This window comes from Coffea arabica, chromosome 8e (genome assembly GCF_036785885.1).
Source record: "Coffea arabica cultivar ET-39 chromosome 8e, Coffea Arabica ET-39 HiFi, whole genome shotgun sequence".
Lineage (NCBI taxonomy): Eukaryota > Viridiplantae > Streptophyta > Magnoliopsida > Gentianales > Rubiaceae > Coffea > Coffea arabica.
In genome coordinates this window covers 41231870-41303958 of record NC_092324.1, presented here as the reverse complement: position 1 = coordinate 41303958, position 72089 = coordinate 41231870, and the positions used below count along the sequence as shown (strand labels likewise).

General features: G+C 35.4%; 2 protein-coding genes and 1 long non-coding RNA gene across 3 annotated transcripts; all 3 read right to left on the bottom strand.

The window, feature by feature from the left end:
• Positions 1-23377: 23377 nt before the first annotated feature.
• Positions 23378-25663, bottom strand: LOC113704788 (protein POLAR-like 1). Its single transcript, XM_027226659.2, has 3 exons — positions 25405-25663; positions 24140-24627; positions 23378-23912 (listed from the first exon to the last, which is right to left on the bottom strand). The coding sequence occupies exons 1-3, from the start codon at positions 25661-25663 to the stop codon at positions 23616-23618; spliced, it is 1044 nt and encodes a 347-aa protein (XP_027082460.1). The 3' UTR covers positions 23378-23615.
• A 10149-nt stretch (positions 25664-35812) lies between these two features.
• Positions 35813-37795, bottom strand: LOC140013051 (uncharacterized). Its single transcript, XR_011820119.1, has 2 exons — positions 37443-37795; positions 35813-36094 (listed from the first exon to the last, which is right to left on the bottom strand). It is a non-coding gene; the product is annotated as an uncharacterized lncRNA (long non-coding RNA).
• A 176-nt stretch (positions 37796-37971) lies between these two features.
• Positions 37972-39550, bottom strand: LOC140012784 (uncharacterized). Its single transcript, XM_072061090.1, has 6 exons — positions 39452-39550; positions 39243-39347; positions 38901-39129; positions 38561-38802; positions 38252-38458; positions 37972-38163 (listed from the first exon to the last, which is right to left on the bottom strand). The coding sequence occupies exons 1-6, from the start codon at positions 39548-39550 to the stop codon at positions 38050-38052; spliced, it is 996 nt and encodes a 331-aa protein (XP_071917191.1). The 3' UTR covers positions 37972-38049.
• Positions 39551-72089: the final 32539 nt, after the last annotated feature.

Sequence of the window (72089 nt, the reverse complement as noted above, 5' to 3'; positions counted from 1 at the left end):
CAACATAGCTAAATTCTCAAATGTGACTATTGCTAAGGTTTTATGTGCTAATGGGTCAAGTATGACATAGGTAAGTTTAAGGGTATCTCTCTGGTGAATAGTTGAAATTTTGTGATTTTTTACAATTTTTGATTAACTTTTTTAAGTATTGTAAATATTTTTTTGGCATTTTTTATGTAAATTAGTTCAACTATTAATTTTAGTTCTCCATATTTGAAAAATAAAGCATGCTTGTGTGGTCTTTAATTTTATTTTGGGTACTTATTTGTGAATAATGTTTAACTATACTCCGCTAGTATCATTACCTAGTAACCGGGAGTGTTCACCATAAGTATCGACATTCACGTCAAAAAGTGACGATAATTATGAGTATGTGATCCTTTAACAATAAAAGTTGAGTAACCTGATTCCTTCATTTGGCAGATGTCGAAATTCGCGTCAAAATATTTGAATGGCTAAGAACTAAACTTTTTTCTCTAAAAAAGAAAAGAAAAGATGAGCTCATAGTGAAAAATGTGCAAGTATCAAGTATGTGGATAATTGTGTTAGCCTGCTGATCCATGAGTTTAATGTTGAGATTTTACTTAATAGTTGAACCGTTTGCTGACGAATTGATGAGAATATAAAGACCAAGGCCCATTCAAGCACATGAGAAATTGGAAGATTCAAGTGAAGATCAGTTGATTGCACGAATACTTGAGTTTAGTAGGATTATTTGATTTTCCTCGTTGATTTTGGTTATTTCTCGCTTTAGAAAGTTTAGGTAATTAAGCTAGTTTAATTACGGCCCATTTGTTAGTAAGTGAGGCCCAAAATCTTCCTTAAGTATGTAGGGTAGTTTGGTCAATTTTTGGATTAGGGTTAATGCTTGTAAGGGCTATATATAGCCCCACTTCCTCTTTGTTTTGACATCAATTTTTTGGCTATTAAATACAATTAGTGAGTTTTCACTTTCTCTTTGGCAAGAGAGTTTCCTTTGAATACTTGAGAATCTTCTCAAGTTATTCACCCGAACTTATCAATCGAGTATCTTCTTGATTGTGGCGTTCTACTACCTCCAATTTGGTTCGTTAATTCGAGTAGTTACGGGTTGAAATAATATCAAAATTGTTCGTGACTTCTAGGGATTAGTTGGGTCAAATTTCCGCTGCCTAAGCCATGGTGTTTTGGTTGTCTAGATCGGGGTTTCACATCAGTTGGTACCAGAGCTAGTCGACAACCACCATGTTATATCTTTTTTTTTTTGTTTATTTCGAGTCATATATGTTTATCCCAATCTGTTCGTTTGTTTAGAACAAAAAAAAAAAAAAAAGAGTCACTGTTCACCGACACTGTTCATAGTTACTGTTTATCCGAATACAAATCTGTCCAGCCTTGTTGTTTGTGTTATCCAACTTGTTTACTTGGTTTTCAAATCTGGATTTTAGCAAAACTTGTTGGAATTTTGTGAATTTTGAAGAGAACTTACAATAATCTTGAGGTTCTTGCATTCTTGATCACAATCTTGAAATTTTTGAAGTTCCTGACAACTTCCTTGTAAGTTCTTGAAAGATCTTGGAGTTCTTGGTAGTTATTATTTGTGGACTTCCTTGTTTTGTGTCGTGGTTGATAGTTGTAGTCAAGAAAAAAAAAACAGAAAACAAAAATGAAAAGAAAAAAAAAGAAAAGAGGAATCGGTTGGCAAAAAAAAAAAAAGGGAAAGGAAAGAAAGTGGCAACCGAATTGTTTTGAATAGGGAACCAAATTTGATTTGTGCAATCTTTCTTGGAGTAGAATTTGGAAGTTACCAAAAGTTGTTTCAAGAAGATTACCAAAGGTTGTTTCAAGAAGATTACCAAAAGTTGTTTCAAGAAGGTTACCAAAAGTTGTTCAAGAGGAAAAGGATTTTCAAAGGGTTTCCAAAAACTAACTTGTTTCCAAAATTAATTAGGAAACTAAGTAAAGCACTTGGATAACTCTTTGTACTCACTTGGACACTCTCTCTGCTACCTTTTAAGGAAACTTTCCCAAAATCTCTCATCCATTTTTTTTTGGAAACTTTCCTAAATTCTCTCATCCATTTCTTTTAGAAAACTTTTCTAAACTCTCTCATCCATTTCTTTTGAAAACTTTTCTAAAGTCTCCCATCTATTTTTAGGAAACTTTCCTAAATTCTCTCATACATTTTTAGGACCTTTCCTATATTCTCTCATCCACTTTAGGAAACTCTCCTATATTCTCTCATCCACTTTAGGAAACTCTCCTATATTCTCTTCCTAGATTTTAGGAACACTCTCCTACACTTTCTCCTATATTTTCTCCTATATTTTCTCCTAACTTTTAGGAACACTTCCCTACACTTTCTCCTACATCTCCGTGATTACTCTTGAGGAAGAAGTTGGTGACAATTATTTGGGCTTGAGCAGCATTTCTCAAACTACCTAACCCAACAGGTAAAGGTGTTTGGTAAGTCCATTAGAGCGCTTTGAGTGACATACACGGGGGTGAGTGATACACTAAGGGAGTGAGTGAGGCAGTTTCTACTAACTGTTTGTTGAGCCTTGCAGGTACTCTATAAACATGTCTCAAACTCATGCGACAAGTGACTCTTATGACATGAAACATGTTCTTGAAGCATTAACAGGCGCCATTGATCGCACGGCTCAGAGAATTGATACACTGGAGGATAAGGTGGAGCAATCAACCCTAGGCAAGAATGCCTCCAAGAGACAATCATACGTGGAGGAGTTAGGTGATTCGAACAATGAGGAGGACATGGCAGATGGAAACCGATTTCGGAATTATAAACGCATCCCTAATCAAGGGGATGATGAACTAAAGGGAATCAAGCTCAAAATTCCTACCTTCCCAGGCAAGTCGGACCCTGAAGCATATTTGGAATGGGAGAGGAAGATTGAGATGCTCTTTGACTGCAACCACTACTCAGAGTCCCAAAAAGTAAAGTTGGCAACCATTGAGTTCACTGAATACGCAGCCGTTTGGTTGGATCAGATTCGCACCAGACAAAGGAGAAATGAAGCACCACTCATTCGCACCTGGAAAGAACTCAAAAGGATCATGAGGAAGCGCTTCATACCAGCGTATTACCACAGGGATTTGCACCATAAATTGCAAACTCTCACCCAAGGTAGTATGAAGGTTGAGGATTACTTCAAAGAGATGGAGATAGTCATGCTGCGGGCTGATGTTCGGGAGGATATAGAGGCAACCATGGCACGTTTCTTGAGAGGACTACACGCTGAAATTGCAGATGTTGTGGAGCTCCAACATTACCTTGACATGGATGAATTATTGGACAAAGCTATCAAGGTGGAAAGGAGGCTCAAGAGGAGGGGTATCCCCCACCAAAGCTCCAACGCCCAATCTAGAAATTGGAGAACTCCGCAGTATAAAGGCGAGATTACCCACACGAGCGAGCAAAAGTCCGCTAAGGCAAGTGGGGTTTCGAATGGAGCATGGGTGCCTGGTTCGTCATCTTCAACACCGACCCAAATGGCAGAATTTAAGGCTGATCTAGGGGCATCTAAACCTAGAAACCGTGACACTAAGTGCTTTAAGTGTCAAGGTTTCGGTCACATCGCGTCCCAATGCCCAAACCGAAGGACCATGCTCATGCTTCCAGGTGGTGAAGTGCTAACGGATGAGGAGGATGAGTATGAAGGCATGCCACCATTGGTTGAGGAAGAAGAGATAATTGCCCCTGACCAACCAGTTGGACTAGGCCTTGTTACAAGGTTGGCATTGAGTGCTCAACGCACAAATGAAGAAGAGCAGCGTACCAACATCTTCTATACCCGATGTCTAGTTAACGGGAAAGTGTGTAGCTTGATTATCGAAGGAGGAAGTTGTACCAATGTCGCCGGTGCCTTATTTGTCAAGAAGTTACACCTACCTGCCCAAGATCACCCTACACCATATAAGCCTCAATGGTTTAGTGATTGCGGCAAAGTGCGAGTGTCCAGGCGGGTTTCTGTGAAGTTTAACATTGGGAGATATGAGGATGAGTTGGTGTGTGACGTGGTTCCTATGCAAGCTGCCCATCTTATTCTTGGAAGACCTTGGCAATTTGATCGCGAGGTTACTTATGAAGGTCATTCCAACAAATACTCGTTCATGCATAAAGGGATAAGGATCATACTTGTTCCACTCTCACCTACACAAGTTCGAGAGGACCAAAATGTTTTACAGAGGGAATGGGAGTTGGATCGATTAGAAGGCAAGGAAAAGAAAGGGCGAACATTGATCCTGCTCGCTAAGCCTGAGGACAACATCGGGCACTGGGAGCTGGATCGTTCCACCTTGGTGGTGTTTAACGTGTTTTCATTTGTGCAGGTTGTTCGTGGTCAGATATCCTTCATCTTGCAGTGTGCAATACCCGCAACCATAGAGATCTGCGAAGAGAGTGTTGACCAAGTAATTCCAACCAACACTAGTCGAGTTACATTGGCCTTTGATGCAGTGTTTGCACGTCTTGATGCGTACAACTCGCAGCCCAACCAAACCTTGGTTCACCGGGCGTCCGCTCACGATCCACCCATAGGGTTGAGACGTCGCTTGTGTGACCATTGTCATGGAAATCTTGCTGTTCGTAACATGTATCTACCACCACCACGAGTTGTCCTTGTTCCACACAAGGATGTCATGATCATTCTTCGCTTAAGAAGGCGATATACAGGCTGCTTGGTGACTATACACATGCTCTCATCACTTTTGTTTTGTAAGAGAGTCATGATTTGGGGACAAATCGCCTTTAAGAGGAGGGGAATGATGAGAATATAAAGACCAAGGTTCATTCAAGCACATGGGGAATTGAAAGATTCAAGTGAAGACCAGTTGATTGCACGAATACTTGAGTTTAGTAGGATTATTTGATTTTTCTCGTTGATTTTGGTTATTTCTCGCTTTAGAAAGTCTAGGTTATTAAGCTAGTTTAATTGCGACCCATTTGTTAGTAAGTGAGGCCCAAAATCTTCCTTAAGTATGTAGGGTAGTTTGGTCAATTTTTGGATTAGGGTTAATGGTTGTAAGGGCTATAAATAGCCCCACTTCCTCTTTGTTTTGACATCAGTTTTTTGGCTATTAAATACAATTAGTGAGTTTTCACTTTCTTTTTGGCAAGAGAGTTTCCTTTGAATACTTGAGAATCTTCTCAAGTTATTCACCCGAACTTATCAATCGAGTATTTCCTTGATTGTGGCGTTCTACTACCTCCAATTTGGTTCGTTAATTCGAGTAGTTACGGGTTGAGATAATATCAAAATTGTTCGTGACTTCTAGGGAGTAGTTGGGTCAAATTTCCGCTGCCTAAGCCATGGTGTTTTGGTTGTCTAGATCGGGGTTTCACATCACGAATGTTGGTTGAATATTTTATATGTTTAGATTAGTTAGTCTGAAATTGGAAGATTTTTTTTATTTTAAAAGTTAACCGGAGAGATATCTCTTGGAAACTAGCCACTAATGCTTGACATGTATTTTGATTATATATTGGCAATGGGTAATTTGATTAATAGCCATTGTTTGAATTTGTTTGTTTGATTTGTTGTTTCTCATGTTTGAGAATAAGTATGATTTAGGTGTGAGGGGGGAATTGATAGGGTGAAAAATTATTATTCAATTTATAATTATTTTTTTCTTGATTTTAGCTAAATATTATTTTAATTGATAGATTCTACTTATATTTGGTTAATGGTACCAATTTTAGGAAAATGAGCAAAATGTGATAAAAGGGGTAATTTTCCAAGAATTGATGTCAAATCCAAAGAAATCGGGATTCGCGCATGTTAGTTTCTCAATTCAAGTCGAACACTTACGGAGCATGTTTCCAAATACAGTTGGGGAACAATTTAGATTATCTTTAGTCAGTTTAGGAATTATCTTCTTCTTAGAAAAATTAGGAAATTTAATTTATTTTGAATGCTAGAAAATAGGAAGAAGGTCGAATTCCAGTTTGATTAATATCTCGGTCAGGGAACAATCTTGGGAGAGAATCGTGACTCCTTGTGGGGAAATGGCAGCTGCTTGGCTTTCTTTTCTTCTTAGTTAGTTTTCTTTGTCGATCGCTTATGAAAAGGTTCCAAATGAATTCGCGCGGTTTCTTTTCAATGATATGGGGCTAATTCTCTTTTCTAGTTGAGGAACAATGGAGAATTTGGTTCATCTAAAATTGTGAGACTGAATTGGTTATTTTTATTTCTTTTATTTACTGGTATTCGTATGTTATCTGATTTAATTTCTTATGGTTATTAATTTATTTGAATATCAAGGGCGTCTGATATTTAATTAATCTAATAACTTAAAATCAATTAGAGCAGTTAAATCTGTAATTGTTTAATCGTTTTAAATTAGTGGTGACTGGCATGATTGGGTTTGTGTCAGAGGAACATATGTGTTAATTTAAAATAACTCTCGTAGCATGTTATTTGGTTAGAACAGGGGTTCTCTAATTCTTAAGGCAATTGAAAAATTGAACTCTATAATCGTACCTAGTGTTATTTCTTGATTATGGGGGTGATTAATGGTCTTAACTTGATCACCGATATAGTAAGGAGAAATTGATTGTCATCGCGTGTTTGGCAATTATAACTTGTTTATTAGCGAATAAATGAGATTATCATGTTGGATCCTTAATCCATCATTGGACTTATATGTGAATAATTATGTATTGCAAACTGTCAATTAAGGTTAAATCCAATTAAAGTGATCAAATATAGTTTGAATTTAATGTATCTAATAGGATGTGGGCCTTTAATGTGTAGAGATTTAAGGGTTCCTATTTCTATGATGGGCTGAAATAGGGCTCCAAAAGGTAACAAAATGTTACCTATAAATAGGGTTATGGTCCCCAGGTCACAGGTATCTTTTTAGTTGTCGTATTTTCTAATACCACAGAATAACTCTTCCCTGATATCCCATCGTCAGGAAAGATACCAGATAGATACTAAAGGGCTCTCTCTAGGTTTGGCAAATACGTGTTGACCTGAAAGGCCACCCTAATATCCTTGGAGATTCATATGTCAGTTGTCGATATGAATCCAGGTACGTTTCTACTATTTTCCTGTTAATTTATTTTTTAATAATCGTCATATAGATTTTGGGTTTAATAGGTGATGGTTTTCACCAAAGATTAAATATAGATAACCACCCTAACAAGTGGTATCAGAGCCCTTTATGGTTGATTATTAGGAAATAATTTGGATTTAGTAATTTTGTGTTTAAGAATAATTATGTATGATATTTGTGAAGAATTGGCCAAGGAGATATTTGTTGAAACCATGACTGTTCAACTTTTCGTTTGTTATTCGGCTTCGGGTTTCATGCTTTTTATCGTATTTGTCATTTAAAAAAAAAAGGATTTAGTCATGCATTCGGTTTGCATGTTTTGGCAATTCAATTGATTCATAGTATTGATTTTATAGAATGAATGTGATCCCACCTTAGTCAAACTTGACTTGGCGATTGTTAACTTAGGTTGGCTTGAACTATTATGTTGCAAAAGTCATGGTAGGCCCCACATCTTACTTGCTTTGATGCTTCTGGTCGTATGTCAATCTTTGGTCGTATGTTTCGGCTTTGATGCTTCTCGTCGTACTTGCTGCATAACATAAAGTCCAGATAGTCCATGTTTCTCAAACAATATACTTAGGACCCGCATATTTATATGGTTTATGTTTTAAATCTTGGGTACACAATTTTCTTGTGTTGATTCAGCCGTGATTTATATTTTCCTTTTGACTTATTTCGGTGTATAAGAGAATAAACATGCATATATTTGTTTTAAGAAATTAGGGTTTCTTTAATTTGAGTAAACCCTAATAAAGATAAACAAGATATTTAAGCCCGACAAAAGTTCATATGTTTGGCCCATTAAATATATAGTTTTATAAAGTGCTTATGGTCTTCAAGAATATTTTGGGCTTGAATGATAAATTTGGGTCAAATTATGGATATGGACCTTTGGTCCAATAAGTCTTGATCCAATTTGATTGATTTGACCATGTTTGACCACGTTTTGACCAGAGTTAACCAAAGTTGACTTTGATCAAAATTTTTATTTAATTTGGATAATTTTAAATTTGAATATTGGTATGATTATATATATTTTGGAATAAATTAATTGAAATAATATGCCACCAAAATGACCTCTATTATGGAAATTAATTTATTTTATAATATAATTAGTTGGGAACTAGTAGTTTTATGAATATTGATCGACCCAAAGGAAGGTCAATATTTAATGAAATTACATGTGCACTTGTGGTAATAAATACGTGATAATTATTTAATTTTTTTTTTACATGTGATTTATAAATTGGCCCAAAGAAAAATTTATTTTTGACATGTTATTATTATCAGTATTTATTATTGCACCAAGATATCACTTAGAAGTTAATATTTTTGTCCAAAGATAAAATATTAATGGAACCTCGGTATCTTGAGATGGGGTTACCTTTAGTTGAATTTATTATTATTTTTGGTTTATATGAGCATAGTTTTAATTATTTTATGTTTTCTGTTCAGTTGCAAATGATCTTACAAATATTACTTCCAACATCAATAATATTTCTATGCTGAATGACACAAATTTCAAGTACTTGAAAAAAAATCTCTTGATAGTACTTGGAGTAATGGATCTTGACCTTGCGTTAAGGATTGATTCTCCCCTACCTCTTACAGATCAGAGTAGCTCTGATGAAAAGAGAAATAATGAAAGGTGGGAGAGATCAAATCGCTTGTGTCTGATGATCATTAAAAAGGCCGTTCTAGAAGCATTCAGGAGAACAATATCAGAAGCGACTGTAACCACTAAAGAGTTCCTTCAAGACATTGAAAAAAAAGGTTTGTCAAGAACGAAAAGGCTGAAATTAGTACGCTCTTGACAAACCTAGTTTCAATGAAATATAGTGGTAAAGGCAATATCAGCGAGTACATCATGGAGATGTCTCACCTTGCTTCAAAATTGAATGCACTAAAATTGAAACTCTCTGAAGAGTTACTAGTGTATTTGATTTTAATATCTCTTCTTACACAATTTAGTCAATTTAAGGTGAGTTACAACTGTCAAAAGGAGACTTGGTCTCTAAATGAACTCATCTCACACTGTGTAAAGGAAGAGGAAAGGTTGAAACAAGAGCAGACAGAAAGCGCTCATCTGGTATCAACCACTAATAATAAAAGTAAGGGATTTAAGAGAAAGAAGGAAAAAGGAGCTGCAGGTACAGCACCACAAAAGAAACAACAAAAGAAATCAGATGATCAGAGAAAGAATAGTTATTTCTTCTGTAGAGCTGAAGGGCATCAAAAGAAGTATTGCACCAACTATCACGCTTGACGTGCTAAAAAAGGTATGCTTCTTAATTTGATTTGTTCTGAAATTAATTTAACTTCGATTCCTAGACACACATGGTGGTTAGATTCTAGTGCAATAACTCACATCAGTGTATCTATGCAGGGTTGCCTGAATTGCCGAAAGCCTAATGATAATGAAAGATATATCTACGTGGGCGATGGCAAAACAGTTCAAGTTGAGGTAATTGTAGTTTTTAGATTATTATTAAAAATTGAATTTTATTTGAATTTCTATGAGACATTTGTTGTACCGTCTTTTAGATGGAATTTAATTTCTATTTCTGCTTTGGACAAATTTGATTATTTTTGTTCATTTGGAAATGGAAAATTTGAATTGTTTCATGATTATTTTTGTTCATTTGGAAATGGAAAATTTGAATAGTTTCATGGTTGGTTCTGGTTCTTTAATGCATTACGATAATCTATATTTAATTGATACAATTGTCTCATTTAATGAATCTCTGCATTTGAGTACTAGAGGAGTAAAGAGAAAATTAATCAATGAGAATTCAGCTGCATTATGGCACAAGAGATTGGGACATATCTCCAAACGGAGAATGGAAAGGCTTGTGTCAAATGAAATTATCGACCCCTTAAACTTTACAGATTTTGATGATTGCATTAACTGTATAAAGGGGAAACAAACCAATCAAAAGAGATTTGAAGCGAATAGGTCTTTAAACGTCTTAGAACTTATACATACGGATATTTGTGGATCAGTTTCTACATCTGCTTGGAATGGTCAATAATATTTTATAACGTTCATAGACGATTTTTCAAGATATGGCTACATATATCTCATTTCTGAAAAGTCACAATCACTGGACGTGTTCAAAAATTTTAAGACTGAAGTTGAGAATCAACTCAACAAAAGAATTAAAAGCATCAGATCTGACCGTGGTGGTGAGTACTATGGTAGATATGACGGTTCAGGTAAACAACGTCCAAGACCATTTGCTCAATACCTAAAGGAGTGAAGTATCGTCCCACAGTACACTATGCCGGGTTCACCCACTATGAATGGTGTAGCTGAAAGACGAAATAAAACACTTAAAGACATGGTAAGGAGTATGATATGTCATTCTACCTTACCAGAGTCACTCTGGGGTGAAACACTTAAGACTGCAACATATATCCTTAATAGAGTTCCAACTAAAGCAACTATCAAAATCCCTTATGAGGTTTGGACAGGGAAAAAACCCAGTTTAAAGCATATGTATGTTTGGGGGTGTCCAACTGAGGCAAGGCCTTACATGCCAAATGAAAAGAAACTGGACTCAAGAACGACTAGTTGTTATTTTATTGGATATTCTGAAAGATTTAGAGGTTGCAAGTTTTATGATCCCACAGTTAAATCAATTTTTGAGACAGGAAATGCTCGGTTCTGTGAGGATGTCGAGTTTGAGGGAGAAAATACAGTAAGGAACATTGTCTTTAAAGAGGAATATATTAATATTCCCACAGTTGTCATTGATCTTGTTCAGGAATAGGATCCTGAACAAGATCATGGCATAACAAATCAAGACAATGTCGAAAAATAAACTGTTATAGAAGTTCAAACTCTCCCTCTCTAAGAACCAGTGCTATTAAGAAAATCCACTAGAGAAAGGAGAAGTGCAGTGCTAGATGATTACATTATTTTTCTTCAAGAACATGAGGATGACATTGGATTGATGAAAGATGATCCAATCAACTTCCGTCAAGTCATGGAAAGTTCAAATTCTCAAAAGTGGATCGATGCCATGAATGAGAAAATTAAATCCATGAAGGACAATGATGTTTGGGATCTTGTCCCATTGCCAGAAGGTGCGAAACTCATTGATTGTAAATGGATATTTAAAATCAAGAGGGATTCGAAAGGCAATGTGGAAAGATACAAAGCTCGTCTTGTCGCTAAGGAATTTACACAAAAAGAAGGTATCGACTATAAAGAAACCTTCTCTCCGGTCTCTTTAAAGGACTATTTTAGAATTATTATGGCACTAGTGGCGCATTTCGATCTTGAGTTACATCAGATGGATGTAAAAACAGTGTTTCTAAATGGTAACATTGATGAGACGATTTATATGGTGCAATCAGAAAACTTTGTATCAGGAGATTCAAAAAATATGGTTTGCAAATTTAAAAAATTCATCTATGGGCTTAAACAAGCGTCTCGACATTGGTACTTCAAATTTCATCAAGTGATCATCTCATTTGATTTTGAGATGAATTTAGTAGATGATTGCATGTACCATAAGTTCTGTAGGAGTAAGTATATTTTTTTGGTATTGTATGTTGATGACATTTTGCTTGCCAGCAACGATATTGGTCTATTGCATGAAACCAAGAAATTTCTGACTAAGAATTTTTAGATGAAAGATATTGGTGATGCATCTTTTGTGCTAGATATACAAATACACCGAGATCGATCTCAGGGTATTTTAGAACTATCACAAAAGGGTTATATCGAAAAGGTTCTCAAAAGGTATGTCATGCAAAATTGTAAATCAGGTGACACTCCCGTGGCTAAAGGAGACAAATTTAGTCTTGAGTAGTGTTCTAAGAATGCTTTTGAGGAAAAAGAGATGCAAAAGATTCCTTATGCGTCAGCAGTAGGGAGTCTAATGTATGCTCAAGTATGTACGCGTCCAGATATTGCATACATTACTGGAATGTTGGGTAGATATTTGAGTAATCCTGGATTAAATCATTGAAAAGCAACCAAACGGATCTTACGATATCTACAGAAAACAAAGGATTACATGCTCACGTATCGGAAGTCAGATGAGTTAGAGATTATTGGGTATACTGATTCCGATTATGCTGGATGTCAAGATACTATGAAGTCAACGTCAGGCTATGTCTATTTGTTGGCTGGAGGTGCCATATCCTGGAAGAGTGCTAAACAGTCCATCATAGCATCTTCCACTATAGCTGCAGAGTTTATAACTTGTTATGAGGCATCCAATCAAGGAATTTGGCTGCGAAATTTTGTCACAAGATTACGTGTAGTGGATAGTATTGAACGACCACTCAAATTATTTTGTGACAATAAATCAGCAGTTTTATATTCCAATAATAACAGGAGCTCGACGAAATCTAAACATATAGATATCAAGTTCTTGGCTGTTAAAGAAAGAGTACAGAGTGAACAGTTATCGATAGAACATATCGGGACAAACTCCATGGTTGCGGATCCGCTTACTAAGGGATTGCCACCCAAAATGTTTCATGAGCATACTGCTCATATGGGTGTCGTGTTATTAAATGATGTACAGTTTTAGTGGGAGTTTGTCATTTTGAACGCTCTTATGATATTTTTCAGTTATTAAGGATTTAAGGATATTTTATGTATAAATAAAGTTTGGATTTATTTACACTCTGACTTTGGTATAGTTTGATTTCATGAAAATTTAAGGTGGACCAGTTGGAAATAGGCATGTTTTGATCACATTACATGAAATTTTCATGCTACACATCCACATCATGATTCATGTCATTCAATTGCATTGATATATGTGATCATTGATGGGTCGAGTTACGAAATTGTAACAAAGGCCGCTTTGATCCTATATTGGTGTAATTGATGGACCGAATTGGTTGCAAATACATTGTAATAATAACAGTAAAGTTGAGCTCATACGGTTAATTGCAAAACATAATTATAAGGTTACACATATAGTCCAAGTTGGAGATTGTTGGATCCTTAATCCAACATTGGACTTATATGTGAATAATTATGTATTGCAAACTGTCAATTAAGGTTAAATCCAATTAAAGTGATCAAATATAGTTTGAATTTAATGTATCTAATAGGATGTGGGCCTTTAATGTGTAGAGATTTAAGGGTTCCTATTTCTATGATGGGCTGAAATAGGGCTCCAAAAGGTAACAAAATGTTACCTATAAATAGGGTTATGGTCCCCAGGTCACAGGTATCTTTTTAGTTGTCGTATTTTCTAATACCACAGAATAACTCTTCCCTGATATCCCATCGTCAGGAAAGATATCAGATAGATACTAAAGGGCTCTCTCTAGGTTTGGCAAATACGTGTTGACCTGAAAGGCCACCCTAATATCCTTGGAGATTCATATGTCAGTTGTCGATATGAATCCAGGTACGTTTCTGCTATTTTCCTGTTAATTTATTTTTTAATAATCGTCATATAGATTTTGGGTTTAATAGGTGATGGTTTTCACCAAAGATTAAATATAGATAACCACCCTAACATATCATTGTATCGATGATCAATTGAGTGAACCATTTCCAAAGTTAGTTCTTGGTTAGAGTTTGTTTATTATTAATTTAATTGTAATAAACTACCACTTAGTTTTTATTTGTTTATTTATTTTTCTTTGAGCTGTTTAGTTATCTCCATTTTTATAAAAATTTCCCCATACTTTGAACTCGAGGAGAGACGAATTTCTCGAATCCTTGTGGATTTGACCCTACTCACCACTGTATACAAAATTCATACTTTATTTGATTAAGTATTTATTATTGTACAGACTTGACACTTGTCAACCGTCGGAGCATAATGCCCCTAATTTACTTGCGAATTGAAGCAGAAAATGGAGAGAGTTGGTATTTTCATTGAACTACTCCCGTGTTCTTGCACTTGATGAAGATGAGATGACCGAGAAGGAAGTGTTTTGTGTTTTTCAGTAAAATCTTGGGGATTCTATGAAACGATGTCGATGAGACACAGTGCGGAGTTCTACCTAGATGACGTCACCCAACCCAACTTTATGACGTCATTCTACCCACTGCAAACTATCTGTTGTATTGGGTAGATTGAGTAGAATTTTATATTATTATTTTATCCTACGTGGCAGTGTGGTACCATGGGCCTTTTTTCTTATCTGATCAAGAAATTGGCCATAGACTGCTTTTGTAAAAGTGGCCCCCACACGCATACTGTATGTAATCAGGTGCTACGCGGTGCATCAATGATTGATCCACCTTAAATCATAGCCGTTCATTGTATTGGGTAGAACAAATCTCTACCGTCCATTTTTCGAATGAATGATGATGTGGCCCCCCTATCCACCGTCCACGTGTCTGTCCCCGAGCATCTTATAATATTATTGGCGAGCGTCGTACCCTTTCGCCACATATCCAATTCTTCTTATGACACGCATCAAGATTCTCGCCAATCAAACCAGGAACACGTGTCAGATTTTGAATTGGATGAGGGAAAAATTATCCCAACATATTCCTAATTTCTTAAACAGTGGTCTTTATAATATTATAAATGCAACTGAAATCGAAGACTTTCAACCTTCCTTGCGCAACACGCCCATTTTCTGGAAAATTAGTCAATACGCTGCATTTTGAATGATATAAGTGGCTTTGTGTAGGAGTGCGAGTGTGGCATCAGAAGAAATGGCAAACAAGAAGGACATGACAGGATGCGGCGTAGTAGCTATGTATTTGTATGTAGGTAGGGATTTAATGCAGCAGTACCACGTGTAATCAATACGCAATATCGAAATAAAAATACGTCAATCGATTTCATCTTGAAATAGAATGTGTACAAATTCGGAATCTGCTTCCTTGCAGTTAATCCAGACACATGGCAAGGAATTACACGCTAATTCTAGATTAATCGAACTTATGATATCGTAATTACATAGTTGGCTCATGACAAGAGCCCTAACCCTATTGAGATTCACGTCCTTCAATGATCAGGGAGTCCTAATCATAAGTCGTGCCCACATTTTGTTGAGGCAAAATTTCCTACGGAGGTTGTAATTTGCCTAAATTGACACCGACCAAGTGGTCGGAGCAATTTAGAGCGTTATGAAATTGAAGGGATCGTTCTGGAACTCCCAGGAATAACTTCCTTGTTACATCAAGGTTGAAAACATGGTGTCCCTTATTTCTTTCATTGCGGTGCAGCAGGCAACAAACACACGCGAACCTAATTCTCTTGGTTTGCGCCTTCTTCTTGGACATGTGGTGCCTAATTTTGATTTTTGGGGACGAATAGGAGCTCTTCAAGGAATTAGAATACGGCATTCTGCTTGGTCTAGTTGAGAATATCATTGTGATCTGGTGCACTTAAGTAGTCATGGTTGGAGGAATTAGGACCAGAATTGTAGAGCACGATTGTGTGAATTATAGATATTTAGAATTGAGGACCAATATGGTTGGGCCTTCTGTTATTATGATAATGGGCTTGATGTGAGGCCCATGTATATTTGAATTGGTCCAGTGAATCAAGAAGTTGAGAACGTTTTCGACAATAATGGATTGGGCCTATTACGAGGTCCTGACACATTTTAATTGGCCAAGTAGATCAAGAAGTTGATAGCATTTTCACCAAGAATGTATTGGGCCTAGTGCGAGGCCCAGACATATTTTAATTGGCCCAGTGGATCAAGAAGTTGAGAACATTTTCGTTGTGAATAGATTGGGTCTGGTGTAAGGTCCAATTACCATTTGATTGGGCCATCTGATAAAGAAATTAAGAATATGTTGGGCCACTGTATAAGTGGCCAAACATTTGATTAAATGGGTATCAATGGTTAACTCATTTATTTTCATATACAAAAAACTTAAGATATATATATTCATCTATTCATGAGTGAGTATGGATAAATTTAACTGAATGGGTTTGTTTGCCACCTATAATTAGAGCCAAAGAGTTTGTTACCTGAAGAAAAAAGGTGTTCATATACTCATGGATTGAAACTTAAAATCTCAAATAGTTATGGATTACAACATCATTTGTGCAGGTAACATCAGCACTAGCATTGTATTTAAGATTGCAAGATTTCTGTATGACAAACTAGGAGCACGGGATTTATTAGATAGAGAGAGGAGTGAAAAAGTGTAGAAAAAGAAGTGAGACCTTTTTTTAATCTTATCAATTTACATTTTAGTAGCATAGTCATAATTGTACAGTTAATTATTTTAATTTCTAGAGGGATTAGTTCAATTTTGCAGACAGATAGAGTTGGTCGAAATTAGTAAAAAGTAACTCTATGTTAACGTTCTCTTATTGCTTCTAATCTATGTAATATATAAGGAAACCTCTAATACTTTCACCAAAAATGAAAGGGGAAAAAAAGACATTGATTAATAAATGTGGTGATTAAACCATTTAGGTTTATCACTAGTTTAGCAGCCAAGAGAAAAAGGTACATAGGAATAATAGAAATTAGAGTCAATTTTATATATACTGACAGTGTATATATTATCACGGTTAAATACATAATACATATACAAAATTTGGGATTGAAATTTAAATTTGAATTATGTGTAATACATCTTGTGATGAAAATGCATATATTGTCAGTATGCAGAATATTAATCCATATAGACAATGAAGAAAGTTTTTCATGCAAGAGGTGTACATAAATAAGTGGGCTCTAGTAGAAAATAGTAGTTAAAAAAAAACAGGAATTAATCTTTCCTACATTGACAGTGTATCCACTGTCTACGTTGGATGAATGACAAATATGCAAAATTTGAATTTAAAATTCAACTTTGTACATATGTTATGGATCTAACGATAATAATATATACACTGCTAGTGTATATAAAATTTACTCAAAAAAAAAGTTCAGTTTGACATTAAAAATGTACTATTATATTCTTCAAATATGAACTTCCACGTACTATTGTTAGATAGCAATAGGAGCCAAATAGCATCTTAAGAAACTTTGCATTCCTTTTTTAAGTCTTTGTGCATTACGTACAAGAGTTACATTGAGCAATTAGGGCTGTGCGAAGATTTTTACTATGGCTCACTTCCGAGGGGAATTTGGTGATCCGTGGAGAAAACTTGCTCCTCGATCTACTAGAGTAGGTAAATGCTTGGCAGTTTCTTGGCGAGTGTTTGTAATGGCCGAGGAGCTGGAGGAGGCTTGCTTAAAGATCATGGAGGGAAGATTATTTGCGCTCTACAAGGAGTTCGGTGAAATTGATGCACTTACAGCTAAGAGCTTAGTGTTGTTGCATGGTCTTCGATTGTGTTCGTTGGAATATAGTGGAAGATTGCTTGTAGAAGTGGATTCGGAGAGTCTTGTCTCATTGGTTAATTCAGGGAGAATACCGAAATGGCCTTTGTGCAATTTTTTGCGAAGGATCCGTGCATTGCTTGAGGACTTGTAAGTTTTAGTAGTTCACATTTTTAGGGAAGCAAATGGTTCGGCAGATAAGTTGGCTGGGTCACGATTAAGGATAGAGTTGTACACTACATCTTTTACAAATCTTCCTGGGAAAACTAGAGCTGCAATTTTGTTAGACTGTAGGGAATTCTCAAATGTGCATATTCAAGTTGTAAAGGAGTAGTACTCCTACTTTATGGCTTTCTTTAATTCTGTATATGTTTTACTAGTTGTCATGAATAAAATTTTCCCCACCTGTGGACTGGATTTGCCACTAAAAAAAAAAGGAAGAAATCATAAACTGGTGAAACACTTAGGGACAATTGGAAGAAGCATTTTCCCTTTTTTTTCAAGCTTTCAATTTAATGGAGTACCATCGAGATTGAGATGCATTTATTTCTTCTAGATAAACATGCACCTTTCGTTATCCTAAAGTAATATTCTAGGACCTAGGGATAGGACATTGCTTTTACTAACAATCCTCCACATATTTCAATAGGTTCATCTTTTCATAAAATCTATTATCATGGGATAGAATGAATAAACTTTTACAAAGTTCATGAGCAACATTTCAACATAATTCCTCATTCTCTGTTTTATTGAATGATTTTATCATTCTACAGGTTCATGGCTTAAGATTGACTTGCAAGAAATGAGAACGTGGAACATATGGTGAAGTGAAAGTATAAGTAACTAATGATTTGAAAAATGTTCAAAAATTATTTTCATGAATATCATAGTACTAGTATTAAACGGAATTTAAGATAACAATAAATAGAAATCAAGAACACTAAAAAAAATATATAGTTTTGTTCTTGGTGCATACTTAAATGTTTTTGAGAAAAATCATGTGCAAACAAATTGCAAAATTTGTTTTTTCTTGGAAATTAAAATATTATGACAAAGGCAAATTACTTGTATATTGATTTTCTCTCTGGAGCTATTCCAATCTACTAGGCAAACAAATCTCAATCATTGATGGAGGCCATATTTTTAGTCTCTCACTTCTCACCAGTATGACCAAAAACCATATAGTTATGCAATTTAACAGTGCTTCTGATACACATTACAGAGACCAGCTAGAATTTACGAGATTTAATAATCATTTTTCTCCTTTTGAGGGGAAGAAACCATAAAAAAGGGCCATAAGAAATTACTGACCTCATGAAAATAATGACAAATAATTTCCTTTTTTTTTGGGCAAAGCCAATCTTAATTGATTAACAGTAAAAAATTTGTATTGCACTCTTAAGTGTAACTTGTTAATCTCTGCCCTCAATCAACCAATGTGAAAAGACATTCAGTAGATTAAAATTATTCATGCCAGTAATAGTTCGAAAGATTTCAACTGTTGCGAGGCAGTTTACAAGTATTGCCCGTAAACAATAGTTTGAAAGGAGCTCAAATTTTTTTCAAAAAAAAAAAAGGAGCTCAAATATTATAGGAAACTGTAGAAAATCTGAAAATGTGCAAAATGCAATGGATTTTCATGCCCTGCAACTTTTTTTTCTTTTCTGGTTTTTTAAAGGTTCTAGTGCCGCATAAAATAGGTTAAATTGGGCAAAATATAAAGTCACATATTTAGTTTACATCAAAAGTTCGGTAACGACTTTATATATATAGTATAGATACAAATATAGATAATATACAATCTTGACTCTTTATTTTGAGAAATTAGTTTCATAGTAAAAAATATTTGTCTAAAGGGGGTAAAGGTAAATTGCTAAACCATGAGGTAGTGACAGTCCTAACACAATAGGGTTTTTCCTTCCTTCCTTTCTTTCCTAAGTTCTGGCAACATTTATAGATGCTTTTAATTCTTAAGGCTTGCAAATGAGATTTGTAAAACACCCTTAGTCTGCTAAAGGGAAGATCTAAAAATTATATGGGGTTTATAGGTCTAAAAAAAAGCTCTTCGATGAGGTTATTTTCCCTCCCAAAAAGAGGAAGGCCAGATGTATGCGTGCACGAGCATCAAAAGCAGTTTGGTGTGTTTTGTGGCCAGCACAAATCCGTCAAAAAGAGGCGGCCGGCAGCTAAACTGATATTTCAGTGACCCATACAGCTCCTTTATGGCAGTGCTAATGCTACCGACGGGGATAAGGATTCAGTGAAATTGTATTTTATGTGATTTCTTCTAGTTATTATAGTTGTTTAAATTTTTAGTGTACAAATATATTATAATATTATATTTAATATATATCAAATTTTTTATTTATGTATATTACTTTTATCCCGAATATAATATAACGTAATTATATATTAAATAATATAAAAAGTATAATAATTGAATAGAATCGTATCAGACTCCAACCGCACTGATCCCTCACACCTACTAGTAGTGACTTCCAGCAATTGCAATATTGTACAATAAACATGGCCAATATGAATTTGCTTGCAAATTGGATAAATAGAAATGATTGTCAGACAATCATGGGTGCCGGCCAATGATCAGAGGAGGGTTCTTTGAGAACTCAAAGCAGGCACAATGTCTCGTATCAATTTTTATTAATCTCTTAAAAACAACTGTCTTCTGGCTCTTACTATTTCAATTAGAGCTTTTAACGAATCGAACTATTTGTGAACACGTTTGTGTTCGGCTAATTCGAATTCGAAAAAAGCTTTATCATTAATAAACGAATTGAGTTCGAACACAATATTAAGCTTATTTAATAATCGAGCTGAACATGAATCTATTCACGAATTATTCAAATTGTTTGTGAATACGTATATAATTATAAAATAAAAATAAAAATATTTAATATTATTAAATATATATTATATTTTTACTAAAAAAGTAATTATACATAAATTAGCATTATTTTTTAAAAATCAATAATTACAATTCGACATATTCTAACTAATGTATTATTTATTAAAAATACAATTAATCATCTTCAAAATCAAATTCGAACTTGAGTTTGAGTGCGAATTCGACTCATATAGTTTAACGAGCCAAGTTCGAGGTTGAACTCGAATATTTATACAAATAAACGAATTGAATTCAAACAATATTTGTAATTCGTTAATATTCGAGTCAAATTCGAACCTTGTTCGTATATTATACAAACAGAACTTGAACACCAAATATTCAGCTCTATTTGACTCGTTAAAACCTCTAATTTCAATCTATATCAATCTCTAGTATTATTAATTGATTCACCTAAAAGACAAATATAATCTAATACACACAGCTTACTACTCTGGGTAACCTAACATGCAAGTGTCAAGTCTCATTTCAACTAGTAGAATATAGAACGTTGTAACCTTTTACACTCTCTCTTGCAGTTAAAACTCATAATTGTAGAGACCCACAAACGTAACCCATAACCCAAAAGGACCAAAACATAGACCTAGAATTTTTTTTTAAAATTTTTTTACGTTTTTTTTGTGTTTTTTGTGAACATAATTTTCAAAAGGACCAAAACATAGACCTAGAAAAACAGCCTTGTTTGGATTGAGATTTTTCCTCAAAAATTTTTACGTATTTTGTAAATATAATTTTTAATTACTTTTTTATCTCACATATATCAAATTATTTTAGTACATTTTTTTTAAAAAATAAAAGCTATAGAAAATAGCAATCCAAATAGACTAGCGAAATGTAAATTTCGAATTGTCCGTAATACGAGTCTTGATTAGAATTCCTTCCTTTCGGCCTACTCTGATTTGGGCCTAGATTTAGTTCTATCTCACTTAAATAGGAACAATCATAGTTTAATAATTCCAGTACAAATTCTGACATTTATCTGCAACAAAGAAAAACACAATTTACTTATTTCAGCCCAAATAATGTCAAATTCGGGATGAACTGTTATACCCTGCGTGTTCCTATTGAAGTTGCATACAAGTAAATCCAGGCCCAAACCATAGTTGGCCTAAATGAATTCTAATCAAGCCACATATTGTGGGCAATTCTTCGCATGCTTTTTAGGTCTATATGGAAGGTTTTTGGTCCATACGAAAGTTTTTGGTCCATTTGGATTATGGGTTTTCTACAATTATGAATTTTTCTTTTTTGATCATTACAATTATGAGTTTTAATTGCAAGAGTGAATGTCAAAAGTTGCATCTTCCTATATTTGTTTGTATACATAATGCACGAGTGTTGGGTTTGGTATTAAAAATTTAAAATATTTTGTCATTATTCGTTATTCCTATTTCTTTTTTTTTTTTTTTTTTTTTTCAACATTGGGGTGTCCGGGTCAAGACCCGAAGGCGGCCCGACTAATCCCCAGCGGCCCGAGAGGAGAGGCCCCATCCCCCCAAGCACGGTAACCCTGCACGACTCGAACCCCTGGCAAGCGCTCCTAAGGAGGCGTGCGCTGCCAGATGAGCTGCCCAGGAGGGGCCGTTATTCCTATTTCACTACACAACAATCTCAAGTTCCATCCCCCTATGTTTAGGGAACTACCTTGTAACCAACTCAACTTCTATATCCCCAGATTTGGGCAACTGCTGCTACCATACTCTGCTTATCTAAGTTTTCCTGGATCGCCATCTTCAATTTGAAATAAAAAAACTAAAAAAAATTAGCTTCACAAAAGATTAATACAAAACTGGTTTTGGTGGTTTCAAGGAGAACACAAACCGACTATGGAGCAAAGTTCATTCTTTGTTGTCAATTCTAGGATGCAATTTGGGTTGGACTTCTTATGTTTAAAAAAGCCGCATCCTTCACATTCCAACGTATGTATGGGTACTTTGTTTTTATTACAATTTCCTTTTGCACACTTCAATAGTACTTGCTAAGTTTTCGAGTCGCATGTGTTTGTTAACTTGAGGATGTTTTGTTTAATTGTGGGATATTGTTGGCTTGATGAATTTTAACAATCTGTACTTCACAGAGAATTCCTCTTTTGCGCATTTTTTTTCCCTTTTTTTTTTTTTTTATAACTTTGAAAATGTACTGTTGAATAGTGTGTGCATATGCATATTTCTCGAACCATCATTCATAAAGAATGAGCCTTTAAAAGGATCTGTATTATTAGGATATCATTTTTTTCGTGTATCATATTTTACGAAATGCGCATGCATTGAGTGTGTCTCGACTACTAGTACATATAAATGCTAAAACAATACAATAATTGTACATAATTTTTACTCAAGAATCCTACCATAATTTCAAAATTTTTGTAAAGTGCTAATTCATGCCATAAAATGTTCAAATGGAAGATCTCAATCTCGAATTGTATCATGCAATTTTCCATTACCGTTGTGGAGAGCCTAATGGGTAAGTAAGCCAATTTGAGACCATGGCCTTTTGTCACTGAATTCAACATTCATCCATGCAATATTTAGTCGTTTTGTTCACAGGAATTGTTTTATCTAGTGAACTAATGAAGTGAAGAGTTGATAGAAAGTCATTAAGTTGATACAACGTTTCACTTTTAACCGTTAGATTCCGTTTCACTTGGGTTAGAAAAAACCTAGAGATTTAACTAGTAAGTTGTACACTCAAGTGAAATTAAAGTTCAAATCTTATTACCAATTTTGGTGTGTGACTGAGTAGATCTGAGATTGGATCCACTAATTGTAAAGTGTAAACCCCGAACGAAGCTCGTGTGTGCTTCAACCTCAGAATGGGAAAATCTTCTTGTCTTGATTTTATGTTCCGGATTACTTAAATAAAGAAGAAAAAGGTCCTCAAAATCGTAGTGTTGAACTTTTTTTAATGTGAAGTATGCCATACAGATGGGTGCCCTGTGGAAAACTGGCAGAGCCCACAATGATTGACATAATCTCTTTCTTTTTTCTTAACACAATCGACTCATGTACAATGCAGAATAAGCTTTGTCAGCATATTTTCCTGGTCAAAATTTAAATGCCCGCGCAAATGTGACAAGACTTCTCATCTTAGATCAATTTGGCATGGCCTTTGATTTGATTTGAGAAACATAATTTTTACTACTTTATAAAAAAAAAATTACGCATTAAATATTGAAATTTGGAAATAGCGAGTGAAAGAGTATAACATTAAAAAAAAAAAAGAAAAATAATGAATACCTATAAGCTCTTCACTACTTTTCCTTGGGATGCAGAGGAACAGAACATGCCATTTTAGTGCACCCCTGTGTATGATTTCAGCCGAAGCATCATAGCTAGAAAATGCAGACTAATATTTTTATTGTTGTATATCATTTTCTTCAATGTTGGATTAAGTTTCATGGTTACCTCATGGACCGACAGCGAAGGGGAATCCGGTGAAAAACAACCCTGCCAGTGTCTTTCCACCAAGAAAGCTCTCTTTGGTTCTCATTAAGCTTGTGAATTGCAAATTCTAGAGCTGATTCAAGCTCTCTAATTCTCTCTTCCTGTCTCACTTCTTGAAGTTCATGCAATCTTCTTTCGAGCTCTCTTGGAGAAACTCCGTGGTAATATTCGAGGTTACCTATCTCAGGCTGTTCAAATACTTCCCCAAAATTTGCACTCTGGCTTTCTTCAGGTGCGGAGTCTTCAACAACTATCTGCAATTAGTAGGCCTTAGAAATTAAGAAGAGAAAATAGAATGTTATTTCTTCGAAATTGAGAAACTTGATCGAGTTTTTATTCACTGTACATTTCTGATATAGACTAGGTCTATATGTAGCATGTCTCCCAAAAAAAAAAAAAGGATCTCATGTGAACCACAATTTATTTGAGATGGTTCATGTAGACCGTCATCAATAATAAAGAGATTTTTTTGGTACAGTACCTTTCCATGATTCTTGTCTGGGTAATTCAGCATAACTTCAGTATCCAACTGCAATTGGAGATTTTCTAATTCAGCTTCAAGTTCTGCCTCAAGCTGGTCCATCTCCACCATTTTCCCTTCTCTATTCATTTTCCCGTTACAACTGCTTGAAGTGATATCTGATCCTGAATATTCCTGTTCCCAAGAAGAAGATGGACCATCTTGGAGAGAAACATGCTCTATAATGGCATGACTAGAATCTTCTTGCAGAGAACCATGGTCTGTAATAGCATACTCAGAAACTTCTTGGGCTTTGGATGAGGTTTGAGAAGTTTCAATATTTGTACCTGCCACTGCATTTTGATGTTGCCATTTGACATTTCGGAGCAGTGTTTCAATTTGTTTGGATAACTCTACCATCTTGTTAAGTTCCATTTTACTCATAACCATGAGATAAATTAGCGCAAATCCAACTCCCAAGCTGAAAGAGGCCTCTTTTCTGTGTTCCCCTGAAATGTTGATTGAATATGTGTAACTTGCAAAAGGGTGAGAGGGTGGTAAAAGAAAAAACCATGAGCCCCTCTAAATTGGCATGGCTTTCTCTTTATATATTAACCAACTTTATCAAATTTCCAATCTTTAAAACCATTTTGATAGTAGTGATAATGGTTATTAAATTGGCACTGTCCATTGAACATCACTCATGAAATGGGTAGGTTTGGACAACTTCCTCCATGCTAAATTGCACAAGGTGGAAAGCAAATTGGGCTCTTGCATGCCCGACTAAGTGCAAATGTTTTACCATTGTAATGCAAATCAAACTATTGTTTTCAAAAAATGACCATTTTGAAATTAGCAATAAGTAGTAGTCAGGTTTTCGAATATCAATGAAAGTATCCATAACACATGAAAGCAACATCGTCATTCTTTAAGAGTATATACATATCATGATAAGTATCCATATTAAAATTTTGACATGGTTTCAATAGTTTATTAGCAGTATGACTGGATATTGAACAAGATATTACTCGATCAAATTTTCGCCAAACAGAAGTGTGAAAGACAAATAAAGTAGTCATTAGGTAATCATAACTGGTAAATTTCGAAGTAACGTATCTGAACAAATGATGTAGTTTCTACGAGCAAATGCTGTTAATGGGTATAATTAAGTAAACCGAGTTGATATGAGTTTGTAAAAATACGTGTTAAATCATAGTAACATGTCCAATTGCTAGCATCCGATCCCATAATCAGAAGACTGCATTCAAGAGTTTGGACTCCATTACCTGATACTTCCTGGGCAGAATTAGATGATGATTTCTCATGCAAGCACTCAAGTGCAACTTCATCGTCTGAATCTTCGTCACGAAACTCCACCCCATCAACGTCCTTTCCATTTCTTGATTTTTCCAAATTGAACCAGGATGAAATAATTGACCAAGGGGAAAAACAGGTAAAGATTCTGCAGTTTTCCCTCCTTTTTCTCCGCCGACAGGTCGTGATAGCGGCTGTAAAGGAGTTGTTGCTGCAACCCTTTTGGACCATTCTGGTATAGATGCCAAAAATGATTTTGATCAGAAGCGAATATTCAAGAAGACGAGACAAATTTCATGCACTCCTCGTGAATTTGTGCTCGAATTTATATCGATTAAAGAGAGACGTGGAGAATGTTTATCCCTATGTGTATTTATAGCGGAGAAAGCGACTGTTGAATGTGATCATCCCGAAGTGAGAATGACGGTTCGAAGAAGTAATATTGCTGTCTGTTCAAATGCTTAAAAAGTGGAGGGAAAAGTTTATATGGAAATGAGTGCACAATCTTCAATATCTCTCTCATTATTCAACAAAAGCATGCTTCTACACTAAAACCTCTATAAAATAATTAATAATTTAAATAATAGTTATTATTCATATTATCCCTTTTAAATAATAATTTTTTGGTTCTAATTTGGGCCAACGAGTTAAATTAATAATTTAAATAAAATAATAAGATAATATTTTTTTTGAAAACTTTACATAACCCTTTGGTTACATTCATATCATAAATTAATAATTTACTAAGTTACATATTATATTTTCCTAAATATGAGTCCATTGTTGCTTGTTTTTCATAAAATTTAAAATCTACCTAAATATCATCGCTAATTTTTCTTAGTACATCTAAAAATTTGAATTCTCATATTGCAATAAGAAATTATGAAGAGTTATTGATGCTTTGAGTGCCTCTTTCTGCATATAGGTTCCAAAGCTACTGTATCATCCTCAGCTTCATTATTAGTAAGATTTTCAGTAATCATAACACAATTTCTTCTAAATTTGAGACCTTTGAACTTGTATCATTTTCATTCGACTGATCCAATAAATAAGTTACAACCATTTTGTTACAATAGACTAAATCATTGACTATTGTATTAAATTTATTAATATCTTCTTAATCCAAGTTCTTTGAGGCTATTTTTTCCACGGAACTTTAGTTGATTAAATGAGTATTTCTTTGAATTGTATGTACACTTGACAAATTAATAAATTATTAGTTTATCGCTTGATTAAAATTAATAAAATTTGTATGATTCCAAAGTTATTAATCTGTAGAGGTTTTACTGTACAATGGATATTTTGTCTCCATCATTAGTGGCTTTTTGTATCTAATTAGTGATGCATAAATTCATCGTTTGCCTCCCTTGTTAGTAATGTTAATAGAAGGGAGATGATATTAGCACTCCAAATTGACTTCTTGCATTCCGATCCCACTTTTCATATAATTTTATGATAAAATTACCTCTTAATAAAAAAAAAAACCAAGCAAATAGTATATAGAAGTTTTAATGAACTAAACTATTTGCAAACATATTCGTATTCAATTTAATCGAATTCAAAAAAAAAGCTCGATTGTATGATAAGCGAATTAAGTTCAAACATAATATTAGAATCGTTTAATAATCAAACCGAATACAAATATATTCGTAAATTACTAGAATATATTTGTGAACACGAATATAATTATAAATAATAAGTAATTATAATCATTATTAAATATAGGGTTATATATCTTGTATTTTCCTCAACAAGTAGTTATATATAAGAATTAGTGTTATTTGTTTTCTAAAAAATACAATTAAAATTGTTTAGAATCATGTATTATTTTTAAAAAAACAAAATTAAATCATTTTCAAATTTCAAATTCAAGTTTGAGTTCTAGTTTGCCTCATTTAATTTAACAAGTTGAGTTCGATTTCAAACTTGAATATATAAATTACTAAATTGAATTCGAACAATACTTATAGTTTATTTAATATTTGATCAACCTTAAATCCTGTTCATATAATAAACGCAATGTTAAATGCTCTACTAAAATCACCACTCTTCAACCCCAGCATGCACATAATAGCAACAAAAAGCTACCACTGCCCAGAATCACTCCCCAAAGAATTCTACAAACATGCACCTTCCCTGAGCAGTAGCCACCGATATTAAACCTTCCCCTTTTTCACACGCCTGCTTCCCCCATCCTCTCCTCCCCTCCCTTAACTCAACCTTCTGGCTAGGCTATCAACTCAGCTACCCACAAACACACTCCAAAAGGGCATTAAAAACCATCATCTTTTCCCTCGAGGCCTCTATCAATCACGATAAGACCACCTCTGGATAAATCTAAAGCCCTCATCATTGAGCTCCATACAACTGTAGATTTGCCTAAATCTTTAGACCGATTTAAGGGTAGGCAATTCCGTATTTTATGAGTCCATAAGTTGGAATTTTGTCATTCTTTGTACGGATTGAAAAGTGGTACTGGAGAAGAATAAGAACTGCAATGGTTCTGGGGGTTTGCTGGTGAGAGATCAGAGAAAGAAAATAATGCGTAAAGTTATTTACGGGATGGGTTGGGATTTCTAAACGAGAAGCAAGCAATGAGAAGATGGGTAATTGTCTTTTAAGTTTGATAAAACACAACCTTGGAGTGCCTAAGGTCAAATGTGACGTGCGAATTAATGAGTCTGTTTGACACTCAAGTTTTTGTCATGTTTTTAATAGACAAAATTTTTTTTTTTACAACTCTATTTTATATTAACCTCTAAATATATTTCAAAATTTTTAATATACACACCCCAAAATATCAAAAAATACACAAATTTTTTTTTCCCATCTTTTCTTCCTCCTCTTCCATTTCAACCTACTCCTATTGGCCGGGGCCCCATCGATGCCAATGCTGATGACCTGCTTTTTTTTCTTTTCTTCTCCTTTCTCCTCATCTCCCTCCTCCTTCCTGTCTATCGTCTTCTCCACTTCCTCTCCCTTCTCCCAATCCCCTCCCCCTCCCCCGTTCAGCCAATCAAACTGATCAATTGAATTTTCAAAACACTGGTGCGAATACCATTTGCCTAATAGACTAACTTGAAACTAGAATCCCTAGAAAACATTTAGTCCTAACTAAATACGATTAAAACGCTATATCGTCTTGATATTAGCTTTTCTATTCTTCTTTCATAATGGTTTGTGTCCTTTTATACAACGGCACATCTACCAACTTCAGTCTATTGGAAATTGCTTAATAGATCTGGTGCAAAGCCATAGAGCCCTATAATTAAATTCCTCTAGACAGATGGATTTCACTTAGAAAAGTGACCAGAATAATCCACAATTAGTTGTTTTGATTGAAAGAATGACTAAAGTGATACTCAATTAGAAGTGTAAAGAATTCAGCTTAAAAATTAGACTAGTAATTAGCTTAGTTACCATTTCTTCACTTTGCTCTACAATTTTGAAAGCAATATTTCATCTACTGTTTAAAATTTTCACAAGGAAAATGGTTATCTTTTTTTTTTCCCTCAATAATAATTATCTAATATACTCATGTTTCTACTCTAAGGAGAGTCTAAAGAGATTTATATGAAATTGAGAGGTGAACCACCAGACCAGATAAGTGTACTACAAATAAGTGCTCCCTTTGAATTTTTTATGAATGAGAAGCACTATATTTCTTATGTGATGCACATGGAAAATGGCTATCAATTGCCACGAATTAAAATAGATAATAATTGATGTAGATACTAAATTGCAGATATTAGCGCTTCACAAATGTCCTTTCGTGCTCCACTTTTACATTTTCTCATCTGAGAGGACAATTATGCCCTTTGAATTTTTGGGCCCTCTGAATCAGATAACTGATTAGAGTTAATTGGGTCCTCTCACTATAGTAGAGGCTTTCTCACTCTAAAGTAGTTGTGCTCTCTCTTGGGTTAAGAGCCCTCTCACCTTTTTGGTGGGAAGTCAGCACTTTTCAAATTTTTCAAATTACCACATTCCCGCAAATCTAAATCTAAGAAACCTTTGATCAATAATCACCCATGAGGGTGTTGGATTCAAGGTTGATGAAACGTAGATCAGTTACAGCTAGTCTGTGCATGAAGGGTAGAAGGTCAAGCGCCACAACCCGCTGGTTTGTTTTGCTAATGCCTGGACAAAAGAGAGTCAGTGTTCTTTCTTTCCCTTGTCGTTTGTATGCGGTACAAGTGAGCAGAGATCACTTATCATCTTTATTTGTCTAATCTCATTGTTGGAACCTGTTTTCTGTTTAGCTATTTGGTCCACTCTTCTCTTTTTATTTTTTGGGTCCCATTGCTGTCTGTTTTGCGTTTGGTTTTCCTGAGTGTGGGTGTCTTTTACCACTTGGTATTGCTGGATTTTACCATGGAGCGAGATTTGACAGAGCTCCTACAGAAATTTTCCCTGGAAGGGAATGAGCTGCTAGGACCTACGTTGGAGCTAGAGGACTTTCATACGGGGGTGAGAGCTTGTGAGAATAGCTTCATTGGTAGAGTTATAGGAGAAAAAATTATTAATTTCACTGGAATTAAAAACTTTGTGGCTGTGGCCTGGGGGTACCCCAGGAATCTGTCTGTGGTGGAACTGGGACCTAACGTGTTCCAGTTCAATGTGCAGAATCCTGATGATCAGAAAAGAATTGTAGAGGGAGGGCCTTGGGTTATAGACAATCAGATGTTAGTCTTGAAAAGATGGGTAGAAGGTATAGAAGAGGACTACAAAGCCTTTATGATAGCACCTCTGTGGGTGCAACTCTGGAACCTACCAGTTCACTGGCTTTCTAAGGAGGTTGGAAGAAAGATAGGAGGAGTTTTTCTTGAAGTTAGAGAGGTCTTAGTCCCACAGTCTGGAGGCAAGGAGGGTAGACATTTGAAAGTGCTAGCTTTGGTCGATCTATCTAAACCTCTTCTCAGAGGTACCGTGGTCAGGAATGCAGGAGCTGGAAAATGGATAGCTTTCAAATACGAAAGATGTCCGGATTTCTGCTATAATTGTGGGATTGTAGGACACAGTGAGAGGTCCTGCAAAGAAAAGCGATGCTTAGGAGATAACAATGCTGAGAACCAGTACGGTCCTTGGTTGAGAGCAGGGAACAATAGGTCTTCACCTCAGGGAAAAATGGGGAGGTCGACAGAGGGTAGTGATAAACGCTACTGGACCTTTAGGAATGGGGAATTGGTCGAACAGGAAAATGTTAGGTTACAAAATCAGAAGCATCTTGTAGGTGATCTTAAGTCCTCTGGTAATCGAAGTGGTAGTAACCAGGAGCGGGAAACAGAAGGGGCTGATACTAGATCAGAGCTGGATGTAGGAACCTCAACTAGAGAGGAGGTAGATAAGGCAGGGCCACCTGTTAGGATGGAAAGACAAATGAATGTTGATACAGAGGACCTTGTTCTCACCACCTCTATCCAAAGGGGGGAAGGAATCCAGACTTGTAGTGTAGCGGAAGAGATGGAGGAGGATGGAGAGGTGGCAGTGCACATCCAAAACCTGGAACCTGAGGTTAGGGAGAAAGAGTCAGGGGTTTTAGTTCTCCATCAGGAATCTCTAGGAGATGACAAGGCGGGAGGGGTGATAGAATGGCAATACAGAAGATCTTTCAGGAAATTAAAGCCTCCGGCCAAAACTAGAAAACCTTTACAAGTGTTACATGGAAATGACTCCTCTCAGGTTAGAGCTGGAAAAAGGAAGATGTTGATTAGAGATGAACCGATGGAGGAAGTACAACAGGAAGCAACTCAAAGGAAAAAAACAAAGCCTATGTTGGAGCTATATTCTGAAGAGGCTAGGGGAGAGGAGGAGGGGTCCTTCCTTAATGGGACCCCCAGGTGCAAATGAGAGTTGTGGTGTGGAATTGTCAAGGGGTGGGAAGTCCCTTGACAGTTCCCAGTCTGAGGGAGGTTAACAACCTCTCCTCCCCAAGTCTGATCTTCTTAAGCGAGACTAAGAACAGGAATAATGTGATAAATAGAATAGCTAGAAATCTAAGGTTGGATCATAATGTGACTGTGGAAGCTATGCATAGGGCAGGTGGAATGGCTTTGTTCTGAACTAAGGAAACACAAATTGTTGAGGTAAACACTACAGCTTTCACGATAGAAGCCAAATTGGAAGATAATGAGTCTCGGGCTACTTGGTGGTTTATTGGAGTTTATGCCAGTTGTGACCAGAGAATTAGGAAGGAACAATGGAGAGTGTTAACTGATAGGAGCAGATTGTGGGGATCCAGATTCTTAATCACAGGTGACTTTAATGATATTTTGTCTAATGATGAAAAATGGGGGGGAGCGTATAGGGAGGAGAGAAGTTTTAGGGACTTTAGAGAATTCATAGATTGTAATAGATTAGTGGATATAGGTTTTGATGGTCACCCTTGGACGTGGAGTAACCACTGGGATAACGAAGGTGAAGTCCGACAAAGGCTTGATAGATGTCTAGGTAGTGTGGAGTGGTTTCAAGAGTATGAGAAAGCAAGGTGCCAACACATTGATACTCTAGCTTCTGATCACTCTATCCTTTTGCTAGATACTAATCCAGGGATTGGAAGAAAGAAGAAGAGGTTTTATTTTGATAAGAGATGGCTCCACAAAGAGGGAATTCAAAAAGTGGTGGAGCAGGCTTGGAATAAGGAGGAACAGGGTTCTAAAATGTTCAAAGTAACTAGGAAGATTAGAAATTGCAGAATCGAACTTTTGAAGTGGAAAAATAAAGTCCAATCTAACTCTAGGAGCAAAATTAATGATCTTAAGCAAGAACTGGAGAGAGTTAGGAACTCAGATTCTGATAAGAGAAACGGGGAGTTAAAGGTAATTAAGAAGCAGCTGGCCGAAGCTTACAAGGAGGAAGAAATTTTTTGGAGTCAAAAGGCTAGAATCAGTTGGCTGCGGGAAGGGGATAAAAATACTAAGTATTTTCACTCTTATGTCAAGGGGAGGAGAGTGAGTAATAATTTGAGCAAAATACAAAGAGAGGATGGGTCTTGGACTCACAATGAGGATGAGGTAGTGACTGAAATTGCTGATTACTTTAAGGAGCTGTTCACGAGTGGAGGGAGAGGTGAAATGACAGAAATTTTATCTGGTATCCCACACTCAATCACTCAGGAGATGAATGATAATCTGATCAAGGAAGTCCTCGAGGTTGAAATCCATGAGGCACTGTTCTCTATGAATCCAGAAAAAGCACCAGGTCATGATGGAATGACTCCAATGTTTTTTCAGAAATTCTGGAGCTCCATTAAGAAAGATATCATACCAGCAGTCAAAGCTTTTTTCCACTCAGGTCACATGCTTAAATCTGTGAACCATACTGTCATATCTCTCATTCCCAAAACTCTGCATCCAATCAATTTGAAAAATTACAGGCCAATCAGTCTTTGTAGTGTGATCTACAAAATCATATCCAAAATCTTGGCCAATAGATTGAAGACTGTTCTGGATACCTGCATAAGCAAAACTCAATCTGCTTTTATTCCTGATAGACAGATTTTGGATAATGTGATTATTGCTCATGAGTATATGCATTACCTAAAAAACAAAAAACAGGGGAAAGAAGGCTATATGGCAATCAAATTGGACATGGCAAAGGCCTACGATAGGGTGGAGTGGCACTTTCTGCTTGCTATGATGGAACAAATGGGATTCTGTGATACGTGGATTAAATGGATCCATAGCTGCCTGAAGACAGTGAGCTACTCCTTCAATTGTAATGGTGAAGTCAAAGGTTACGTGTCCCCAGAGAGGGGTATCAGGCAGGGGGACCCTTTGTCCCCTTACCTGTTTTTAATCTGTTCAGAAGGCTTTTCTAACCTGTTGAGAAGAGCAGAGGAAAGCAAAAGAATTGAAGGTCTAAAGATCAGCAGGCAAGGTCCAGTTCTTACTCACCTCTTTTTTGCTGATGATTCTATCATCTTTTGTAAAGCAAATAAGGAAGTAGCCGGGGAGATTATGAAAGTCTTGAAAGTATATGAAAACTCCTCAGGGCAGTTAGTTAATCTGGACAAATCTGCTGTGTTCTTTAGCAAAAACATGATCAGCGAGAAGAAGGGAGAAATCTGTCAAGCTCTTGGAGGAATGCGAGAGGCAACACAAGGCAAATATTTGGGGCTCCCAATGGTTGTCTCAAGAACTAAAGAACAAATTTTTGGCTTTGTGAGGGACAATATAAGGAAAAGATTCCAGAACTGGAAAAATAGATTTTTGAGCCCAGCTGGTAAAGAAGTATTGCTGAAGGCAGTTGCAATGGCTATGCCTACGTACGTTATGTCATGTTTTAAGCTGCCAAAAAGATTGTGTAAAGATGTCTGTGCCTTAATGGCCAAGTTTTGGTGGGGAGAATCTAATGGCAAGAACAAAATACACTGGATTTCTTGGGAAAGAATGGCTTTGGAAAAAAAGGCAGGAGGTCTAGGATTCAAGGATCTTGAAACTTTCAATCAAGCTCTGCTAGGAAAGCAAGTATGGAGGTTAATTACTAGACCAAATCTGTTGGTGACCAAAGTGTTAAAAGCTAAGTATTTTCCAAAGGAGTTTATCTTACATTGCAGTCCCACCAAAAATGCATCCTGGTTTTGGCAAGGCTTAATGGGAGCAAGAAGCCTGATCAATGAAGGACTGATTAGGAGGATAGGGAATGGGCGTAGTACAAACATCTGGGAACATAAGTGGATTCCAGATACAACTACAGGTAGGCCGACTACAGGTCAAAGGAACATTGGTGGGCTGGAAAAGGTGGAAGAGCTCATAAGTCATCAAAGATGGAACATGAATATCATCTTCAGAAATTTTAACAGCCATGATGCGCACAAAATTCTAGCTATTCCCTTGAGTCTTTCAGAGAGGGAGGATAGCTTTTATTGGCAACCAAAGGCGGGAGGGCAATACACTGTCAACTCGGGCTACAATCTCCTGATGAAGCAAAACAGAAAAAGAAAAACGGGCAGCCCGGATGGAGCTAGCTCCAGTTATGCAGAAGGTAGCCCTCAAGTTATTCAAATGTGGAACACTCTGTGGAATTTAAATATTAAGCACAAGATCAAGTTCTTCATTTGGAAATGCATTCAAGGAGCTCTGCCAGTGAAGGAAGCTGTGAAGAGGAGAACGGGCCAGGGTGATCCTACTTGTACAATTTGTGGAACTTCAGAGGAAACAGTAGAACACCTCCTGTTAACCTGTCCTCATTCGATGAACATTTGGAAGGCAGCTCCTATTCAGTGGGATGGGGCAAAGGATCAACAAGGGAATTTCAAGAGATGGTGGCTAAGGATTTCAGAAGCAAGGCATAGACCAGAGGGGTTGGAACATATTGGTTTAACTGCTAACATCCTGTGGCAGGTGTGGAAAGGAAGAAATAAGAGGGAATTCGAGAAGTCAGATATAGTTACACCTTTCAAAACAATAGCAAGTGCACACAAGGATTGGATGGAACAGCTGCAGGAAGAGGGCACGAAAGGTGGAAAGAGCTCAGAAGAAACAGTCCCTGGACAAGATTTGCAAGATCAGAACTATACAAACGAGGGAGCTGTGATAATGGAAATAGAAACAACAAAGAAAAAAGGACAGCACAATGTTGGGCTAGGAGTCACAGTTAAGGAATATGCAAGGAATAGAATGACAGGGTGGATAATGAATGAGATCAGTCTGGGAAACAAAGTGCTAGATGATGCACTAGCTCTGAAATTGGCCTTGTGCAAAGCTGTGCATCGAAACTGGAGTAAGGTTAAGCTGAAGTTCTGTAACAAGGAGCTGTGGCGATAAATCAAACAGCAGAGCCCTGCGAACATTAAGATGGCAACAGTACTGGAAGACATATCTAAATTACAGAGGTTGTTTTGCATGTGCTCTTTTGACTTGTGTGAACAAGAACATATGTTAGTTAGCAAAAAACTAAGTGATGATGCTTTAGGCGTTATTGTTGATGAGGAAAGACTGTTTCCTCAGTGTTCTTAGAACACTTTCTTGTATAGCTTCTCTCGAGCCGTTGCTCGTATATGTACTCTTTCTCATTAAAGCAATGAAAATATCCTATCGTTTCGGAAAAAAAAAAAAAAGAATCAGATAAGTTGTCATTAGTGACAACAATCCGGAAGTGTTTTATTGATGAATTGACCTTTTGTCAAAAATGCTCTACTTAAGGTCGTCACTAAAAAGCACCGAAAGCCATTGTATATAACTATTTTACTGACAACAATTGTCGTCACAAATGTAGCTTAGATTTAGTGACAGTCTCTGTTGTGACAAGGAGTTTTTATTTTCTATTTTGTGACAACTTTTTTTTGTCATTAGATAATTTCTCAATAGCTTAATAGTCATAATTTGGCCTGTAATCATTGCTAAATCATTAATTTTAAACAAACCATACAAATAAACATGAACGATTGATAACCAAAAGTATTTGCATTAGATTACATGGTAATAATATAGCATTCTCAAATGCCAAATTCAAGTGTACATTACCCAACTAATGCCTACAAAAATAACATTTGTCCAAAATATCACTTGTACATAAGGTACATTTACAAAAGCAATCACAGTTTAAGAAATTGAAGAACATCTAAATGAACCACTCCATGAGCAAAAGGCAATTTTGTCTTCAACATTTTTCAACCATAACCATAGATATCTTCCAAAAGCTAGTATGAATAGCATTTATCTGTCATAAAAGAGTAAAAGAAGTAGGTAAGGGGAGGAGTACAATAATAAAGAACAAGTAATGAGACTTAGATTATTAAGACAAAAATTACAATTCATTAAGAATCTCATATAATTTGGGCCCACTTATTACAACACCAGCAAAAAGTTAGAAATCACAGTCCAATCTATACAAATACAACACTGCATAAGCTCAACTAAAGAGCTCTCTAAAACAGTTTTTTTTTTCTTTCTTCTTCTTTAAATAGCTCAACTTATTGAACAATTAAATTGGACTCCCACAGTAATTATTGTTTAATCTTTATGCTTTTGGTTGTTTATATATTAAAACACAGAAAGCAACTTATTGTACGAGGTGTGAATACAGGAGGTACTAGCCCTCTTTGATTTTAGGAGTTTATGCTTCATAAATCATGAAGGAAACGATGCCTCTGTAGGATTAAACTGTGCAAAGAGAATGAGCTATTTGCCTCACAATGTGAAAGTGAAGACCATCTAAACAGGTGAAACCAATCAAAGTTCACAAACGCCCCCTTTGCATTATATTCATTTCTTTCAAGTCACTACATAGGCAAAAAGAAGATTGCTATCCATGCATGGTCTGTCGCTTGTACTTGGAAATAATATAATATTGCAGATGAACAATCAGATTTTACCTCTCTATTGATAAACTAACAGCACTATATACATGATACCTAGATATTTCCCAAAGAATAAGTTCAGATAACAATGATGCATAACATCAGCCCCAAAAAATGTTATTACACAACCATCAGCCCCATAACCATAACCATAAACTACACAATCATAACAAAAAATAGTCCACAATGATGGATAACATCAGCCCCAAAAAATGTTATTACCAGCTATTACCAAAAAACAGTCCACAATGACCACAAGTTACCAAAAACTACACATCAGCCATAACCATAACCATAAACTACACAACCATAACAAAAAACAGTCCACAATGATGCATAACATTAGCCCCAAAAAATGCTATTACCAGCTATTACAAAAAAACAGTCCACAGTGACCACAAGTTACCAAAAACTACAGATAAGCCGTAACCATAACCATAAACTACACAACTATAACAAAAAATAGTCCACAATGATGCATAACATCAGCCCAAAAAAATGCTATTACCAGCTATTACCAAAAAACAGTCCACAGTGACCACAAGTTACCCAAAAACAGGTCACATCAGCCCCAAAAAATGCTATTATAAAAAATAGTCCACAATGATGCATAACATCAGCCCCAAAATCAATAAGTTAAAGGATCAGAATAGCAACAGTTCACATTAGTATTGTAATTCAATTATTGGTATGAGAAGGATGCATTACCAGCTATTACTACCAGATGCATTTCCATTGCCTTGGTTCTTGGACTGCAATTCTGCTCGTAAAGCCTTAAGGAGTTCCTGCATTTCAAGCTGCTGGTTTTGCATTTCAGCTTGTTGATTCTCAAGCCTTTGCATCAGCTGCTGTTGAGATTGGACTTGAACTTCCAATTCAACTGATCGTTTCTCAGCTTGTTCTGCCCTTTTCTTGAATTCTTCTATCTCTGCAAGTTTTTGTGTAATTAAACTAGCCTTGGAGGGGCCACGACCACGTACATATCCAGTTATACGCCCAGTCACCTCAATACAGATGTCTTCTTCGGTTCGATTTACACCACTAGATTGAGCTTCTAGCTGTAACTCCTTCATTTTGCTCTACAATCACAGGTTTGCTATTATTGATATATGCATAAGAGACATGAAGCATTGGTATTCAGTTGAAAGTGATATTTTTCTTACCAGTTTTTCAGCTGATGTCTCGTCAACCATAGCATTCTTCTTTCGACTAAAATGTGTCATGTCATAAAGTTCAATTGGTCCAACTGTCCTTCCCTCCTTAGCTTCCTATTAGCAAAACAGGTTAAATAACCCAACCACACATCATAAATGAACTACTTTACACGTTTACTGACCCGGTCATCCTTATGACGTAAAAATGATTTTGTTCCAGCTGTATGGGCAGTTTGCTGCTTTGATCTGTTCAGCTTATTTCGCTCACTTAAGGCCTACAATTGTCAATTCTATCTCAGATCTAGATAAAAAAGAGACATTGGCAAAGTATATAGCAAATTAACAAGTATGTGCTACACATACCTTGAATTCTGGACTACAATAGTAATCGCAAAGGTAAATCCAATCTGATTCTTCCACATATTCTGGTCGACGTGCAAGAGCTTCCTCCTTAGAGCCACATTTTTTGAATAGCATGTGAAAATTATAACGTCGACTTCTATACTGTGAATTTAATTGCTTAATTAAAGCTGGTTTCACATGCTCTCCTCCATCATAAGTGAAACTATTCTGAATTAAAAATAGAAGGACATATCAAAATCAGAAAAAATTAATGGACTAATTTAAATTGCGTCTAGAAAACCAAAAAATACTATGATAGCAGATTCTTACATTAGTAATTCTTAGCAGTTGATCTCTATCATCTTTAGGAAGCTTGCCCCATTTAGGTGCTTTCCACTTGCCATACTTTCGAATAACGCAGCTTGCCTCTGAAATGTATCGCTGAGCACCTTCTCCAACTAGTCTTCCACTTATTTCAGAAACAGTAATGTTCACCTTTTTTCCAGCTTTCTTTTCATTTGATAGTGCAATATTACGCGTATATCCTCTTTTTCTTTTTAACGTCACTTGGTCTAGTAGATACAAAGTAAACAAGACCATAAGTGCTAACAATAGCAGCCATGGCAGTAATTAGTTAATTAGAGTAGAATTACACGTAAAACTGACATACCTGAACCGTTTGACTCAAGGTCTTGCATACTTTCAGTTTCATTGCTTTCACAACCAATAGCTTGATTAGATCCAACATGCTGTGAAGTAGGAGTTCCATCAGTTTGCATCCCAGCAGCTTCTTGTGATGTCATTCCATTGCCTGAAGATTTTTCAGCAATCTGTCTACTCTCAGCTTGTATACCTGAATTTCTTGTAGCATTTTCTCTAGCAGAGGATGCACTAGGAATCTATAATCCAGCAATTTAAGCCACCATTATACAGCGACATGTAAAAGTTGAATCAATTGCTTTGTCATAAACCAGTTTATCTAAATGGCAGATTGAAAAAAATAATAACTAACCTCAGATTCATCAAATAGACGGATCCTAGAAGACTTTTTTGTTAATACAGGTTCAGTGACATTGCTTGTCTTGGGAATTGCACTATTTTTTGGTTCACTAGCTTGCTACAATAACATAAGAATGCGCTTATCAATAGTAACTAGTTTAGGATGATAATTGCTAGTTTAGGAAAAAAGAAAATATCTGGAAATGACTCTTGTTTCTTTACCTGACAGCTTACATTTTCTTCAGTTTGCTCCACAATTCCTCGCCCAGCATCCCGACTTTGTCGTAAAGTAAATTTTCCCTTTTTCCCCGGTCCAGCCATCTATCTACATAATCATATAACGCAAGCACCACCAAAATCGTAAACAACACAAGCAGCCATGACAACATATCATAAACTACAGAAAAAATACAAGAAAAAATTTGATTAAGAAATTCAATGAACAACATTGTTTAATCTGATTCATAGTCATCGATTTGTACAAATTGTTCATTTTCATCCTCAGAATTGAATTGTTGCTCAATTTCCTCATCATTATCAATAAAATTGTCATCCAATTGCCTTGCACGGCTAGCTGACAATTCTATAAAAAACATAGCACCAGCCTCTATCCTTTCTTCAGTTTGCACATCTCCTCTCTTCAAACTGACCAACTCAAGATTTTCTTGTACACCAATCAAATCTTCATGATACTCTTCTTGGTAAGCCTCTTCGTTATCAACCAAATCATCTTCATGCTTCTCAGGAACATCATAAGATGAGCGTGGACTAACTAACTCTACAACATGCCAATTACCTCCAAGCTTCATATCTTGAAGATAGAAAACTTGTTCAGCTTGGGATGCTAATATAAAAGGCTGGTCTGAGTACCATGTTTTTGACATGTTGATGCTAGTGATATTGCTCTGCTTGTCTACTTTGATTCCCGAATTATTTCTCAAGTCCCACCAATCACATTTAAACACAACTACTCGATTTTGAGTAAATGAGTATTCAACCTCAACTATATCAGTAATTATACCATAGAAGTATGTTTCTTTATCAGCATGCTCCCCCTTTACCATAACTCCACTATTTTGTGTCTTTCTTTCTCTTTCCCGAGCCTTAATGTGGAATCTAAATCCATTCACATTACAGCCAGCAAATGTATTGACTCGAAAATCAGGTCCTCTAGCCAAGGACAACAATTCATCAGTACATTCTCCACGTGCATGTGTATACATGACCTACATCAGCCATACCAGATTCTTTAATAGTTTACTAAAATAAAAAGTAAAGGAAATTGACAAGTTTTTAACATCTCTTCCAATACTTACACGTTCTTCAAACCACTTTGGAAACTCCGAGTCTAGCCTTTGCTGTACGCTCGATAAATTTTGCTTTTCAAGAATTTGTCTATGCTCCCTAAATTTGTAGTAGTAGAAGTAGTTACATATTCTATCAAATGACTTTAATTACAAGCAATGAAGAACATATTATAGAACACGGCATAGATTTAGCATTAAAGTATATTATTACCTCATGTAATCATCTACTTCTTCACAATTTTTCAAGATGAACAGGTGTATTCTTTGCAATTCAACCTCACTTAGATAACCAATCAGTGCTGCCCCAAAGGGCCGAGCCAAGCTAGAAAATATAGATAATTTTCCAGCAGTTTCGTGTTTCTCCATATTTCGTTCCGTTTGATTAAACCTGGTCAGAACATCATGCAAATACCTGGAAATGAATGTAAGACATTCATCATCCAAGTAGCGCTCAGCTATACAGCCTTCAGGTCGTGCCCTATTATTCACATAGCCTTTGTATTGACCCATTTTTCTATCCAAAAAAAATTCAGCCCGAGTTGTTAGAAAATAAGAAAATTGGAGGTAAATCAAATAGGCATTATTAAAAATAAGAGGCATGTACCTCTCAAATGGAAACATCCACCGGTATTGGGCTGGTCCAGCAATCTTGGATTCAGTGGGTAAATGGACCATTAAATGGACCATTACATCAAAGAAATTTGGAGGAAAAATTTTCTCAAGTTTGCATAGTATTAAAATAATATTTTTTTCCTGCATTTCCAGCTCATCTAGATAGAGAGTTCGAGAACAAATTTTTCGAAAAAAATTGCTGATCTCTACTAAAATCTGAGATACATCTTTTGACAGCATTCCTCTAGTTGCTAGTGGAAGAAGTCGTTGTATGAACACATAGTAGTCATGACTCTTCATTCCTAAAAGTTGACACTCCTTGGTCTTCACACACCGAGGAATGTTTGAAGCAAAGCCATCGGGAACTTGATAGTGCTCAAAAACTGGCAGAAATTCTTTTTCTCTAGGCGTGATAAAGTGTAACATGCAGGTGGCATAACTTTAGATGCGCCACCTCCCGGTTGTAGATGCAACTCTTCCCTTAATCCCATTTCTTTTAAATCCTCCCTAGCCTGCCATGTGTCCTTAGTTCTCGAAGGGATATTCATTAATGTACCTACCAAAGATTCACATACATTCTTGACAATGTGCATAATATCCAAATTATGTCTAATTTTATTGGTACTCCAATATGGAAGTTCAAAGAATATGCTCATCTTCTTCCAATTTGAACTGTTCTGCACGCGTTTTCTTTTCTTCTGTTGCAGCAAATCAGGTGCCTTGCCAAACTCAACTTGCTCAATACGAAGAAGTTGTTGGAGGACTTCCTCACCTGATAGGGTCCTAGGAGGCTGTCTATGTTCTCTTTCTCCATTAAATTGCTTTTTTTCTCGACGCCATTTATGATCAATAGGCAGAAAACGGCGATGGCCCATGTAACAACATTTGTGACCATTATTAAGATATAGACTAGTCGTCTCATCTAAGCACACAGGACATGCCTTGTACCCTTTTGTACTCCATCCCGACAAATAGCCATATGCTGGAAAATCGTTTATTGTCCACAAAAGTGCTGCACGTAACATGAACTTCTCCTCCCTGAAGGCATCATATGTCTTCACACCAGTGGCAAATAACTCTTTTAACTCATCAACTAGTGGTCTAAAGAATATGTCAATATCATTTCCATGTGCTTTGGGACCAGGAATAATCATTGATAGGAAAAAAAATGGATCTTTTAAGCATTTCCAAGGAGGTAGATTGTAAGGAACAAAGATAACAGGCCATATACTGTATGAATTGCTCATGGTTCCAAAGGGATTAAAGCCATCACTAGCAAGTCCTAGCCTCACATTTCTAGGATCTTCAGCGAAGGACTTGTGATTTCTATCAAAATCCTTCCAAGCTAATGAATCAGCAGGGTGTCGTATCATGTTCTCATTATCTACACGTCTCTCCTTATGCCACCTCATATCCCGAGCAATCTCTTTGTTCACAAACAGTCTTTGCAGCCTTGGTTTTAATGGAAAATAACGCAACACCTTTCTAGGTATTTTGGAATTTGGAGATTTATACCGCGGTGCTTTACATTTTTCATTTGGACAATGATCAAGGCCTTTATTTTCATTCCAAAAAAGTGCGCAATCATTTTCACAGGCGTGGATCTTTTCACACTTCAGCCCCAACTCACGGATGAAATTTTTTGCCTCGTAATATAAACTGGGAATCAAAGCTGTAGGAAATACTTGATGCAAGAACTTCAGCAACATATCAGTAGATTTACAAGTCCACCGATTCATTGTTTTCAAGCGGAGGATATGGACAATAAACGAGAGTTTTGAATACTTTTCACAGCCCGGGTATAGAGATTTTTCAGCCTCCGATAATAATTTGAGAAACCTACTTGCTTCTCCTTCTTTCTCGGTACAAGCACCCGTATCAAGTTCCGGTGAATGTCTCCAATTCTCACCAAAGTTAGCAACTCCTACATCATTTAACAGCTCCTCCATACTGTCAAAGTCACTATCGTTGTCATTTATTTCTATGTCATCATTCTCATCATCAGATTCAAATCCTTCGCCATGATATATCCACCTAGTATAACTATCAACAATTCCTCGACACAAGTGATTGGCCATGACTTCCTTAGTTTGATCCTCAAAATTATTGCATACTTTGTAAGGACATGGCAGTTTACAATTAGGATCCTTGCCTAGAAAAGCAAACTTAATAAATTCATCAACTCCATCTAAATACTTGAGGTCTAGGTAGTTCTTAATAGACATCCAACTCCTATCCATATTGTTGCAGCCCTTTATCCTACCATAAAGAATATGAGCGCCACATTATATAGAAAATAAATGCAATGTAATATGAACTAAATTTAAACTCCTCAAATACCAGCAATGGGATCCAAGGTGTAAAACACATTTTTAGCAAAAATCAACCATCTCAAGTACAAATGCATTAGTAAGGCAACAAACTAAATAGAATCTGCAGCCACAGTATACATGCAATATACATGCAAAAGTTTGGCAAACAAAAGATAAAGCCATAACACTTTACAAGAACCTCCTTATATCTGGTCTGAAATGCAACTAGGAGAAAACGTCCAGTGCTTTTGTCACCAACCCTGTTTATCAAGAATATCCCCAATTATATGGTAAGCCACTAATGTCTTGTATAATTAGTGGTAGGAATTAAGTCTTCAGATTTAATTCTAGAGAGAGAGAGAGAGAGAGAGAGAGAGCGAGAGATTAAAGTATGTGAGTTTGATTGAAGCAATAATAATTTCTAGAAGATATTTTCATCTATCTCATGTGTCGGTTCATTTAAGGCTAGGAAACTGATTCGCAGCAGAAATTTATTCACATGTTCAGATGTAAAATAACTCACACAGTCAACTTACTAGAGTTATGTTTTCTTTCTTCTGTTTTCTATTTTAAATGCCATTTTTCCCACCCTGAACCTTGAGATACAACCAGAAAAGTATATCTGGAGAATTGTCCGTTCCTTTGTTTATTGTTCTCTAAATCAGACTCCAAAAAAAAAAAAGACTCCAAAATCGAATTTCCACAAAGAAAAGAAAGCCTATAAACTACTGGTTTTTGTAACACAACCTTTGCATTCATTTGGGTTGCTTTTACATACCCTGCCCAATGTCCAGAAAGAATAAATCGTCGCAGTAAACAAGTAAACGGTTTTCAGTTATAGATGCCCCCTAGTGACTTGTCGGTCGGTGGTTACGTTGTGCTTACGCTAAAATCTACCTCGATGTGAAAAATGAAAAGCCAAAATTGAAGCCTCAACAATTTAAAGCTCCCCTGTGCTTCCTCGACATAAATAGAGGGGGCAAAAGATTGGAAAAAAAAAGGAGAGAAGAAAATGTAGTAGCATGGCTAACAATTTGATAGATGTTTAAGACTCGAATAGATAGCTTCTCAAACCTGATCGATGCACCAATCAAGCGGACTCCTCTTCGAAATAACGGACATCCAACTCAACGACCAATCACGCTTGCAGAAATGAACTTGAAACAAATCAGCCACAGGTTAGATGAATCGAGTCGAGCGGGGGGAGTTTCGAGTACAACATAGCTATGATAGCATCTAATAATCAAGAGCTGCTAAAAGATTTAAGGGCAGAAATTTGCAAAAAATATTGTAGAATATTAGGGATTTGGAAAAATTGGGGAAAATGTATAGGAGAGAGAAAAATGAACCTTTCCAATGAAAACCTTGCCTTTTAATGCTGGACAGCCATGGTGATGCTAGTGAGAAGCCAGAGAACGGATTTGTTGTGTGGGTGAAAGTATCAGGTGCCGTGCGGAAGCTCTGTTTTGTGCTCAGTGCAGAAGCTTGTTTGTTTCAGCTCGGTGAAAGTTTGTGTTGCTCAAGTGTTCCGTTGCTTTAACTCAGACCAAGTGTTCCGTTGCTTTTGTTTTCAGAATGTGTTCCGCTGCTTTGGTCTTTGCTTTGCTTTGGATATTGTTTTTGTTGCGCGGCACTTTCACTATGATTTGATCAAAATTTTGACCTCACTCATTTTCCCTCCATTTGATACCAAAAATCACATGTTTTTTTCTGGATTTGTAATATGGTTTGAACCATAGATTTTAATGCTATAGTATTATTCTTTATTTTTTAGCAAAAAATAAAAATTTTCATCAACATAGGTGGCAAAATTTGTTAATTTCATATAATTGAAAATGTACTTTTATAATTTGCTAATATTTTATACTAATTTCTTATAATTGCAGCACTAAAGAACATCATGTAATTGAAAATAATTAAACTCAAATTATATGGTTATAACATAGTTTCAATAAAAATAATCATTTTCCCAACATTTGAGACCAATCATCTTGCTTTTTTTTATTTTTAATTTGGTTTGAAGCATAGATTTTATTGCTATAGTATTATTCTTTATTTTTTAGTACAAAAACACAAATTTTCATCAATATAGGTGGCAAAATTTGTTAATTACATATAAGTGAAAATATACTTTTATAATTTGCAAATATTTTAGCCCTACAATTTTTTATAATTGCAGCACTAAAGTACATCATTAATTGAAAATAACGAAAGTCAAATTCTATGGTTATAACAGACTTTCATTAAAAATAATCAAATGCTATTAATAAGACATTATGGTTAAGTCAAAATCAAAGAAAATTTAGTGATGACATAATGTTATCACTAATTTATTCAAGATTATAATGACAAGAAAAGTCGTCACTAATTAAATTGCTAGTTTTTAATATTGTCAATTGCTAGTTTTTAATACTTTTGTGAAAATATTGATAATGGTTGGGAAAATTTTGTTACGTTACTGCAAGTGATAAATGTACTTTTGTTCTTTTTCAAACAATTATTTTAATGTTTAATTTTGTTTAAAACTATTGTACTAGTATAGATTTGCAAGACAAAACTTAAGTTCTCAATAGTTAAAAAATTCATTACAGAGAAAACACAAAGTAGTAGTTGCAAAATGTGTATAAATTACAGATATTTTAATGTGTATAAATTACAGTTTATTTTAATGTTTAATTTTGTTTGAAACTATTTTACTAGTATAGATTTGCAAGACATAGATTTATGGGTAATTTCTTTTTTTTTTGCTTTCACATATTTAATTTATGTTAAATACAAAACCTACTAGTTTTCCTTTCATAAAAATATTAGTGCAACACTTTTTGAATTTTACTTACAAACATTTATGTATTTAACATAAATTAAATGATTCAGAGTGAAATGCCCATAAAGAGCAGAATATTTGTTCACGTAATGGAGGAAACCCACAAAGAGTTGGTACTTTATGGGCCATTTCTTTTTTTAAAAAAATTTAATTTATGTTGAAAAGATAACCTACCAGTTTTCGTTTTGTAAGAAATCAGTGCAACACTTTTTGAATTTTACTTACAAACATTTATAAATTTATCATAAATTATATGTTTGAGAGTAAAATGCCCATAAAAAGTTGGTACTTTGAATAGATAATGCTCATTTGCCCATAAACTACACTCCCTGAAGGCTATTTTGTTAATTACTTTGTAGTACTTTGTTATACCTTTGCTAATACTACTTGGCATGTAGTACAAAGGATAAATCTGGCATAAATTTCTTATTCCATTGATAAAAAGAACTGCCTGCCTTATAACTATTGTAATGAAAGATATATCTTTAGAGTTTATAACAAATTATTACTTAAGTTTGAGAAAATTATAAAATATTTATGCATAGTTTATCAAGATACCATTCACAATTTCCTAATAAAAAAATAAGGGCTAAATTGTAAAAGCTAGGGTGCCATAATAGAAATAATAAAATTGGTGTATTACATATGGGGGTTAAATTGCAAAAGTTAGAGTGCCATAGTAGAATTAATGAAATTGGTGAATTACATCTGGGGCTAAATTACAAAAGTTAGGGAGTAATAATAGAATTAAAGAAATCGGTGTACTACATATGGGGCTAAATTGTAAAAGTTAAGGTATCATAATGGAATTAATGGAATTTTTTACAACATTTGGGGCTAAATCGTAAAAGTTAGGGTGGCACAGTAGAATTAATGAAAGTGACTTAGAAATAAGTACTTTAAACAGTGACGATTAATTCTTGTCACTAAATCCGAATCGGTAGAGTGACAGTGACGATATTAGAAGTTGTCACTATATAGATCATTTTAGTGACAACTTTTTCAAGGTCGTCACTGAAGACTTAGTTGCTTTGAGCAATTATGACAACTTTCCTTGTCGTCACTAAACAACCACGTTTTGTGACGACTTTTGTCGTCACTAAAAAATGTTGTCACTAATGACCATATTTCTTGCAGTGTAGTTTGTGACGAAAATAACGGGTCGTCACTAAACATTTAGTTGCTTTGATGCAATTGTGACAACTTTAGGTGTCGCGACTAAGAAGCTCCTTTTGTGACGACTTATTGTCATCACTAAAAAATGTTGTCACTAATAATTTTTTTTTTTAGTGATCAGTGACAACAACAAAAAGTCGTCCGTAAATAGTCCAAGCAATAGTGATGATGTTCTTAATATCGTCACTATTATGTGTTCTAAACACTCCCGCGTTCTTGCTAAATCTTGGCGGGAATTTACTAGTGACGATTTAGAAAAGTCGTCACAAATGAGTTGGCTCCCATTAGAGGTTTGTGATGAGTTAGAAAGTCGTCAATAAAGGATCCACTTTTGTGACAACTTTTTTTCGTCACAGAGAAAAATTGTCACTGATGACCAATTTTCTTGTAGTGTTCTTCCCTTTACTTCTGCAAAACCCTCGCCGCCACCGCTTTCTCAACCTGACCCTCGTCTGATTTTTACCTTGCTTTGCCTTGAGATACATCAGCTCCACCACTGGCAAAATCAAGCCGTACAAAGCCGCGGCTGCAAGTGTCACGAGGAACCCCAAAACATACATCTTGGTGGACTCACCTTTGGGCCGGTCATTACTGGTGTGCATAGCCAAAACCCCGGCTCCCACGGTTAGCAAAATGGTGGTGTTGACTGAATATGCAGTAAACTTCTGCTTGACAAGAAGGAAAGCAAAGACAGCACTGAAAGGAAGCTGTGAAGAAATGATGATGGAAGAGGTTGAAACGGGGAGCCAAGCCATTCCGTAGGCGTACAAGTAGTCATCTATGCCGGTCAAGGAGGCCGATGACGGCGGTGGCAATGAATAGAGGATATTTCATCAATACTAGCTTGGTGTTTGGCCCTTCAGTTTTGCGGCGGTGGAAATAGGAGATGAGTAGTGGGATGGCAATAATAGGAAATCCTATGGTTTGTAACCAGCTCGAAAGCCAGATTCTTTTGCCTCATTTGACAAAGTAGAGACGCATGATTATAGAGTAATTAGACCAGTCTTTTGTCCTCTTGATTAGTTTATAAATTTTTTCTCCTAGCAAACTGGATTGCGTCAGAAAAGCAGCCCAATTGAACCACTTCAAGGTCAATGCATACAAAAAGAAAAAAGGAAAGAAGAACTGATTGGAAACACCTAAGAAGACCCTCAGGCTCAGAAGGGAGCCAAGTACTCCTCAAGGCCTCTTGGCGATCTGCCGAGGAAAACCTCGTATGAATTCCGACGAACCCAAGAAGCTTCCGTCGCTCCGTGCCAGTGGCATTTCCGAAGCCGGAGTCTCCTCCTCCGAGTCGCCAAGTGCTGGAAAGAGAATAGAAGGCTCTGAAAGTGTCCTGAATGCGGCCACAGCGGAAGACTGGAGCGGGCCTGGGGTGGAGGACGGCGAGGAGAAACAAGTTGATTCCGACAATGCCGATAAGGAAGCAGAGAGCTGAAATTACGGTAATGGGTAGGGGAGTCCGAGGTCTTTGGATGGGATTTGAAGTGGTGAAATTACGACTTGGCCGGAAGTGATGAATTTTTCTGCTTCGATCTGTCGAAAGCTGAAACTTGCCAAAGCTGCGACAAAAATGCCCTTTAAAGAAGTACAATGGCATTCGTGTGAATTGGCCTTCCGGTTGCAAAACCGGAGAAACTGGCTAAAAGGGTCACGGGTATCCAATTTTACAAGTTCGAGGGTTTAAAGTCAGTAAAAAATAAATGAGGGGCTTATTTTTACCTAGACAAAGAGTTCAAGGGCCAATTGGATAATTTGCCCATATAAAAAACATAAAAGAAAGTTCTCTCCAATAATCCACTTAAGAAAATTTCCCACCTTCGAAGTGTGCACTCCTCTCTAGGATTGCAAACGAATAGAGCTGCTCGTGAACTGATTGTGAGCGATTCTAGTACAAGCTTGATTTGAGCTCGGTCAACATCAAGTTCGAGTTGATGAAATTGAATTTGAATTCAAAAACACTAAACTCGCTCCCGAGCTCAATTATATATATATTTTAATAGTAAAATTATGTATATATTCTAATATTTTATTATTTGTTAAGAAAAATAATTATTTTATTCATTTTTAAAAAATAAAATAATTATTTTTTTAATTTTTTCAGCTCGAGCCATTTTGAGTTCGTCGAGGTCGAACTGAAGTTCGAGTTTTGTAAAATTAAATTCAGGCTCGTCTCGATTAGACCAAAATTCGATTCGATTCGGTTCATTTGCACCCCTGCTCCTCTCTAACCTCTCTCCACCATTTTTCTATTGAGAAGGGATGTCAGTCTTTAATTTTATTAATCAAACAAAAGCGCAAAAAGAGGGGATAAAACTTGACCTCCAATACAAAGAACAAAATTACAAAAAATAAAGAAGAAGTACTACTCTCTTGCAACATAAATTCTAATTGGGAAAATGACGGGTATTTTACATACGTGCAAGCTAAAAAATACCGAATTACACCCGTTCACTGCAAGTATACAGATCAACTAGTAGTTTAGGGTATATATCGGGTCGATCCCACAGGGAAGAATGCAATTACCGATGTTTTCAAACTCCTTTATTATTTAGACTACCACAAATATAAAATTTAAGAAAATAACACTAGAAAGCTCCTAGAGATATGGAATTCCTTACTACTCTTGCAAATGAGATTATCGGTTAAGTGAATGCTATTATCTTGATTAGTTATGGCGTAATTTCCTAATGTATGTGAAACCTACTTTCGTAGTGAATCAACTATACTTGTAATTAAGCCATACCTACTCTCGTGGTTATGAAATTAATTACAAGTTCATTTCTTTTATGAAATTACATGAAACAAGTCACTTAAGCCACATAGGTGCACCTCTACTTTCGTGAGTGTACTCCCTAGGCTTATCACTTCTTTGAACTAGTGTTAAATTCCAATTTTCATTGCAAACTTAACACCTTAAGATTATCATAATTAATGGCCAATTAATCATGATTAGATAACCAAAAGTAATAAATAACTTGCTCAAAATAATATGACCAAATAACCAAATAAACATCATTAACAAAATATAGCAAGTTCAACCATAACTCTAGGCATAAACTTTAAAGACACATATTAAACACAAAATCCAGAACTTGCATATTAACTATATTTAAGAATCCAATACAAAAGATAAAGAGTTGGAGAAGAGATAACCCATGTCACTTGAGCTTCAACTTCTCTTTCTTCATCTCCATTTTCATCCTAATCTAGCCATTATACAAGAATGGATGAACTACAATTACTACACTATCCTACACTAAGGAAATGGAAGAACTACATTTCTGCACTCTTCAAGCTTCTCCCGTATGATCTCTCATTTTTTTGCTATTAAAGCTGATGAAAAGCTCCTCTCTAGTCCAAATTTTCTGCTCTAATGATTCTCAAATCTCCATTTGTTAAGGAAGTCAAAAACCATTGTTTTTGACTTGAAAATAAGCCACCTTGTCTGCCCTTTTGTCTTCTGAAGCATGTGCACCGAATTCTCTTGCAGATTGTAGCTGGAAAGTAGTTTGAACATAAGAGAATTGACTGAGCAAATTGCAGAATTGCGGCCAGAAAACGCGCCTACACAAAACGCGGTTACAAGTCACGTTTTGTGTACTCGCGTATTCACTTTGTCCTTACTTCAGCTGCGATTTTCTCTATCATAAAGGCTGAACTGGCTTTTGTGTAAAACAGCAAAGTTGTAGCCCTTTGAGTTAGCTTTCCAATGCTTCAAGAATCATCCAAATCTAAGTTTTGTAGCCTGAGATATGATCGAAATACTAAACACTGGTCAGAGCTCTGTTTTCCACTTTGGACAGCTGAGTTGAATTTCGGTATTTCAACTTTTGGACTATGAAAACGGCTGAACTGGACTTTGATGTCTTCATACCAAATGTATATATATCTCTTAGCTTCAAAATGGTACCAAGATCACCTTGATCCGATCTGTGTAGCTCCAGATATAGTCAAAATACCAAAACGTATCAGAGTTGTCAAAACCTGACTTTTCTTGATTCAAATTGCATTTTTCCTTTTTACACTTCATATTTTATTTTCACCACTTTAATCCATCTTCAATCATCCAAATATCTTCTCAATGCACTTCATTTGATGATTGAATCATTAAACCTACAAAATATGAAGTTTTTACCATAAAAATCCATAAAATGCAATGTTTAGCCATTTTAACATAAAATGTAGTTTTTTTACCAAAACCTTAGTTATTTTAGTTATTAAACTAAATAATCAAACCAAAATTAACTAATAAAACACACAAAAAATACGTAAAATAAACTCTTATCAGAAAATACTAGCACTATCTAATCTCAGTAAACCATCTTAAATACTAATGATTGGATCCACAAGCACAGCTGCAATATGAGGCTCCATAACTTTATGTGGATTAGTGAAACCATCTTCGGGGTGTTTGTAAACTACATCTATCATGCGTGCTAGATTGAGAATCCTCATAAGCATTTCCCTTGGCATATTAGTAGGACTCATAAATTCCTTATTTATGTCCTTCCAAGCATCCTCCACCATCTCTTCAAGTTTCTTCATTGCCTCTTTGCTCGGATACCTTGTAATGCTTCATGCTGCATTCAAAGTACAGTGGCACCCCTTTTTTTCTCATCCCTGAATGACTTAATTTAAGTTAAATTTTTTTTAGGCTATTAAATTAGGATTAGTCTTATATATATTGTCAGTGTATATTCTATCACCGTTACATATATAGCACATGTGCAAAATTTGAATTTAAAATCTAATTTTTGCTCATGTATGTTGTATTCAATTGTGATAGTACATGTACTGTCAGCATATATAAAATTAATTTATTAAATTAAATCAAACAAAATTTTAAGGAACTTATTCCACTAAATCACACTTCAGAACAATTATGGATCAAGCTGTAGTATACATCCATTTATTATGCAAGTCCAGGCAAATTCTGTTGATTTACGTAGACCACTCGCCATTTCACGAATTATTAATATTTGGCACTCTGTTATGAATTATAATGTACATAAATCACCTCATATAGATTATGAGCCTTATAGGTGAGTTTTTCCGTAGAACCCACAACCTGTGAAAGGGTACATGTAGAACCCATTTATGAAAATCAATTCGTGGTGAGCGGAGATTCATATAGACTCGAAAATTTCAACCCATTCTTGATCTATAAGTATATGTTATTTGAGTGAGCGCAATAAATGATAAATTAAAGAAATTTAATTTAATGTATCTAACTTTTTAAAATAAATAGCATGGTTTTTTTGAAAATTCGGAAAATAGAAATGTTACAACACTATGATTTTGAAAGTTATTGACTATTTTTATATAAAAAAAAATTCTCAAAATTTGTCGTTGTCCTATCTCTCGGTCCTCATATTTGAAATTTTTTGCATGTAAATTTTAGATACTTTCATGAGTATTTAACATCCAAAGCAAGATAATAACTACTGAGGGAATTTTAAGCATGTGAATTAATGCATCTGTGATACTATTAACATTCTTAAAAGGGTTATTATCACTTTACCCCCTTCAACTATGTCACTACTATCAATTTAACCCCTAACGTTATTTTTTAATCACTTTACCCCCATAAGTAATTCAACTCAACATGCTAAGAAATTTTGGACAAAAATGCTCTTTTATTTTATAGCATTACTACATTGTTATTATTACTTTATTCGTTTAGATTATAGTGATACTATCACTTTATTCGTTTAGATTATAGTGATACTATTACTTTAGTTCCTAACATTATTTTCTAGGCATTTTACTTCATCGTTAATCTAACTCATATGGTCAAAAAATTTTAAATATATTTACCCTTTTTTATATATAATTAAAAATGAAAAAGTTTGGAATGGTTATTCTTCCCTTTTTTTCACTTTAAAAGATCGAAAACATAAAAATATAAGGGTTTTCTCAAATTTCTTTTTTTCACATTTATTAATACTAGAAAAAGAAAAAGAGATAGAAAAGAAGAAGAAAGAAAATTAGATTTTGCAAAGAAAGAAAATAAAGAAAAGTCTAACATTATCGTATTACATTAAGGTTGTCGGGATTAGGATTGGAATTTGGTAGTAAACATAAAAGTGAAATAATTTTAAAGAATAAAAGTATTTAATTCTTTCTTATTTGTAATTTTTTAAAAAAGAATTGAGCTCTCTCCCTCTCCCCCTCCCCTTCTCCATCTTTCTATTCTTTTTTGATATTAATAAGATTGCCAAGAAGAAAGAAATTAATATTTTGACTTTTTTTCTTGATATTAAAAAGGAGAAGAGCCACTCTAAATTTTTTATTATGCAAAGAAGAGGGTATTTTCTTTTAAAGTTTTTTAACTTGCTAAGTTGGTTTAATGGTAGGATAAATTGCTTAAAAAATAATTCTAGAGGGTAAATTGATAATGAGACTATAGTTTATGAGGATAAAGTGATAATAATTTTAAGGGTTAAACATGTCTTTTCACTTTAATTAACAAACTCCGTTAAATTTGACAGTTAGTCTTGGTGGTAAAGTGACTAAAAGATAACGTTAAAGGGGGAATTGACAGTGATACCAAACGTTAAGTGAGTAAAGTGATAATAACCCTTCTTAAAAGTAATAGCAAGTTTCATTGCGTCTTTCATGACAGAACACGTACATACCTGATAAGAAGCAACATCATTAATCAATCGGCAGCCTGAAGAATTTTGGGTGTTTTTGATAGCCAATCAAACACTTCCTTTGTACCACTTTCCATCACTAGGAAGGCTGCTGGTGCCAAAAGATGGTACGTGCTTGTGATCAATGCATTGCTCAGGCAATCGGGAAATGCTGGCAATTTTCTTGCAAGAAACCACTGTGGCTGAATGTAGCTCGTTCTCACATATTGTTTCCACTAATTCAAGCAAAGAAATACAGGCAAGGGATATTAGCCTTGTAATCCAGTTATAACGAAATAATGTCTTTTGAATTTTTTTGTTAAATTCTTATTATTGCCTTTCTAGCTCAAGTTTAACTTTGAAACTTTCTATATCAAGTATGACTAGTCAAAATATTTCTTTTTTGATACAACAAGATACCTAATTTCATTCATTTAGAGAAAGTTGCACTAGTAGCAATAGTTACCTAAAAAACATGTAATGAATACAACAGATAAAAGAAGATTTCGTAAAATTTTATAAATACTTAAGATTTCAGATCTGATGCAAGATTGTAAAACTTCAAAATTTTATCAATACTTAAAATTTTCATTGTATTTGACATTTATTCTCTGGTGAAAATTCCAAAAAAATTCTAATTAAATAAACTATGTGGCGGTTTCATCTAATATTGCAAAACGACGTCCATCATGGGTTACTATGAAGAACATTGTAAAGAAGTTCGAATTGTGGACCACTCACTTGAAAATGAGTACCTTACCTACTAGGCTTTAGTAATTATTGAGAAGCTGAATTAACATTAAGAAAGTGATGATATACAATTACAGTTAAATGTATGATATGAAAATAAAATTTGAATTTCAAATTTAAATTCAAATGAGTTGTCATACATCATATAGTAGTGATATATACATATATACATTATCAGTACGTAGAAGGTTAATTCTAAAAGAAAAGAGGCTAGCATTATTGTTTCGTATTTATTCTTTGGATGTGGAGAATGCATAACATCTCCTTTTTTAGCAAACTCTTCTCCGAGCGACTTCCTGAAATTTATCGGAGCCACGTAGAAAGTTTGCATGTAGTCTGGCAGGTCATCAATCTTCTTGTCATCCCACCTGAAAAATAAGCGAATATAAATTTTCATGTATCTATGATCCGTGCTAATTCATCTGGCAAAAAAAGTTAATGATATGTATCAGCACTCAATTCACGGTTAAAATTTTATGATGAGAAAAGATAAGCCTTCTGAAAACGGTTATGCCAAAAGTATGGACATATCTTGAGAACGTTACAAATAAAAGACTAACATACCTTATTGGTTTTTTTTTTTTGGGTTGAAAGCTTTTTGCCTCTTCTAATTCTATGCATGTCTTGAAACTAGAATGCTTTCTACATACTGAATGAATATGTTCATGTTGTTTAACGTTCTGTTGTGGAAGTATGAAGTATGAAGTATGAAAGTTGGTAATGTTATATACACTCATATTATGTTATTTGCATTTCCATTATCCCATTTTTATCTAAATGAGACCATATTATTCCCACTTTAATTTCTTTTCCTTGCCCCTAAGCTATCTTTATCAGATTTTCTCTTACATTCTAAAATCAATTAGTTATTCCATTACACATTAAAATGACTAATTTAAAATTGTCACTAATTTAAATGCAATGCACAAAAAGATCAAGCACCAATTTAAAGGAGCTCAGATATATAAAATAATACTACTCAAAGTGATTAATTGAGAAATAGGATAAACTAAGGTTTGATTTGGTAATGGGTAAAGAAACTATGCAAGCATTACACAAAAATACCCGTAATCAGTATATGAAAATGAATAATAAAAGGGGAGTACACCCAAAGAGTTTTCATTGCATACCTTGGTTAGCAGGATTTGAGCGATTCAATATTGTCAATATTGTTGATAAAAAGTGGAAATATCTTCAATATTGTTAGATTTAATCATGTTGCATATCTTGCTTAATTCATCAATCTCTTCTAGAAAATTGTCTTCCATAGTTTGAAGCCCTAAAATTCTTGAAGGAAGAGAAAAATGGAGTTGATATTTGCTACTCCAAAACTGTCTGTCAAACTTTACGGTAGTAGAGTAGCATATGGACGATGAACGCAAGATAGGGTAGGAGCAAAAATTATGGCAAGAGTAATATGATTTTATCAAAATGAAAATGAAGTAACGGGCATGCAAATAATATAAGATGAGTGTAAACACTGGCGGATTTGAGGTGGGGGCACGGGCCCCCAATGCTCCCCCTTAAATTCCTACAATATGCACAAAATTTTGATATTATCTTAAGTGTGCTTCCAAAAATTTTTTATGAAATAAGTGAAAAAATTACGTGATATTTTAAATTGGTTCATGAACTAATATTCTAAAAGGATATGTAGGTCACAAAATTCCATTTGAAATAAGTTCAATTTTTTTTTTTCATTTTAACTCATTGGTGAATATTTTTTTACTTAAAAAACTAACAAAAGAGTAGGAAAAAAATTTTAGTGTTGGTTTTGTCCCCACTAAAAATTTTTTCTGGCTCCGCCACTGAGTGTAAATATAAAAAACAACTAAATATAGGATAACATAAGATTAGTAATCTAATTCTGTATCCCAAGGAGTATTGTCAACTGGGTTTTCTGATACAATGTTAACCTTGGTCTGCGAATCATAATGATCGACTCGATTCTTGTCGGTTACAGGATATCAATTCATTGAACGGCAAATCCCAGACCCCACTATTTTGTTCAAATATTTGACGGTGACTATCAATGTAGACATATTTCGATATCGATTTCCAATTTTTACATGTATAGAACGGATTGATCAAGTCATTTGAATGAGCTATAATTCTTTGTTTTTCTTTCAATCATGTTTTGGATCCTTTGAAGGATGTTACGTTTATTGGACAAAGTGATACTGTATACCACTAAGCTCATGTGAATTTCGTAATTCACTCAATTATTCTTTCCTACCTTTTAGAAGCAACTTGAGTCTTTTTTTTTTTAAACAAAAGGAGATTAATTAATTCACAAATGTTCCTCCATTAAAAATAATTCATCATCAAAATTCCGTTGCTTCGTCGGGTGTTTATGAATTCTCCCCAGTTTGTTTGACTAATTGATAAATGATAACTAAGCAAATATATTGGGCGTAGTTATATTCACACAGAAAATAAAAAGAAGATTCATCAAAATTATAGAGCAATAAAATTAATCGTCATAATTTCCCTTAATTTCATCAACAGTCGAATAAAAGCTCAAAATTTCACTCTAGTTATTAAGCGACAAAATTATGTATACAGCTTAATTGATTACAGAAATAACTGAACGTAAGTTCATTTCTGATTTTATTCGGGTTGAACTTTGAGAAAGTCAATATTTTTCCCTTTTTCTTTTCTCTACTTTTCTTCTTTGCGTTTGAGAGTTTCATGCCTTTGAGAAATCTGTGAGTACAAACCTTTGAACTAAGAAATAACTCGGTAGTACAATTTACTGTGTTAAAGTAAATATGTTAATATGACATATAATTTTCTTGTATCAATTATATGATTCTCTTGTATCAATTACGTCTAGTTAGGATCAATTATAGATCTTTCCGTATGTAAAAGTTAGTCTGGATTCAATGTATTTCAGTGTTTAGACCTATATATAGGGACATCTTATTGTATTATGACCAAGAGAAATATATCACAATTTTTCTATTCTAGTTTTCTAACATGGTATCAGAGCTCTAGGTTCAAAATCTAGAGTGTCTTGATCCTTCATATTTCTCTCCTTTTAAAACTTCACTGCTGTCTCTTTCATTCTAATAATTTTTTGGTTAGTTTCTTTGCCCTTTATAGCAGTCATCCATCCTCCATTCGGATTTTCTTTATTCTTTTTCACAATTATATTGACCATTATTATGGCTCAAAATGATGTGTCCCAACCTATTAACATTATCCTTGATGGCACAAATTATTCTCACTGGGCATATGCCTTTCAAAATTTTCTTTGTGGTCGTAAACTGTGGAAATATATTACTGGTCATGTTACTGCTCTTGTTGCTTTTGATGGCAAGTCTTCTGAACAATTCGCTGCCCGTTTTGAAGAGTGGGATAGTGATAATCACAAGATCGTCACTTGGATCACTAACACATCTGTGCCAGCCATAAATCGTCTTTTTAGACCCTTTGACACAGCAAAAGGAGTTTGGGATTTCTTTGCAAATCGGTACACAACAATTGATCTATCCTGGCAATACCTTCTCTTCGTTTACATGCCATGAAACAACAGCCTGGACAATTTGTTTAGGACTTTTACTCTGACATGGTTTGTCTGTGGGATGAGATTGCTGAATCCGAACCAAAGTGGACCTGCTCTGGTGATGCAAACAAATTCTACACCTATCGTGATTCTCATTGACTTATCCAGTTCCTCATGGTCTTATTTGATGACTATGACACAACACGCATATCTATTCTTAACAGGAAGCCACTACCTTCCCTTGATACTGCTCTTAAGGATCTGATTTCTGAGGAAACTCACTGCAATACCACAGCTTCACGTACTGTCGATATGGTCCTAGCTGCTCCCCAGCAGCCTGCTCCAACATATTGACAATCTACTCTAGCCTATAGATCACGTGTATCTGCTTCTTTAGGAACCAAATCCACCATTGAATGCAGGTACTGCCACAAACTTGGCCATGACATTTCAGAATGCATCAAGCTTCAACGAAAAAGGGGAGGACCAAGACAGTATACATGGAACTCTTCTCTTGCAGTTGCTACCACTGTCACCGGTCCTATGACTGAATCTACTAGTTCCACATCTCCTGTGCCTATAAATACTACTGCTCTTTCTGTTATTGATTTAGAGGTCATAGTTTCCCAAGTTCTTGCTCGCACTGTTTAGCCTTCTGCTAGTGCATTTTCTGCTACACCAGGTACCTCTCCATGGCTTATTGATTCTAGCTGTTGTAATCATATGATTTTTAACTTTGATATTTTCTGTTCTAATCCTTACCTTCCTAACCAACCTCCATTTCTACAACTGATGGTTCTATTATGCCTGTCACACACACACACTGGTACTGTTTCATCTAATAATATTTTTCTTTCTGATGTCTATTTTGTCCTTCAACTATCCCTAAACCTTCTGTCTGTTGGTCAATTATGTGATCTTGACCTTCCCTTATTCTTCTCCTGTGCTGCTTGCCTTATTCAGGATCCACTGACGAAAACAATAGTTGGGACTGGCCATAAGATTGGACGACTGTTCGAATTGACATCCCTTCGTCTTCCACCTTCTCACGCTCTTGCTGCTCCTACCATGTCTATTTGGCATTCTAGATTAGGTCATCCTTCTCATGCAAAATTGAAGTCATTAATTTCTGATGGAAAATTTGGGATTGTTAAATCTGAATCTTTTGATTGTATGCCATGTCAATTGGCAAAACAACCTGCTTTAACTCTTAATAAAAGTGATTCTCATGCTTTAGCACCTTTTGATCTTGTTCATTATGATATTTGGGGTCCAGCTCCAATCCCTACCATGGGAGGTTCTCTCTGTAACATCAATAGACTATTATCTTCTATTCTTCAAAACAAATCACCCTATGAAACATTATTTGGTATTGTCCCTGATTACTCATAACTTAAAGTTTTTGGTTGTGCCTAGTTTGTCCTTCTTCAATCACATGAGCGATCCAAGTTAGAGCCTTGTGCTCGTTTTTATTGTTTTCTTGGCTATGGGATAGCTCACACTACAAGAAATTTGGCCTTTTGTGACAACATTCTCTATGACAACAGAGAAACTTGTCACAATTGAAAACTTTAGTGACGCCTTTTAATGTCGTCATAGTTGATCGTGGGTTCACCCATCAACAGTGACAACACGGGATAAGTCGTCACAATATGGATGATACGCAACTAGCCAGTGTGGCGAGAGATCACCATTGTGATGACTAGAAAATAGGTTGTCACTAAAATTGGTCCTATAGTGGTAACTTAAAATGTCATCATAATATGGTTGCCAGTTCTAAATTAGTGACAACAACTAGTCATCATTGTCCAAAGTGTTTATTCCCAACTCACTTTCACTAATTCTACTATGTCACCCTAATTTTTTCAATATGACCCATATGTTGTAAATAAATTTTATTAATTCTACTATGATACCTTAACTTTTACATTTTATCCCCATAAACCACCTTAATTTTTTCAATATGGCCCATATGTTGTAAATAAATTTTATTAATTCTACTATATGACACCATCACTATTACATTTTAGCCCCATATGCCACCCTAATTTTTTCTATTTGGCCCATATACGGTAAATAAATTTAATTAATTATGTTATGACACCTGAACTTTTATATTTTAGCCCCGTATGTGGTAAACTAATCTCATTAACTCTACCATGACATCTTATCTTTTGCAATTTAGCCTCGTATGTGAGAAATCGATTTTATTAATTCTCTTATGGCACCCTATGCTTTACACTTTGGGTTGTGTTTATCATTGGCAAAATGAGGAAGGTATTGTAAAAAAAATGTATACTTATTTTTTAATTATTCCAAACTTAGCTAATACCTTGTTATAAAGTTAAAAAATATCATGAATTCATTATTTAGTTCTCTTGACAGCATATGGAAAATTACTGATTAACATAGTGTGAAAATAATGGCAAAGAATAATAAAATTTAGGGCAAAAAACCGCGGTGGTGCTCAAACTTTCAACTTTACGCGTTTTAGTCCTCCATTTAATAAGTGCGTAAATATAGTCCTCCAATTAATAAAAATGTGCAGTCGTAGTCCTTTCGTCCAATTTGACTGTTAAAATGGACAGGAAACACATCACGGACAACTCTCATGATATTTATTGAGGGTAATCTCGTCAGTACGGTACAAAGAGCAAGAAAGTCCCTCAAAAACTTCAAACGTCGGATGCACTTTGAACTTCTTCTTCACCAGCCTCTCCAAAACCATAGAATACTCCTTCGGTCAAGAGATTGCAGCAGGGAAGAAGATCGGTGAGGTGTTGATGTCTGCCCAAAGGAACGATGGAGTGGAAAATTAGGAGGGGCATCTACTTCAACCCCTAATTAGTATATGATACGTGCACTTAAACCGTACAAAGTTCTGCAAAATTTTTCAACAAAGTTGAAGGTTATCCCAAGTCTCAGTAGCTCATTTTATTCTCCAACAAATCAAGATCTCTTGGTACAAAGTAGACTTACTTAGATAAGGTAGAAAGATATAGCATACTTACACAAGAAATAATTCTATAATTCTCTTCACAACACCAAGTCGAATCAATTCCTTTTCTGCAGCTTCACTACTAATAGTCACCAAGACTGAGGTTATGCACACATCATTAATTTGGGGGTTGAAATAGATGCCCCTCCTCTTACTATTATCATGTGATCTATCAAGTCAAGGTGAAACTTAAATTCACATTGACCGAACAGAAAGCAAAAACATTTCTACTAACAAATTGCATGAAAATCCCGAGTCCCGATAGCTAAAGCTCCATACCAAAAAGAAACTCTTACAGATATAAGAGCAGGAAATAAAATTTTTTTTCATGGATCCATGCCGAGCTTGCAAGCCTTGCACAGCTCCAATGTTCGTCGCCATCTTTCGCAACCTTCTTGCTACTTCCGAGGCCGGGCCAAGGAAATGTCTGATGGTAGGACTCATTAGTTCTCATTTCTGCAAAAAAAAAAAAAAAAACCCCAAGCAGCAGCAAATGCAAACTAAAATGGAAACTAAATAGTTGCCTTTCATCATGATATGAAATTGATGCATCTTCTCACAGCCAGCACCCATGGCAGTTTCACCATAATTCTCCCAAAAAAAAATAAAGAGAAAAATGTAAATTAATGATGTGTGCAGAACTGGAGAGTTGGAGTGTTGAATCTTCTCATTTTCAGCTCAATTGAGGGCCTCTCAATCTGCTGCTACTAGTCCTCAAAGCTTCTTTCCTGATTGGAGTGAAGAAGGAGAATGAGGAGATTTGAGGAAAGTTCCTCTATTTTGCTGACGAGATTAACCCAGTAAATGTCATGTGAGCAGTCCATGATGTGTTTTCCGTCCGTCTTAACGGTCAAATGGGACGGAAGGACTACAACTGCACAATTTTATTAATTGGAGGATTATATTTATGCACTTATTAGTTAGAGGACTAAAAATGCGCAAAGTTGAAAGTTTGAGGATCATCACGATTTTTTACCCTAAAATTTAATATGAAATTAAGTAAAAATCTTAACAATTGCATGATTGGAGTTTGTTATGTATTACAATTTACAATAATCAAATTGTTTATGGTTTAGGAATCAGTACTTGTATCAAATAGATTTAGTGTTTCACGCATGTATTAGTAAACCATTTTGGTTATTTGATCAACTAAACAGATTGTTTGGTCTTGTCAGACCACAATTTGTGCATAATTGATAAAATTATTAAATTGTTACCAAAAATATTTGCATTAAAAGATCTTTTTTTGAATCATAAACATATTTTTAATAAGCCTTTTACTTTTTGAACATTATTTTTTGTAGAGATCCTAAAAAACCTATGTTAGTAAAAAAAGAAAAAATTCAAAAATACTAAATTTTTATATTCCAAAGTTTTAATATAACTTGTGAACTAAAAAAGCTCAAAATAATAAACAATGTTAATTACACAAAGATTGGGAAAAGAAAAAGAGATAGAAGGCGTTACTTTTATAAAAAAGGTTCAACAATTTAGAGAGAGAAGATGTTATTTTTTAGTGTGCAATAGTGGAAACGGGAAGCTGAAAATTGAAGAAGTAGAGGCAGGGTTCTAAAAGAAGCATAAATGACGTCATTTGAAGTTGATTTGGAAGAAAAACACTCAACAACACTTAGCCAAATTTCAGACAAAACTCATTTCCCTCTTGCTTTGCCTTCGGACACCATCTTCTTCTCCTTCTCTCCACTGGGATCTTGTTGAAATTACTGAGATAATCACTAAATTGAGCTACCCAAACTGATAGGGTAGCTTTAGTAGAGTAGCAGATAGCAAATATCCCTAAATTGAGCCATAATTTGCATCCCTAAATTGAGTTACCCAAACTGATAGGGCAGCTTTAGTAGAGTGGGAGATAGCAAATATCCCTAGTGCGTCATAGTTGTTTGCTGGCAAGACCACGGAAATTTGACCATGAATTTTGGGAAAAGCTAGAGTTTAAAGACTGAATCAGAAGGAAAAGAAGACCTAAGATTGTTACGACATAATTTGAGGTAAATAATCTCAATATTTTCCATCTATTTTCGAACATTTCTGTCTAATGTAGGTCGTGTGAGCTGAATGTTGAGTTGTGAGAGTGAAACGAAGTGGAAGGGAGGGTTGTGAGCTGAATGTTAAGCTGAATCTTGGAAAGGAGGGTTGTGACCATGAATTTTCGTCATACTACTATGGCTGTTTGTTAATGTGTCTTCTGCCCATTATGTGTAGGCTTATCACAGTTTTTGCTTGGATTTGAGTTTAGTGTTGGGTGCTGTAAATATCTGTTGTTTGTGTAATGGAGGGATTTTCTGAAGAGTTTTTATTTTGTAATTTTAGATTTGATATTTGTATTTTCCTGTTTAAAAGGAAAATGAAGAACCCGTTTATTGACTTGATATTTCTATTCCTACAATGAGTTGGACAACAGTGGGTTGAGGCAGATTTTTCTGTTGAACATTTAAACCGACTGATTTAATTCAAGGACCTCTTCCCCATTGCCCCTACTATAATGGTGGGTAGTGATCAAATAAAGAGTTTTTCATAAGAGGACATATGCAATAGGCATTTTTGATGATCATTACAGTTTATGTCTTCGAAAATAGGCAAAAGATGCAGTATATTTATCCAAAATAGTGAATTTATTCGAAAACATAATGAATTTGTTTGATCAGGCACACGTGTACTATAAAACTTCAAACGATTGTCCAGTCTTTCTTGCTAACTATGACAGCAAAGTAGATGTCAAAGTCACATTCAAGGGGAATTCATATTTGCTAACTATGATAGCAAAGTAGATGCCAAAGTCATGTTCCTGAAGGTGTATCAGTTGAGGATTGGACATGGATATGCAACTACTTTGGAAGTGAAGAATTCAAGGTCTAGTTACATACTTGAATTAGTCTTACCTAAACATAAAATTTATTTCAAATATTTAGAATTACTGCTGGTTGTTTATATATTACAGAAAATCAGTGACTGTAACAAAGTAAATCATGCCAAGAATGAAACTCATACTACTGTGGGAACAAAGTCACTTGCTAGATTTGTTGAAGAGAAGGTAATCAATTCTATTGTTTCGAGGAATGGGCCAAACCAGGTCATTTCTCAAGAACAATAGCTAAAGGACATGATACTACCACTTGGATCTGGAATCTACATGCTGATGCTCATGATTTCGATAGCCATACCAGTGATTTGGAGGAGATTTCTCGAAAAGTATTTAGTGCCCATTTCGGCTAACTCTTTATCATCTTTCTTTGGTTGAGCGGCATGTATTTCAACGGTGCTCGTTTTTTCAAATATAAAGCGTGCCTAAGTGATCCAACTCACATTGGGCCTAGTGCCCAGGTGGTTTGGCCAATAGTGGGCCAAGAAATATTGAATGGTGATGTGGGCGGAGGTTTCCGAGGAATACAAATAACTTCCAATTTTTTTCAGATTTGGAGAGCATTTGGAATAACTGATGAATTACAACTCTATTGTACCGCAATTGGTGCATTGATTTTTGCAGCGTTAATGCTTTTTGTTAGTGGAGATTCCATTATGCTTTTTGTCCTTCTACACTTTCACACTTAAGTCAAACTGATTATTTGACAGAAGAGGAAGGAGGGAGTGGAGCTTTCAGAGATAGATATGTTTGAAATCAGTCGTACATCAAAGATCATAGGAGGGTTGATAAATTATGTAGCGAAAGAGACTTTGGTGCGAGATGCCATTCTATTTTTATGCATTTACAACTCCTTTGTGACATGCCTTTTAACACCAAAGCTATAATGTCTTGTCTAGGCAACAATGAAAGAGATGGAAGCCACAACTTCAATAGGTAGTAAGGAAATTTGTCAACAGCAACTTGGATACATACCTGGACAGCTTCGTAGCCATAGCACAATCAAGAGGCAAGCAATGGAGATTGACCACTTGAGGAGTGAAATTGAAGAACATTGAAGAAGGGCAGATGCGACAGAGCAACGAGCTACACAAATTGCTGAGGAATTCAATGCCCAAAAGGAGCTAATTAAGAGCTTGCAAGATCAGTAACTTGAAACTAGGGGACTGTACGAGGAGTTGATAGCCTAAATGAAAGACTTGCGTAAATGATAGACTTCAAAAAAGGTGAGGAGATAAATTCTTTACTTTTATTTTGGCTGAAACTCTTTTTTTGATTGATTTTTTTACTTATTAAGTTCACAGTAGTTGGATATGCTGAAACTCTAAAGAAAAGTTTATTTTCAATGCAGTCTGGCCTCATATTGATCGTGAGAAGACTGTTGCATATGCTGCTAGAGATGATTGAAATCTGACATTGGTGCTGTAGTCTATACTTTTGTTTAGAAATCTAGTACTCTATCTTTTGGAAAGAATATGTATTGGCCATTACTATTTAAACTGATTATGTGGGATTTGGGACCCAACATTTGTGGTTCACTTTTGTTTTGATTAATTTATAGATGTGTTATGGTCAAATATATGAATTTGCAGCATATATTCTACGTTGATTTTGCCTTTTGTCAAATTGAATGTTCTGTTATAATTGTTGAAAATGCCATGGCAATATTATATTTGTAATGACCAATTTCAACTCTTTAAGACAAAACTCAGTGACAACCTTACCAAAAGATGTCACTCTTAGACAAATTTAATTTTTTGCTATAATTGTCGGAACGAGAGCCGTGACAATGTTATATTTGTAATGAACAATTGCAGCTCTTTTAGACAAAGTTGTAAGTTCACTAAGTGACAACTATTCTTGTCACTGAATACTAGGAATGAGAGTGATAAGTTCAAATCGTCACTGTGCTCGTTCAAATTTGTGACGACTTTTGCTACGTTTTATGACAAAAAAATATGTGAAACAGTGACAAGAAAATTCCTCACAGAATACTAACCATTAGTGACGACTTAGTCTTCGTCATTAAATAAGAAGATTTAGTGACGACTTTGAAGAGGTTGTCACACGTACCCATTTGTGACATAAAATTAGTGACAACCATGTGACAATGGAGAAAGTCGTCACTATACTCATATAATGACGACTTTTTGATTTTTAGTGATGACTTTTTATTTCACAAAAGGCCAAATTTCTTGTAGTGCCATAAGGGTTATAGATGTTATGATCCTATTTCTCGTAGGTTACGTATTTCCTGAAATGTCATTTTTTGGGAACATAAATTCTTCACTGGGATATCTAAAACTCATTTACCTTCCTTCTCTCTACCTCTTTATCTTACCAATCGCTCAGCAGATCTCTTTCCAAAAAATTCTTCTCCAGATTCTGTACAGTCACTTATGTCTCCTGACGAGTTGTCTTCACTAGAGGATCTGTCAACTCTTGACTCTCCTGCTCATGATCCACCTACTCCTAACTCTCCTTGTTATCCCTCTCGGGTAAGAACTCAACCAACCTATTTTCGTGACTATCATTGCTTTTCTGCTTTTTCTGCTCTACATGAACCAACATCTTTTCGTGAAACTTTTTCTCATCCACTGTGGCAAAAAGTCATGCAAGAAGAGTTTGATGCTTTGCTCAAAACACATACTTGGGATCTAGTTGATTTACCTCCAGACAAGACTCCAATTGGTTGCAAATGGATTTATAAAATTAAGACACATTCTGATGGTTCCATTGAGCATTACAAAGCTCGTCTTGTGGCTAAAGGTTACACTCAGGAATATGGTATTGATTATGAAGAAACCTTTGCTCTAGTTGCTCGTTTTACTGCTGTTTGCACTCTTATTGCTATTACTGCTGCTCGTCACTTGATAAGAGTTTATTTTACGTATTTTTAAGTGCTTTTATTAGTTAATTTTGAGATGATTATTTACTTTTATAATTAAAATAAAGAGGTTTTTGGTAAAATTATATATTTTTGGTAAAAGTGGATAATATTGCATTTCTATTGATTTTAATGGTAAAAACGTCATTTTTATGCAGGAATGATGATTCAATCACCAAAGGATGTCAAATGAGGTGAAAAATAGAGATTTGGTGATGAATTCAAGTGGTAACAAGAAGAATGAAGTGAAAAACGTTCAAGTGAGGAAATGCAATACAAGTCAGTTTTGACACTCATCGGTATTTCGACCATATCTGGAGTTACACTTATCAGATTGAGGTAATCTTTATACCATTTTTAATCTAAGAAAGAGACCTACAATTCGTATGAAGACATCGAAATCCAATTCTGCCATTTTCATGGACAAAAAATCGGAATACAGAAGCTGCATTCTGTGGTCGGAAGTTAAAACATAGGTTTGACCAGGTGATAGTATTTCTATCATATCTCAGGCTACAAAACTCCGATTTGGATGATGTTTGAAGAATTGGAAAGCTAACTCAAAGGGCTACAACTTTTGTGTTTTGCACAAAAGCCAGTTCGGCCTTCATCATGGAGAAAATCATAGTTGAAATAAGGCCAGAGTGAAAATGCGAGTAGAAAAAAAGCGAGTTGATGCCACGTTTTGTGTAGGTGCGTTTTGTAGCCGAAATTCTGCAATTTGCTCAGCCATTTCTCTTGTGTTCATACCTCTTTCCAGCTGTAAGATGCAAGGGAATTCGGTGCACATGCTTCAGAAGACAAAAGGGCAAGAAAGGTGGCTTATTTTCAAGTCAAAAACATTGGTTATTGACTATCCTAACAAAGTTGAGATTTGGGAATCAAAAGGTGGAATTTGACTTGGAAAAATAGAGTTCTTGAGCAGTTTTTATGCAGAGACATTTGGAGAGGTCAAGAGAAAAATACGTAGCTAGTATTCTTACTAAAAAACATATTCTCTCTAGCTAGAAACTTGCAAGGGCAATTGAGGTTTCATCTTGTAATCATCTAAGTTCAAGACAAAGGAGATTTTTGGAAGGCTTCACCATATCTTGGCTAAGACTTTCTTTACTCTTTTTGTATTTGTAATTCATGATGATTTACATTAATGAAGTTATGAGTGTTTTATCAAAAAAAAAAAAAAATACGTAGCTAGTATTCTTACTAAAAAACATATTCTCTCTAGCTAGAAACTTGCAAGGGCAATTAAGGTTTCATCTTGTAATCATCTAAGTTCAAGACAAAGGAGATTTTTGGAAGGTTTCACCATATCTTGGCTAAGACTTTCATTACTCTTTTTGTATTTGTAATTCATGATGATTTACATTAATGAAGTTATGAGTGTTTTATCATTCATGAGTAGCTAATTTCCTTTATCTAGGGAGTAAATGAAACTTATGGCCAAGTGATATGAAGTGATTGTGATTTATATTTGTTATATCTTGTATTAACTTATCTACTTGTGAATGTTGGATTACTTGTTGTTTGATCACCAATAGCAGGTTTATAGTTGTTTTTACTCATTGAGAAATGGTAAAGATAATGGAATGACATAAGTAGAGCTTGAGTAGTATATTCATGAAAATAGAAATACATTCAAGTGGATGAAATCTACATTTCATGTATGCACAAAACAGATTTAGTATTTACCAAGAGATTAGAAAAAACTAATCTGTTTTAACCCATTATTGTCATGAGAATGTGATTTTGGTATTGTTGGAAATGAATTCTTGGTTAGACAAGAGTAGTAACAAGTGTTAAATTTATTCGTTTTAGATCTTTTGTGTCATATGTAGAATCTACATCCCTAGATCTTAATATTTAGTGAATTCTACTCCTTTTGTGAAATTGCATTTATCTAGATAGAATTTTTGTAGTTGGATTCAATTCTGAATTTTCTGCTCAAATTTACTGTGAGTCTAAATAATAGAATAAATTAGTATCTAATAATTGTTTTAATTACTCCTCGTGGGATCGACCCGATACATACCCAATATTACGATTTTGGCCTGTATACTTGCAGTAAAAACGGGTATAATTCGGAATTAAACTTGCACTTAAAGCAAAAATCCGTCAAGTTTTTGGCGCCGTTGTCGGGGAGCGGCAATATTAGAGCCTAATCAACTCTATTAATTTAGACAGATTTATTTTTATTAGTTGAGCTGATTATATTTAATCTTTTATTGTAATTAGTTTTTGACAATTGAAGTTGCATAATATCTCTTATTTCTGTTTGTAGTGTATGCATAGGGCGTCTCGGGAAGTTACACATTTCGATTCAGAAATTGAGAGGACACTACGTAGATAAAGGAGGCATTCACCACAGCAAGAGGAACAAGAGATTTGGCAACCCATAGAGGAAATCTTAATAGAGCTTCCATTTGAGGAAGAGATGGCCGAAAACTAAGCAAATAAGCGAGTTCTACGAGATTTTGCTCTACCGGGAACACAAGGATCTCAAACAAGCATAGTAAGGCCTACGGTAAATGCTAACAATTTTGAAATTAAACCATCACTTATCCAAATGGTTCAACAATCTCAATTTGGAGGTAATGCAGTAGAAGATCCTAATTCACACTTAGCTACATTTTTGGAAATTTGTAATACAATTAAAATGAATGGAGTTAGTGATGATACTATAAGGCTAAGATTGTTCCCATTTTCATTGAGAGATAAGGCCAAACTTTGGCTACATTCTCATGCTCCTAATACTTTCACCGGATGGGATGATTTATCAAGAGCATTCTTGAATAAGTATTTACCAGGTAAGACTGCTAAGCTAAGAATGGATATCACTAGTTTTAGCCAATTGGAAGGTGAATCATTATATGAGGCATGGGAAACCCCGGAAACCCTGGCCATCATGTCGAGAGCGAAGATAGAGCTCTCGAACGCTTTCAAAAGTTCGCTCCGCCAAAGTTTGTTAGGGGACCCGACCCAGATGTTGCCGAAAGATGGCTTGAAAAGATGGTTGATATATTTGCAGCCTTACACTACTCTGACGAACGGCAGGTGACGTTTGCCGTGTTCCAGCTTGAAGGGGCGGCCCGTTCATGGTGGAACGTGATCCGACAGAAATGGGAACGGGAGCAGATGCCCAGGACTTGGGTGAACTTCATCAGAGAGTTCAATGCGAAGTTTTTCCCTCCTCTAGTTCACGAGAGGAAGGAAGACGAGTTCATTCGACTCCGCCAAGGAGCTCAAACTGTGGCGGAATATGAGAGCCAATTCACCCGCCTATCCAAATTCGCGCCCGAACTCATCATGACCGAGCAACGAAGAATACGGCGATTTGTCCAGGGGCTGAACGTAGAAATCCAGAAGGACCTCGCGGCAGCCCAAATTAACGCCTTCAGCGAAGCAGTGGAGAAGGCACAACGAGTAGAGAATGCTAGGCTCCAGGTGAAAACCTTTCAGGCGAAAAAGAGAGGATTTTCTGGAAGTAGTTCGGGGCAGGAGGATGAAAGTACCCCTCCCAAGTTTGGACGAGGAAAGGTTTAGAGATTTGCTTCGGAAATGTCCACATCATGGACTGCCGGAGTGGTTAATCATACAAACCTTCTATAATGGTTTAGCTTTTTCTACTAAAATTATGATTGATGCAGCTGCAGGTGGAGTTTTAATGGGTAAATCACCCCAAGAAGCTCAAAATTTGATAGAAGAAATGGCCACAAATAACTACCAATGGCCAATGAGAGAGGTAATACAAGACGTCACGCAGGTATGATAGAAATGGATACTCTCAATATGCTGAGTGCTCAAATGAATAATGTGATGAAATTGCTAAGTAGACAAGGTGGAGTTGGTCCAAGTTCATCTAATGCACATGTAGCATGTTGTTCTATATGTGGAGGTGAACATGATACTAGTGAATGTATTGATTCTGAGCAGGTACAATTCGTCAATAATTACAATTGAAGTGCTCAAAATAATCCCTACTCGAATACTTACAATCCGGGGTGGAGAAATCATCCAAACTTTGGATGGAAGGACCAAGGAAATCAACCAAGGCCAACCAATCCACCGGGGTTCCAATCAAGGCAACCACAAGCTGAAACTAAACCTGGTTGGGAGATTGCGGTGAAAAAACTTGCTAAGATTACCTCGGACAGATTTGAACGAGTAGAAGGGAGACTGGATCAACTCAGTACAATGTACAGGAATGTAGAGGTCCAAATTGGTCAAATTGCTAGTTCTTTGAATAATTGAAATCAAGGAAAATTACCTAGCAAAACTGAGGTTAATCCTAAGGAGCATGTCAATGCAATCATTCTTAGAAGCAGTAAAATGGTTAAAGGGCCTAATTTTGAAAATTCAGGTGGTGAAAAAGACAAGGAGAAATCAATCGAAGGGGAGAAAGAAAGCCGAAATAATCATGTTGTCATTGATTTTGATGCACTTCCTCCCAAATTAAATTCTCAGTTAAATTCTAATGTAATTCCTTTTCCTCACAGGTTGAAGAAAGATGGACAGGATCGGGAGTTTGAAAAGTTCTTCAAAATGTTTAAACAATTGCACATTAATATTCCTATCATTGATGCTATAACACAAATTCCCTCTTATGCACATTTCTTGAAAGACATTATGTCAAGGAAAAGAAAAATTGTAGATAATGAGATGATAGTATTAATGGAAGAATGTAGTGCATTGATTAAAAACAAACTCCCTCCTAAATTGAAAGATTCGGGAAGCTTTTCTATTCCTTGCACAATTGGTCAATTGCATTTTTCTAATGCTTTATGTGATTTAGGTGCAAGTGTGTCACTCTTGCCACTATCGGTTGCCCGGAGATTGGGATTTTAAGAGTTGAAAGCTACCAATATCACATTGCAGTTGGCGGATCGGTCAATCACACATCCAATTGGTATTTTGGAAAATGTACTCATAAGGGTAAGACAATCTATAATACCTGTAGATTTTGTTGTCTT

Coding starts and splice junctions, on each gene's coding strand:
- LOC140012784 (XM_072061090.1), bottom strand. CDS start 39,550: ATGGCTGGACCGGGGAAAAAGGGAAAATTTACTTTACGACAAAGTCGG. Junction 39,130..39,242: donor GTCTATTTGATGAATCTGAG/GTTAGTTATTAT, acceptor GCTGGATTATAG/ATTCCTAGTGCATCCTCTGC. Junction 38,803..38,900: donor CCTTGAGTCAAACGGTTCAG/GTATGTCAGTTT, acceptor TGTATCTACTAG/ACCAAGTGACGTTAAAAAGA.
- LOC113704788 (XM_027226659.2), bottom strand. CDS start 25,663: ATGGTCCAAAAGGGTTGCAGCAACAACTCCTTTACAGCCGCTATCACG. Junction 24,628..25,404: donor TTCTGCCCAGGAAGTATCAG/GTAATGGAGTCC, acceptor TCAACATTTCAG/GGGAACACAGAAAAGAGGCC. Junction 23,913..24,139: donor CAGACAAGAATCATGGAAAG/GTACTGTACCAA, acceptor TACTAATTGCAG/ATAGTTGTTGAAGACTCCGC.